At 48.0% G+C, this 70,871-nt stretch overlaps 2 protein-coding genes and 1 long non-coding RNA gene across 12 annotated transcripts in view; 2 read left to right on the top strand and 1 right to left on the bottom strand.

Moving 5' to 3' along the window:
* Positions 1-9,177: 9,177 nt before the first annotated feature.
* Positions 9,178-13,006, bottom strand: LOC142047689 (uncharacterized). The gene is made up of 2 exons (XR_012656965.1): positions 12,831-13,006; positions 9,178-10,674 (listed from the first exon to the last, which is right to left on the bottom strand). It is a non-coding gene; the product is annotated as an uncharacterized LOC142047689 (long non-coding RNA).
* On the top strand, positions 11,872-36,572 carry ZNF692 (zinc finger protein 692). Of its 6 annotated transcripts, none has more exons than XM_075071961.1 (12): positions 11,872-12,756; positions 14,031-14,242; positions 14,744-14,775; positions 18,304-18,798; positions 20,353-20,416; positions 20,799-20,939; positions 22,475-22,603; positions 32,197-32,259; positions 33,134-33,212; positions 33,951-34,065; positions 34,584-34,683; positions 35,736-36,572. In XM_075071961.1, the coding sequence occupies exons 1-12, from the start codon at positions 12,187-12,189 to the stop codon at positions 36,055-36,057; spliced, it is 2,322 nt and encodes a 773-aa protein (XP_074928062.1). In that variant the 5' UTR covers positions 11,872-12,186; the 3' UTR covers positions 36,058-36,572. The 6 variants fall into 6 exon arrangements, with proteins under 6 accessions (XP_074928062.1, XP_032627014.2, XP_074928063.1 ...); XM_032771123.2 differs by having other exon boundaries at positions 20,368-20,416; XM_075071962.1 differs by having other exon boundaries at positions 11,872-12,576.
* Positions 36,573-47,708: 11,136 nt separating this feature from the next.
* The window catches only part of LOC116819424 (uncharacterized), a 51,251-nt gene continuing 28,088 nt past the window's right edge, over positions 47,709-70,871 (top strand). For 2 of the 5 annotated variants that reach the window (XM_075071969.1, XM_075071971.1), the window contains exons 1-2: positions 47,709-47,800; positions 48,860-48,910. In XM_075071969.1, coding sequence (XP_074928070.1) covers positions 48,887-48,910 — 24 coding nt within the window. In that variant the 5' untranslated portion in view covers positions 47,709-47,800; positions 48,860-48,886. Of the gene's footprint in view, positions 47,801-47,880; positions 48,014-48,803; positions 48,911-49,413; positions 50,101-52,003; positions 52,155-53,156; positions 53,206-53,573; positions 53,715-55,243; positions 55,373-63,580; positions 63,644-65,411; positions 65,491-66,234; positions 66,350-67,072; positions 67,173-68,763; positions 69,609-70,871 lie in introns of those variants that run through there. The other 3 variants (XM_075071972.1, XM_075071970.1, XM_075071973.1) reach the window with 3 other exon arrangements.

Genomic DNA, 70,871 nt, shown 5'->3' on the forward strand with positions numbered 1-70,871 from the left:
CTCAGAGCCCAGATCCGCTGACTTGGGCTAAAAATAACAGTATACACATTCGGACTCGGGCTGGAGCCCAGTCTCTGAAACCCAGCAAGGAAGGAGGGTCTCTGACCTTGGCCTCCAACCCCAGTCAGTTTGTCTACGCTGCTATTTTTAGCCCTGCAGCATGAGTTCAATCAGTTGACCCAGGCTCTGAGACTCACTGCCATGGGTCTTTTTTTGCTGTGTAGACAAATGGAGCACAGAAGGAGGAGAACTCTATAAATGTCTGGATGATGAAGAAAATGTTCCCACCTGATTGCTCTCTGTGTACATTTACGCATATTTCTAAAACAAAGAAAAATGTTGAGACTGTAAGATATCTGGGGCTGCAGTATCTGTCAGGAAGCTGTTTCTCAGCTCCATTCCTCCTTGTTTTCCCAGGCAGGGATTTTCAAAGGAACCTGAAGGAGTGAGGTGCGTAGGTCCCACTGATTTTCAATGAGAGTTGGGTGCCTAACACCCTTACCCCAGATTCATTGGCTAGTTGAGAAAGACCATAATTAGATATTTGAGATTTTTTGTATTGGCCTCTGTCAGGGAGAGGATTCCAGACTAGATGGAGCTCTGGTCAGATCCAGGGTTGCAGTTCCCGGATGAAAGTCAACTGTCCTAAACTCAAACCAAGCCAGGTGCTGTTGATAACAAGAAGGAAACACCAGGAGGAGCTTGAGAGGGTGCATAACTCTTACTCTCTGCTAAAAGGATGATGGCTTCCCTGTTACCATGGCTCTAAAAACCCAAAGCTCTTGGTAACTATTGCTCTTGGTGAGGTGTCGCAGGAAATAAATCAATGAAGCCATGTCTGTCCGAATGATAGATGATTGACCCAAACAGTACACTACAAGAGCCTTTTTATTTTATTTAGTCTGAAGCATTTACACACATTTGCAATTGGTTAGTAAAACACTCCAAAAATCAATAATTACTGAAGTCTGGAGCGCTCTTCAAGTGGTACAACAACAGCCATCCGATTGGCCAGTCTTTCAGTTGCCTTTGAGGACCCTATGATGTATCCATGAAGTGTTCCTGAAAAATCATCATACTTTCTCTCCTTATTTATTTGGGTTACTCTAACAATAACATGTCAATAAAAAATACTTGTTAAGCAATTTCAAAGTTTAAGCAAGAGATCTCCTCAAACCATTAAACAGACAGTTCTTTTTTGCAGAGTCCACGTCTTGATGGCCCTGACAAACACATCCCAGCTGTTGGGATGGTGCCAAACTGGTGTGGCCATACTGAATGAATGGTGAGAGCATAATTGCCATGACTTAAACATGGCTGAATGGCTGCAAAGGAACCTGGGAGCAGGCTCCCTTTAAGCAGAAGCAAATTTAATAAAGAACTGGCAAAGTCCGTGTGTACAATCGACATTGAACCTATTGGTCAGCAAATATTGGCCCATGCAAAAATAAATATCACATATATAAAGTTCCAGCATAGAGCACAGGTCAACCTGGTTATAATGATCTTACAGCAGGAATGTCACAAAGAGAGCCAGAGTGAATGATTGATGAGTGAGTAGACGTGGGGTGATCTTCGTTAGGTGTCATCCTTCCTGCCCTTTCTAAAAATACTAATTAGGTAAAAATTAGTAACCACACACCTACTGGGCATGCTTTTGAGCCATGACCCTTTGAGGAAAAAGAGTATAAAAATCAAGCAAATTAAATTACTGTTGGGATTCCTTAACTGACGCGTAAAGAAGCAATGCTGCTAGATGGGAGTAGCCAAAACTCTCCTCCATGGGCTTGAGCAGGACTGTGAACCAGAAGAGTCTCCAGGCAACCAAGGCCTTGCCTCGGAAAAATCTGAGACAGACCAGAGGGCTGAGAAGAACAGACCAGGAGAGAAGAAGCTGTCTGTAAAATTGGTAACCACCTTCTCTGCTTGCCAAGCAGGAACTATGTGAAGCTAGAGCAGGGCCTGTTTGTGAAAGAGAGGCTCGTTAAGGGGAATGCATAGCTCTTAATGTATTGCTCTTAAAGTCTAACATAGGAGTTATGTGCTTGATATAACCGTTTACCGCTTGTGTAATCCCTTCTCAATAAACTGCTGTGTATTGAAAATAATTGCTGTGGACCTTTTTCACTGGTATGACAGTGATCTGCTCCACCTGGAGTCAGTAAAGATCCATTTCAGGGGTAGTAGTGCCCCCTGGTGTCAACATCAATGGGCAGATAGAGATAAGCTCTCTGATTGTTGAAATTGCTGAGGTATGTGTTTTAGACAGAGATCTTATCAGGAAGGACGGAAGGTCAGGCCCTCCACCTACACCACTCCTGCTGGCTGCTTGCTTAGTTATCCTAAGGTCATTGTAGAGACCTGTTAAGACCTACTGATTTAGCTGCTTTTCGCAATGAGTATGATAATTAATATTCCAATTATCGCCAGTGGTCCACATATTTTGCTAATCTGTCAAGATCTCCCCGTACACACCCTTCATCTCAATAGTTCAGAATCTTAGGATTGTGTGGGAATGTTTACTGAACTTCCATTCCCATGAGGCAATGGTAGCTTGAAGTGCATTTTCTTAGCTTTGGTTAGTAAACTATTTTTAATCAGTGTTAAGAAAATGGAGCCAGCCAGGGCAAGGGCAGGACGGGCTGTGTGGGGAGCTAGTGAGTCCCAGGTCTGCATGCAGGGTTCCCCCTGAGAACAGGCCTCTAGGAACCTGACAGCAGATCCCTCAGCTGGGTTTTTCCTTCCCCACTGATGATTCCCAGTTGGTAGTGTTTGCTGGGAAATTTCCCCAGCCAGGCTGGGTTCACCCTCCAGCTCCCTAGGGGAGACCAGTCACCACCTAGTCAGTTCTGCTCTGGCTGCTAGTCCAGGGAAACAGCCTGCGGAGGGTGTGACTGGAGGCTGGGCTAGGAGGCTACAGTTTGGATGTTAGTGTAGTTGTATAACCTACACCTTGAGCCCTGCACCCCTTTGTGGTGAGGGGAAACCTTGGGACCGACTCAACCTGATTCCTGCTTGAGGAGGATCCCTGCCAGCAGACAGCAGCCCCTCTGCAATGACTGAGGGGTCCAGTGTCATCTTCGAACCTGACAATCATTCATGGAGTTTGTGAGTGCACCATCTTTTAGTTAGTTAGTCAGGGAATTTGTTTTGGGGACCCCCTACTCCCTGAACTGTGTCCTCAAGCCAGGGAGTGAGGGTTTGAGGATTTTATAACCTGCTGCATATTACACCGGTGGAGAGATTTACCACCTCCTCCCACTTGTGAGTCCTTTGGGCCTTAGTGAACCCAGTCAGCCACACTGCTAAACACTGCAGAGAAGAATTTTATGGTTATAGGTCGCCAAGGGCCTTAGCAAAGTACATGTACCAACGGGACACTAATTTTACATTTGCTGCATCAAGTCAAGGGTATTTTCAATGTGGGCACCAGCACCGGTGATCCTAAAAATAGTGTTTCACCCTGTTAGGTTGTATTTATCTCCTGTTTAATATAATTGTGTGTTGAATATATTTTTATGTGTCTGTGTTATTTCTTGGAAGTCTCCAACCGTCTGGCAAGTAAGTGGGGATTACTCTGTAGCCAGAATTTTCTGCCCAAGCTGCCCTGGTGACCCTGCCAGGAAGGAGCGAGAGGGGTGGAGGCACCGCCAAATAATTTAATAGAAAAAAAAGAAAGAAGATACACCGTGCTGGGTGAGTGGCGGGATTCAAAAGAACCCAGACCTGCCCATCAAAACCTGTAAGCGGATTGGCATCAAAGGAGGTAACCAGGTGGAGAGGGGCGCTACACGCCTATTTTTACAAACACCTACAATGAACTAAAACTTTCATGCTCAGGCCGTGAAGTCAAACCACTCCTTAAAAAGCAATCCTCAAATCAAAACATAAAGACAGAGATAAATTGTCACCTTCTTGCCTTCTTCACAGTATGTGCCTGCAAAGTGATGGAGTGACTTTGATGGATTGGTTCAATATTGACCATAGATGCTAGGATTTTTAATAGGTCTAACTGGTATACACTCTGGCCATATTTGATAACTCCCTCCTGGGGCCTTGTCCTGTGATCTCAGACAGGGATGCTAACAACCAAGTGTTTGATTGGCTGGAGATTATCCATTTGCAATGCTGGCTCCTAACGCGCAGAACTAGCTCTCAATCTACCTCTCCCAATTTTTAGAAATAACCTCATTTTGAATGTTATTCACAGAACCTTTTTAGTTTTCCTTCTATTCATTACTTTCCCCTGTATCCCTTTTACCTCTTAAAAAGCTGGATCCTGTAGTCACTTGCTACTATGCATGGTGCTTACTGTTATAGTTCAGAGCAACAACACCTGTATTCCCCCTTGCGGTCCACTTAGGCTCCTGGCTCCTAAGCCATCAACCCTCTCTAAGGCTTGGTCTACATTACGCGTTTAAACCGATTTTAGCAGCGTTAAACCGATTTAACGCTGTACCCGTCCACACTATGAGGCCCTTTACATCGATATAAAGGGCTCTTTAAATCGGTTTCTGTACTTGTCCCCGACGAGAGGAGTAGCACTAAAATCGGTATTACCATATCGGATTAGGGTTAGTGTGGCCGCAAATCGACGGTATTTGCCTCCGGGTAGATCCACAGTGAAACCCTGCTGACCGCTCTGAGACGAGTCAATTTGAACTCGGAGGCAGTGGCCAGGTAAACAGGAAGAAGCCCTGTGAAATTTTTGATTCTTCATTTCCTTTTGCCCAGCGTAGGAGCTGGCCTGATGCGTGGGGGGTGGCATGCAGGTCTAAATCTTTTAGCTCCGGCGATGACTGTTGAGAAGATTGGATGCTGAGTCGTCTGTATGGGAAACAAAATGTTATTTCGTATTAAATCATCTACAGAGACAAAAGGTGCTGGCGTGAGGCTAAATATAGTCGTCGTGATAACGAGAGAGCCAGAGACTCAGATGAGTCTATGGGGAAGGCAGGGGGTACTTGAAGGACTCCGGCTAACTCCAACGAAGTAGGATCTCCGAAATATGCTGCATTCTCTGGCTGAGCTCCAAATGCCTGTAAGGGTCAAATAAGCTTGTCGTGCTGGGTTCAGGAATAGCTCGTCGTCAATCTTACTCCCCGCCGCCCACATGAAAGAAAACAGGGAAAAGAAATGAGTTGTACTTCTGTTCAGTGTCACCCTAATGATTACTGATGCTGCTGGCAGGACCTTTATGCTGCTTGGCAAGAGCAGTATCCTATCTCTCCCCTTCCTGGGTAGGAGTGGTTACCGATATGGTGATAGCGTTGTCACCATCAGCTTTGTGACTGTGCGTCTGTGCTGCCAACGTGAGAGCTGGCCGGTGCTGCGCTGGGGTAAACAAATAGGAATGACTCCCAGTCTTATTTCCCAGAGATGGTAGAGTGCTGTTGACTGTTTTATAGCAACTGGGGCTGAGCCCAACAGCCCCCTCCCTTGATCCGGTGTAAAGAAAAGATTCTGTCTGGCCTGGTTACTGTTCATGGCAGCGCTGCGGGTCTCTCCCCCGCAGCCGCGTTAGTCTGGCCATGAGTGTCATAGCTTCGGGAGCTTGCCTCCCCTTATTTTATGTCATAAAATTATAAGTGTTTTTATTCCTGCATTCTTTATTACTTGCATGACACAAATGGTTTTGGGGACACTGCCACAGTAGCCCAGGAGTGGGTGAGGAGGGCAAAGGGTGGGTTGTTGCCGGCACCCCCGTGAATGGATGTATGCTCATCCATTGTTCTGTGGGATCTGACAGGAGGCTGTGCTTCTGATGACACTGTTCTGCTAGTATACTTCCCCATATTCTAGGCAGGACTGACTATTTTATTTTGAACCATAGAAGGAGGGATTGACGCGGGAGTTCGATTCCGTTTTGCTTTTGTGCCCCGGCCGAGTCTCAGCCAGGCACCATGACAGCAGCAACGTCAGGACAGTACCATCATTTTCTCATTGCATTATGCCGGCACAGAGACGGTACAAGAACGGACTGAAGACCGTCTCTATCTCTCTTCTATTTTTAGAAACCATAAAGGAGGGATTGACTCGGGGAGTCATTCCCAGTTTTGCTTTTGTGCCCCCGGCCGATCTCAGCCAGGGGCACCCATGACAGCAGCAGACAGTACAGAAGGACAGATAACCATCATCTCATTGCCAATTTATGCCGGCAGCAGACGGTACAGAACGACTGATAACCGTCTCTGCAAAAGCAAATGAATGCTGCTTTGTAGCGCTGGAGTATCGCCTCTGTCTGCGGCATCCAGTACACAGAAGATGACTGTAAAAAAAAAAAAAGGCTGAATGGGCTCCATGGTTGCCGTGCTATGGCGTCTGCCAGGGCAATCCAGGGGGAAAAAGGCACAAAATGATTGTCTGCCGTTGCTTTCCTGGAGGAAGGAATGACTGACGACATTTACCCAGAACCACACATGACAATGATTTTTGCCCCATCAGCCACTGGGCTCTCAACCCAGAATTCTAAGGGGCGAGGGAGACTGCGGGAACTATGGGATAGCTACAGAATAGCTACCCACAGTGCAACACTCCAGAAATCGATGCCAGCCTCAGACCATGGATGCACACCGCCGAATTAATGTGCTTAGTGTGGCCGCGTGCACTCGACTTTATACAATCTGTTTTATGAAACCGGTTTATGTAAAAATCGGAATAATCCCGTAGTGTAGACGTACCCTAAGTGGAGACCTGCATCTCTTTCCCTCCTGACCAGGGTATTTCCAGACTGCTTAGCTCCCAGTAAAGTCAGGCTGACTAAGCTGACCTGCTTTACTTTTCTTCTCAGTGACAGTAAACAGTGTAATTGCCACAGTGAAGCTATCGCATAGCTCTTTCTAAGCAAACACATTTATTCTTAAGGTAAAAGCATTACAGAGAAAACCTATTCAGAACAACAATAGAACCTACAACATGCTAATAAATATACCAGAGCTCACTGCAATTCCAACAAGGGTTCTGGCCGGTGAACTGTCCTTCAAAACCTACCAAGAGGAGTTTCTATGGTCACGAGTTCATAACAGCTGTTAGCTCAGAACAAGCACCCTCAAAAGTGAGGGCTGGTCACAGTGGAAATTTACCTCAACACAGCAATAGCGCTCAGGGTAATGGGTCTGAAACCCTGAGAGATATGGCTATGCCATCCTAACCCCCAGTCTAGACAGCATTCTGTCAATGGAAGAATTCTTGGGAAGTGCGTTAACTACAGTGACAGAACCCCTCCCATTTTTGTAGTGAGTGCCTACACTGAAGCACTACTGGACTGCAGCTGTGCTACTCTAGCATTTTAAGTTTAAACATAACCCTAAATCAGCTACTCTGCCATACAATTTGTCTTTGGACTGTCCTCATGTAACGGGATCAGCAGACAAAAGGTCTCCCATTCCGCTCCGGAATGCAAAGTTTCAAAGGCTGAACCTGTAGGTGGAAGTTTGCAATCCCCTTCTCCCATATACTTCCTAGGAAGTCCATTTGACATGTAGTGTCCCAAAAGATCATTTATGCCCACTACATTGGTCAACATCGTCATTCAAAGCTCACAACACTTCCCCAAGATTGCTTTAATCTGATTTTCCTTCTAAAGAAGTTCCATGTAATCCCACAATAGCACGGAAACATTTGCTTTCTTAATACACTAAACTCCTAAAATACTTAAAACTTAATTCAATCAAGTTTGTCCAGGATACTGCCAGATATTGCCATAACCGTCACGCTTACTATTTCAAGGTGGTCCATTGACTTCCAAGGGATTAATTCATGGAAGTACTTAGTAGTAAGCCTTTGTAGGGTCAGCACTGGACCCCTAGCCTAGTTAAAATTTTAAATTGGGAGGAGGAATATTATGTTTTAATGTATTTCCATATGGTTATAAAGTTCTTTATTGTCATTGTTGGACTACCAACATTAGGTTACACAGTATGCTGAGCCTCTCAACAGCGCTGTGCTTTACAAATAATATTAATAATAATTTATTCTATAATTATTTTGGGGTAGTCATGGTGATCATTGTGAGAATAATTTAATTTTTTAACTGTCACACAAACCATTCTAGCCTATAGATTTATCATTATATTTCTGTAATTATAATCTTTCAATTTAAATGTATTTTAATAACTAAATTATTTATCATTATTATTACAGTAGCATCTAGAGATCCCAACCAGGATTGGAGCCCCATGACTTGATACATTTCATTATTTTTGAAGCATTACCCCAGAGGGGATGCGTGGGGGGCAGAGAGGGGGAAAAGCCTCCCCTTCCCCTCCGATTTGCTGCTTGGCTTGGACTGAGCATACTCACACGGACCGGGCATGCTCAGTAACACTACTGAAGCTGGCTGCCCTCACTCCACCCCCTACCTCCCCACTATTGGCAGGCACGGGTTGCCTCTGATTATTACTCATCTTAGCTTGCTAATATAAAGGTGGTCATTGTTTATTTCAAACTCCCAGCTAGCTAATGATTTGAAAACAATGGAGTTATACCAAATTTTATACCAGTGAGAGAAAAACAGACCCATAGGTATAAATTTTCAGAAGCTGGGAATGGGCAACAGGGGATGGATCACTTGACCATTACCTGTTCTGTTCATCCCTCTGAAGCACCTGGCAATGGTCACTGTCAGAAGACAAGATACTTGGTTAGATGGATCTTTGGTCTGACCCAGTATGGCCGTCCTTATGTTCTTATGGACAGTAAGTCTGAGTGCATCCATTTTTGGATGCCCAGCTTTGGACACTGTAAAGAGACCTGATTTTCAGGAATCAGGTGCTCAGAACTCTCCTGGAATTTAACCTACAGCACTGAAAAACACTGATCCCTTTTGAAAAAATTAGCTCACGGGCTCTCTCCTATTTTTGTATATGGATTTACTGCTCTCCTGGGGAGTTTGTTCTCCCAGTCTTCACCAAGAACTTGATCCAAAGCAGCTCCATGGCCTAGAAAAATGGACCTAATGTTCAGGCAATTGGAGAAATACCTGCAGGATAATAAATCTATGATAACCACTTCTAACGATCTTAAGCCATTCTGAGCATGTCTACTTTTATTAAACGCTCATATTATGTCTATCAAGGCTTTCATATCACAGTATCTGTGCAGTTTCCTAAATTCTTGAGTTACCCCTTACAACCTTAGATGAACAACAGAGAAAAGGAATTCACAATGTCAGACAGGGCACTTTAACCTCTTTTATTACATCACCGTTGTTGGGTTGAAAAAGTGATTAGCAATCAAGTTGATTCCTTCTCTTTTGCTCAATCCTCACCCAGTAGGGATGGGAGGTGGAACAGTCCTTCTTCTGGAGGATTTCCTGTCCTTGGTTTTTTTGGGCTGGAAAAGCAGACACTTGTTGTTGGCTGCATCCCCGCGCTGATAGTTGGTGACTCTACCCAGCAGCTTGTTGAGCTCAAAATCATTTCGGATAGCGAGTTTCAGGTGCCATGGGGAAATCTGATGCCTATTGTGGTGTTTGGTGATGGAGCCAGCCCTATCCACAATGTTGAAGATCAGGTATTCAAGAACTGCAGCCACATAAACCAAGGCTGTGGCTCCAATACCCTTTGCAAAGTTTCCTCTGCAGAGCATCCTATCCATGTGGCTAACAGGGAGCAGCAACCCAGTCCTGGATGAATAGGACACCTTGGCCTTGAAGTGCTTGGAGGTCTCACTTGAATTCATACTCTCACTCATGTCACCAGCTGACAGTGTTCAAGCAATTTGCTTGCCTGGTCTTTCTGGCCTCTCTTTTCTTGTGTTACTTTCTTAGCTTTCTAGCCTGGTCAGATGAAGTCTGGCTTGCCTTGGTTTGGCTCATCTTATCAAGCAGAACTATGAACTAAACTTGCCAACCCCCTGGCCCTTTGAAAACCTTGGCAGAAGAGGGAAAAAAAGCCCACCACACCTCAGTTTCTGATTGATCAGATGCTAACCAATGGAAAGCTACATCCCTTCCCAGCAAAACCAAGTGTGATATGTCATCCGTTCTGTGACATCATGCCCTTCGGCAGTCCTTTTCAGATGTGATTTTTAGCCAATCACAGTGGCCCTTAGAGAAGCTCAATTATAAAATGATTTTAATTTCCTATAGTAATGATCCTTCTTTAAGCCTTTGAAATTATGAAACGCACAGGATGCCCCTTTCCACCATCAACTATTCCCTTCCCCAAAAAGAAACAGCAGAGGCACCAGCTTCAGTCTCCCCTGATCTCCCAAAACCAGAGCATCCTGAACTGACCTCTCCTCTCAAAGACTCCCTCAAACAACCAGGGTTCCAAGTCAATCCTACTACCCTCAAAAGACAACAATACATGTTTGTTCACAGTCTACATTATCATAATGGTCCCTGGCCATAAAATGTATCATTCAATTACAGGATTGGAGCCTTAGGCTTTGTCTACACTAGAAAAGGTTTGCCAACATAACTGTCCTGGCAGACCCTCCTAGTTTACACAGCTTTTGGTTGCTACATCAGTAGAATTTTTCTAGTCTAGACAAGGCCTAAGGTACATCTGCAATTCAAGAGTAGACATACTCAGACAGAGCCATTTATGCTTGTCTGCTCTGTACAGAAGAATTGATGGCAGTGGGCAGGGGATAGCTGTCTCTTCTGCACCACCTCACCCCTTCCTGGGACCTCACGGAGGCTTCTCTGAAGGTCAAAGGGTCAGGCTCCTGAAAAGGACATGGAAACCAAGACCTTGTTACAGTAATGTCTATTTCTTAGAGAGGCATTTCATCAGTAAACCTCCAAGCCTTTCACAATCTTTCATTTATCTATTCTCACCACACTGCCCTGAGGCAGGGCTGTGCTATTATCCCCGCTTTCTGATGGGGAATCGAGACACCAAAGCTAAGTGATTTGCCCAAGAGCACTCAGAAAGCCCATGGCAGAACTAAGATGCAATCTGACCTCTTTTCCTTCACAAGCCAGCACCACAACCAGCCTCTTGCTCCACTGAAGAGAGGGGCTATGGGGAAAAGTATAAGCACAGCAGTGAGGCATGGGTTTTTTTGTTTTTTGGCTCATGTAGCAACGCCCCTTTAAGTTTTAGGTACAGACCAGGCTACAGTTTCGTTTCCTTTTTGAGACCAGAAAATCCTCCTAAACAGAGGATGATGGGGCCACTGAACTGCATTTCTGGGCTCTTTAAGGCCTCAGTTCAGGAAGATACTTAATATTCCTGAGGGAATTCTTTGCCAAAAAATTAAAAATTCTGCATGTTTTATTTGTCAAAATAATGCAGTATAATATGCTGGTTTCAATAGTATAGGTAATTTATTTCAACTACAATACAATTTATGGCAAATGGGAGTGGGGAGCATAGGAGGAAATCGCGAGACCCCTTTGTCTGATAGTAATGTAGCTAGATTTGACCCTTTACTTCTAGTAATTAGTCAAGAAACACAAAAAAGTCATATGCTCAGTGTTACATAATAGGCAACTGAAAATCAAGTGAGTGCTGGGGAATCAAACTCAATTTATATTGGCTACCAACCATCTCCAGGAAGGTCAGTAGCAAACAGTTCACGAAGCACATTCTGATAGGAAATTTTTTCAGTCCAAAAATTTAGACCAGTTCTAATCACTAAAGCACCATAAGCATTTATAAGGCAATACTGTCCTTTACATTACCCTGGCAAGGTAAAGGACCTTAAAATGTTTACCCCTGTTTTATACTCCTGGGGGAATTCACAAAGACAACAGGAAGAATTCATTAAGCTGGCAGGCTGCTACATTCTGTTCCATCTGAGGAGACAGGACCTGCCCTACGCCCACCTCCTCAGAAACACCCCCCAAATCCCTGCCCTTGCATATCAAGCATACTGCAACAGTGAGTGAGAGGGAGATGTCTCTCTCTCTCTCACACACACAACACAGCTCAGCCCCCCAGAGGTGATTTATGTCTCTACCAGCTGCTCCTGGTGCCCAAACCACCCTACTGCACTACTTCAGAAGGACACATAGCCACTCTTGCAGCTTCCCTGTCAGAAGTCATTTTTCTGTAGGGGAAGCAAAAAGATCTGCAGAGGCCATGAATTCTGCAGCAGTGGTATAGAACTCCCCCAAGAGTATACCTGAATGCATGCACAGCACCACTGCAATCAAGAGTACTGTTGTACTCCCAGTCAGGCAAGTGCTTAAGTCCCTTACTGAATGGGAGCCTGACGACTACAGTTCCCATCATGCAGCACAGGCACAAAACTAGAGCTCCCTCTTACATGGGGGGGGGGGGTAGCTCGCGACTACAGCTCCCATCATGCACCACGAGCACAAGACTACAGCTCCCATCATGCATCATCAGGGCAAGGGAAAAGCCAAGAGTGTCTAACCCTACTATGGATAAATGCTGTAACTCCCATGATGCTCCTGTGAGAGCCGAGGTGCCCTTTGGCAGTGAGCCGGAGACTCCAAATTCCGTCAGTCCCTGTGCGCAGGACTCCATTTTCCGTGATGCACCGGGCCACACTCTCCCTCTATCGGCCGGAAGGTATCCGCGGCGCAAGCGCGCTCCTCCCCGAGCCTGTGGAGTTGGGGGTGCGCCGCCATCTTGTCACGGTCTGAGCCAGCGCTGTGTAAGCGATGGGGGAGGAGGGGTCTGTCTCTTAAAGGGGACACGGCCCCAGGGTGGGCCCTCCCCTCCTCGGGGTGAGCTCGGAGAAAGGGGTGGGGGACGCCGGGTCGGGCTGGTGGGTATGGAGCGGGGCCCGGTGCTGCCCCCATCCCGCGCTTTGCCCCGACGGGCCCGCTTTAAGGTACCGCGACGGAAAAACGGAAGAGGCAGTTGGGGAGGGGGCGAGCAAAGGGGGATTAGCGCGCGCGCACACACCTCTCCCCGCACAACGGCCGCTCCTGCCGCGCGCCTCGCTTTAATTGGCCAGAGGCGCCCGGCTGGAAGCGCGGCTTGAGGGAAAGGGGTGATCCGGGCCGTGGGGGAGGGGCCATAGAGGAGAGGGCTCTGATGGGGCAGAGGCGGGGTTAAGGAAAAGGGGCGGGGCTACAGTGGTAGGGAGGGGGAGTCGGGCGGAGGGACTATGATGGGGGAGGGGCAGGGCTGAGGGAAATGGGAGGAGCTATGGTGGTAGGGACAGGGATGGTGGGTGGAGCTGAGGAGGGGCTATGTTGGGAGGGCAAGGGGTGGTCTGAGAAGGGGAGGGGCAGGGATGGGGCTAATGAATATTGGAGGAACTTGGGTCATGGGTGAGGTTGATGGAAAGGGGCGGGGCTGTAATGAGAGGGGCAGAGGTGGGTCTAAGGAGTAGGGGCGGGGCTATGGTGGGAGGGACAAGGGTGGTGGGCAGAGCTAAGGAGGGGTTTTGGTGGGAGGGACGGGGCAGGCAGTGTGAGCTGGCAGGTCTAGGGCTGTAAGGTTGCTGGGCAGTCGAGTTGGTGACTGGCACAGGATGAGTGTGGGGCCTGGCCCTCTTCAGGGGATTTTACTGGGGCAAGCTGGAGTGGGGCATTGGGTCCCACTGTCCCCCATGTGGTGAGAAGGGCAGGGCACAGGGGGTCCCAGGGATGCACTGGTGGGAGCAGCAAGTCAAGGGCACAGCACAATGAATTAATAGATTGATTTACTCCTTTGGTGGGAAGAGGTTGCATGTTATTGATTAAACTGATTATTTTTAGACAAACTAATACAGCAGGAGAGGGAAGAGGCCTTTGAGAATCTCTCATCCCCCTGCACCCTAATGATGTGATAGTCCCCTTTCCTTCCCTCCCTCAGACCCATTTCTTCCTGGGATATTCCCCTTGCCTTCTCCTGACTGATGGATCTCTACTGAGATGTCCCTCTACCTTGTTTGGTCCCTCACCCCATATACTATTTCTTTTGGTGGGTACGGTCTTCACTAGTTGAGTTCTCAGATGCTTTCCTCACCCCCAGTAATGCCCTAGTTGGGCTCACTGCCCCCTGTATCTGTCTCAGTGTGCCTCCCACTGCACCTCAGACAGGCTCTCAGCACCACTCCCTCTGTGTAGCCCCAAGGGTTTGCAGCTCACGCCCTAGCCTCTCTCTCCCCGCTCCCAGGCAGGCAGCGTCCTTCGTGGGAGGATGGAGCAGAGGCAGCAGGGCCGCCAGCGGGCCTCTGAGTGTATCCGCAAACAGAAGCGCAAGGAGTTGGATGCCCGGCGCAGCAAGTGCCGCATCCGCATCGGGGGCCACCTGGAGCAGTGGTGCCAGCTCAAGGAGCAGCTGGGCTTCTCCCTGCACTCCCAACTAGCCAAGTACCTGATCGACAGGTGAGAAGTGACTGGAGAGGGAGGGATGGGAGTACTGGTCCCACAGCAGGTGCCAGGGTATGAGAGAGAGGTCGTATGGGAGGAGGGGGAAGTGGTGGGGGCTCTGTAGAATGGACATAGGAGACCCTTGGTTTCTTTCACAGCCTACCTCCCCCTAACAGGGCCCACCCTCCTCACAACCCCCATTTCCCCACAGAACCCCCTGTGCATCCTTCCCAGATCCTCACAGGTTCCTCTTGTCCAAAGCATCCCCCCCGCCCCCCTTTCCCTGACAAGCTCCAGGGTGTCCTTTCCCCTGATTTCCCTGGCGTCTGATCTTGATGCCTGTCCCGTGTGGTGGTTGAGATTTTGGAGTGGAGTGATGAAGGTCATGGAGCAGGTTCCCTTTTCTGGGTGAATGGCTCAGCCATGGGGTGCAGGATCTGTGTTTTCAGGGTTCCCTGCCTGCCCCTTGCTGTTCACTCAGTCTCTCACCTTCTGTCCCCACTCTCTCTGCTGCAGGTATACTTCCCAGAGCTGCGTGCTGAGTGCAGGTAGGCACCTCTCCTGCCCAAATGGGGTCTCTGTGATTCTGCACACACTTCTCCTTGGGGGGAAGGGTATGCAGCTTTGAGTGTCCTTCTAAAAAGGGAGATGCAGTGGGGGGGGATCCCCCCTTTAGTGACAGTCATGTCAGGGAGAAGGATTACACGGTGGGGGTTGACTGTGCTTCAGCCCCAGTGGTGATGCAGGAGGCGGTCGCGTTGTGTTTGGGGCACTAAGTCTCTATACCCCCTTGTGGCTCAAGTCTGTGGTTTGGTAGTACCGTCTAGTAGCTCAAGTCTGTGGGTTGCCAGTGGGGGAGCCTAGGCCCACCGCTCCGCTTGGTTCTGACCCAGGGCCCTGGGGCTGGTAGTTCAACGATATCACTAAGTCTGCTTGCTAGGTTTCTTCTACGGTACCCCTTGCCTCTCCTGAGGCCCAATGGGGGCCTGGTTATTGACTTGCAACACGTACTCAACTGTAAGGGATCCAGAGGTTCCTCACCCTCACTCTGCTATCTCTCTGTTGGTGGCCTGCAGCTCCATATTGAGGTCTGCTTCAGGCAGTGTGGAACTCCTGCTGTATCCCTGCAGAAGCTACCAGGGAAGGTCTGCTCCCTTGCACTGACCACCCAGACTGCACAGTGCCCTTTCAAGCTCCACATCCATTGTGAGCACACCCCGCAGATGAAACTGAGCTGAGCCTCCAGGGCCCAGAGCTGCTCCTTAACCCTCCTTACAGCCTATCACAGGGGGTTAGAATTAATTAGGGGGATATTGCTGTGGCCTCCAGGGGTATTGGGTTATATGAGGGTGGTGCTGTGGCCCCCCGTCATGGAGTTCAGAGTGCAGTCCAGACCAGTAAGAGGTTGTGTCCCACATTCCCTGCAACCCTGGGTGTCCTGCTGTGCTTTTCAGCATAGGAGCTGACTCTATGGGTGCTCTGGGGCTGGAGCACCCACAGGGAAATATTTGTGGGTGCTCTGCACCCACCGGCAGCCAAGCTCCCCTCCCCACCTCACCTCACCTCCTCCTTCTCCCCGAGCGCACCCACACCCCTGCTCCTCCGCCACATCCCAGTGCTTGCTGCTGCAAAACAGCTGTTTCGTGGAGTAACAGGCTCCAGGACGGAGGGGGAGGAGCGGGAACGCAGACACGCTCAGGTAAGGAGGCGAGGCCAAGGCAGGGATTTGGGGAAGGAATCGAATGGGGCAGAGAGGGGGCGGAGTTGGGGCAGGAACTTTGGGGAAGGAGTGGAGTCAGAGCGGGGTCGAGCATCCACTGGTGCCAGCAGAACTCGGCGCCTATGCTTTGCAGTGCACAGCCTGGGATGCTCACAATCACCCTACAAGCATGCTCTGTAGGAGAAAAAGGGATCCCCTCTGGCCCCTGGTTTGAAGCAGGTGCTCCATCCTTCCTTATGGCTCCGTTTGCTTCTGATCAGCTGCTGACAGACCTCACTGTGCGTACAGCTCTTTTGATTGCTTCTTGGTGAGCTCAGTATCTGCTTCTTTTCTCCTACTGCCTTTTCTGCTTGTGACTCATCTTTATGCTTTCCTTTGTTCTATTTCCTTCCCTGAAATAAACAGAAAACAATAAAACTAATCTTTCTTTGAGTCTCACCAGCCTTTTCACTTGAAAAATACTTAAAACTATTCTACTAGTGCTTGGAGTGCAAACCTCAGTTAAAATAGCAAGCTGTGTATAAATCTTATTTTGACTACACCACTGTCAAAGGGTGTTGGGGTGAGATCCAGACCAGTAAGGGGTTGTGTCACTGCTTGCCCTGTAACTCTGGGTCCTGTACAGTGCTTTGCTGCTGTAGCCTACAGCCTGGGATGCTCACAACCAGCCTCCAAGTATGTAGGTTACACCCTGAGTGTCTGTGCGCTAGACTGCCTGGGTTCAGCAGCTCTGACCCCAGCAGCGAGTCTACAGCCCTATTCTGGCTTCCACCAGCCTTGGTTACAACCAACAAGTTGAGCCTACCACTCTCCCAGTCCTGAATTTTCCCAAAACCATGTGCTCTGCAGTGTTCAGAGAAATAATATGGTCAGCTTGTTCCTTTGAAGAGACAAAAGTTTATCACAGTTTATTAACCAGGATAAATACACCCTTCCCTGAAAACAGAACTGAGCTGGTTTATAATAAAAATCAAACAAGTTTATTATCAGGACATTGGTTAAGTGATACCAAGTGAAAGGAATAAAGTTAGAAAGAGAAACAAGCAAATAAAAGTGAAAACACAGACTGAAAAGTCTAAAACTGAATCTAGCGAGGTACAGGCTTTGTTCAAAATATTTTTGTCACCAAGCTTCCTTCTTCACAACTGTGGTTCACTTTCCCAGGCCTTCCACAGAAATACAAGATGTTGGCTTTCCTTGTCTCCCTGAGTGAAAGATTTTTGCCTAAGCAGGTTTCTTGCCTATACTCAGTTTCCAGAGACTTCAACCCCTCTCTTGGTTGAAGGGCACATCTTTTTCAGCTTGTAAGAGTTCTGTTCCTTTGCATCTGTCTAATGATGGATGCCAGACATGGCTTTTCTCTTTGCTTATATCTTCCAAAGTTCAATGACTTTGTCTCAAGAGGCAGAGTGACCTCATGCTGTTCTTTCTGTCCTGTGGACTTCCCATCCCCCTGATGATTTCTATGTAAATAGGGCTTCCATTGTTTTTGATCACACCTTGCTTAATTATACTGGAAAGAGATAGCTACCTTGGCTCCTGTCTAGGTGGGGGCCTGTTTCTCCCTGTTTGACCACACGCTTTAAAGCATGATATCATTAAGTATCCATATTTTCCTCATATTGTGTTTGTACACACATTTCACAATGATATTACCAGTGTGTTACTGGCTTTCAGAAAAGACATCACTCTATGCACTTTTCTAATACAGTAATATTGTATACAATCCAGTTGATTCAATTGCTTATCACTTGAGGGTCAAACACTCCTACCTCCATGTTTATAGACCAGTAAACTTGCAATATTTTTTTTGAGAAGTAAAACCTGGACCAAGCTTCTCTGCCGTGTTGGGGCATAGACCCCATGCTGTCTCTTCCTCCACTTGTTAGCTTGATAGCTTTGAGTATTTGATATGTAAATGGACCTTCATTGTCTCTCCCCGACAGCCTGGCTGCTGGTCTCATTTAAACATACTTTACTCACAGTTCTAGTCTATATCCATAACTCTTAACGCACATTGCGTCCCTACATCATGCAAGAATATTAATGATCAGTGAGTTATTAGTTTTCAAATGATACCTCATAAGGCATATGTTGTACAAAGGCTATTCCAGTAGTGTACAGTGTATGAATACAGGGGTGCTTAGAGTCACATGACCAGGAATTTGGGTTATGGGGAGGAGGGGAGGGTGCTGTGGCTCCCCCAGAGGTGTAGGATTATATGGAGAGGTTGAGGTAAATGTTAGGATGGTGCAGTGTCCCCTGTGGGTGCTTGGGTTATAGGCAGGGATGGACAGGTTATATGGTGCTTGGGGCACACTGTGGTTTACATGTGGTTTCCCTCTCTCTCCCCCAGGGCAGGGTGGCTCAGATCCCAGCGCCTTCGCCACAGATGCCCTGCAACGCCTGGTCGTCCTGTCTCACGTTCACAGCCAGGAGTGCAGCTTGATCCCCAATGTGAAGACCCCCTCACCAGGCGACAAGGGGACCCCAGGGAATCTAGTGTGGGAGTGCATGGCTGGACACACCTTCTCCTGGGGCCCCCCTGCACCGGAAGAGCAGGGCTGTGCCCCACCAGGAGGTAGTTCACAGCCCGGCAAAGCTGCCTCACAGCGCAAGAAGGACAGAGGGGCTAGATCAGGGCCCATCCTACCACCTTCTCCAGTTACCAGCTGCAGGCGCTCACTCCGCAGGGCAGCACTTGCCCAGGACTCCTCTGGGATGATAGTTAAGGTGGAGCGCAACCCCCTCGGGGACAGTGGGGTGGTGGAGAGAATGGCAGCTCCATCATCCACCAGCAGCATGGACCACAGCGGAGAGCTAGGAGCAGAGAGCACTGACACTGATGCAGGTGAGGCAGTGAGCAGACCCCCGATCCCAGACACCCATGCAAGCATGGGGTGGCATGATGGATGCAGCTGACCAGCCTTCCCTTTCCCAGGGCCCCACAGCCTTCTCCAGTCCAGCCAAAACTGGGATTCCACCTCCCTCTCTCCACTGGCCCTTGATTTCTTGTGCCCCTGTTAACTCCAAATCCCTCATGGCACTCCCAGCCCAGAGTACAGGCTAGCCAGCTCCCCCTGTACATTGGAAATACAAGTTCAAATAGCCCTTTCTCCACCCCATACCACCTCCTCCCTCTCTGAAGGGGATCAGCTGGACTCTGTTAAGCAAACGAGCAACCCATGAGTCTTAGTTCCATCCACAGTAATGGTAGGGATCCCGTAATAATAACCACCCTCTTCTAAACTAGTACCTATCCCCTTACATTCACCCCCAGCTCTCGACAGTACAGGAGCGTGACACCAGGCCCTGACTGTCTGCAGATTCAGGCCCTTTCGAGTCAAGAGAGAAATGAGTTGAAGAGGAAGGGGACCCCCCTTGCCAGACCCCAACACTCAAATGTTCCCATCATGTGCATCCCAGACTCCATCAAACTGCAGCTTGGGGACTAAGCATCTACCCTAAAACCAGGCTGAAGCCTTGGATGGTTCAGAGATTTAAATCAGTTACAGGAACAAGGGTTGGTCACTGAGTCCCAGTGGCCCGCAAGGTTTTCATTAAGTTCCAGGAATGTGGGTAGGTCTCCTCTTTGCTGCGTCTTTTAACTGTGTTGTAACCATCCAGGTCACTGGCTTGGTGATGCTTGAAGTGAGGACGTGGCCTTACTATTACCGTGAAGCTGAGATCTGCAGAGAAGGGACAGGGAAGGAAGGAACAACCGCAATGGTGAGGGAGAGAGTGCAGGGAAGGTTTGGGAGGAGAGAGGAATGCAGAGTGATTCATGGGGAGAGAGACAGTCTTTTTAGTGACGAGGGCCCAGATTCCATGGAGAACATTTCAGATCCACATCTGTCCTGGGAGCGAATTGGGAACCAGAGCAGGCATCCTGTGCTGTTCACACTGTTGACCTAGTTGGCAGGTGTATCCTGCTTTCTGTGAAACTTTCAAATACAGCCCCATGTTAGGCATGGGGCAGTGGTCCAGTCTGGAGATCCCGAGGAGAGGGGTGGCTGTGGGTGTCCTCCAACTATGGAGGAACAAGGGCTGGAACACAGAAACTGCCAGAACAGATCAGACCATATCTGTCTAGCCCTTTATCCCTCAGTGACCAGTATCAGGTGCTTCATAGAAGAGCCAAGAAACTCCCTATTGGACAATTATGGAACAACTTGTTTATAGTTTCTTCCTAGCCCCCTTCCTCTGGCCTGTTAGTGGTTGGTTTAGACCCTGAATGACGATTTAGTTCCCTTCCTCGAGGCCTTGTCACTCTGCATTCCTCTCTCCTCCCAAACCTTCCCTGCACTCTGTCCCCCACCACTGCGGTTGCTCCTTCTTTCCCCATCCCTTCTCTGCAGATCTCAGCTTCATGGTTCCGTCTCACCCTTCAACTGACTGCACCTAGTTTCTCTCCGTACAGCTCCCCTGGCAGAGGCAGAGGCTGGCACAGAAGGGATAGAGCCGGAGAGGTGAGTGATGGTGGCTCTTCTCCTTATCATCTGTCCCTGGTGCTTACCTATCCCCTGCTCCTGGGACTAGAGAGGAGCTGTCCTGTATCCCCAAAACTGCGATGACACAGAGTCACTCCCATCTGACAGTGTCCGGTATGAAAATAACTGCTGAGTTCTCAAGCCAGTTCCCAGTGGGGCAGTCTTGCCCCATCCCTATTATAATGCATCAGCCCTGTTGTGAGTAGCTTCAGCAGAGAGGCCAGTGACTGACAGGGATATGTAGACAGGATGGCCATCAGGCTGTGAGGAGAGATGATGGGATCAGGAGCCACAAAGCCCTCAGAGACTTCCCCTCAGAGCCATGGCTCCAACCCACTCTCTTGACGTTTGATTCTTGCAGTGCACCAGGATTGGAGAATAAACCAGAGGAGGTGCCTGAGCCCAAAGAGGAAGAGGACGAGGATGAAGACTTCACTGAAGAAGATGACCTCACTTACACTGACGACCTGCGAGATGAGAATTACCACCCCTCACTGGAAAGGTGAGGGAAGCTAGAGCTGGGCTGGGAGGGAGCTGGCTGCACTGCTCTCTGAAGGGCTGCCAGGCTGGACTGAAGTCTGGCACTTTACGAAGAGTCTGTGTAGGTTCTTTCTGACATAATGCCACAGCCCAGCTCTTCTGTCCCTTCACTTTCCATACATTAACAGTTAACCTAGGAACCCACAGGGCGCGTACAGAACAAGGTGTCTCTCTCTGTAGCTTTTCCTGGATGCTTGCCCTTTCCCACCCCCTCCCTACTTTGTGGTTGCCAACACTTTGCTGGCATAATTAAGGCCTCACTCGGATTTCACACTCAGCTGTGGTACCCTGGGATGCTCATAAACACCACTGCTGAGAGCATATGCTCCTAATTCTGAGTTGTATGAGTGAGATCAGAATCTGGCCCTGGAATTGTAAATTCCCCAGGGTAGGGACCTTATTTTCATTACTGGTAAGAGGAGGGGAAGGAATTTGCCCACTGCATGGTCAGAGGGTAAATGGCCCTTTGAAGGCTCAGGGCCCCAGCCCACCTCTTACAGGCTCCACAATGGGGAATGAGGCAGCTCACGTTCACTCAAGGATACTGAGAGGCAGTTAATTAGGCAGGGAAGCACCTGACCATGATAAAAAAAAATTAAGGACCTCAATTAGAAGTGGAGTTCCTGAGAAGAAAGGCAGCTGCTAGAGAGCTGTCCTCTAGCAGGCTGGTGAACGGCTAACACTCCAAAGAAAGAGAGACGTGGAGCAAGCCTACAGAGGGGGAGAGGCAGGAGGTAGCAGCAAAGGGCCGACAAAGAGTGGTTCTGTCTGATCCAAACGGGCCCTGAGCTGAACCCGGTGAGTTGGGCCTGCCAGGGCTCCCCTGCGTACTCCAGCCAGGGGCTTATGGAGAAGAAGGTTCTAAACGCAGGAGACCTGGGGCTGACTAACGCCTAGTAGAGCCATGGAACTTCTGACTCCCCATCACCCTGAAGGAGCCAGAGACTGCTGAGGAGAAGTCAGGTTGTAGCAAGGACTTGACAGACACAGAGCTGGGTGTGATAGCATCGGGGGGTGGAGCCAAGTTCATGTAACTCCCCATCTTGCCACAAGGGGGATCTGATAGACAAAGACCACTTATTTCACCTACGCAGTGAGTCAGTTTCAGAGCTAGGAACAGAACCAAGGTGTTTTGCCACCCAGTCTTGTGCCTTAACCACAATCCCATCCTTCCTCCCAAGCTTCCTTGCGACTTTGTCCTGATCCTGGGAACGAGAGACCCATTTGTTAAACATACTCTGCAGAAGGAAAGCTGCTCTGACAAATCTAACCCTGACTGTTATGTGACTAAACTCTGAGCTCTAACTTCATGTGAATGTGGAATAATACATTGATTCCTTTAGCGCTGGCTTGGAAGAGATGCTTTTTGTCTCCATGCCTCTCCCTTGGTGGCATTAGGTTGCTCTCCCTCTGTTTCCCATGTCTAGCTTCACCTGCCATTAGAGAGCCCCATCTCCCAGGTTGTAACCAGTTCTTGTGTCCATTTCGTCCATTCAGTGACTCCGAGCTGAAAAGAGATCAAAGCCAGACCAAGAGCCGCAAGAGACCTGTGAAGGCTGCGCAACTGCCTACTGAGACAAGTCCAGCCAATGGCAGCCCCTCTGAGGAGCAGGCAGTGCAATCCAGGTGAGAGGGGAAGAGGCAGATGGCCAATCTAGGTGAGGAGGGGAAGCCTGAGCACATAGGGAGAGGAGAAAGGAAGGTGAGAAGTGGGTGAGTGAGAAGGAAGGGATTGAGGTCAGTTTGTCTATCTCAGCTCAATCATCCAAGTGACTCTGGGCTCACCTGAGAAGTGACTGCATTTCCCAACCCCAGAGCTTTTGAATGCTGGCTAACCTAGAGGCCTGAGGGCGTGCATGGGGCTGTCTTGTGCTCTATAACTACAGACCCCTGGCAATAGCAGCCAGACCAAACCGCAGCCAATTCCCAGCACAGAGCTGTCTTCCACACCATGCTGGGTGTCTCAGGCCTGCTCTACACTTAAAATGTAGATTGACATGACTACATTGCTCGGATGTGAAAAATGTCTCACCCCTAAACGCCATAACTATGCCAACCTAGCCCCTGATTAGATGCATCCAGGTTGATGGAAGAATACTTCTGTATATCTAGCCAGTGCTGCTCGTGGAGGATGCTTCGCCACTATGATGGGAGCCATGTGAGGACCTGAGCAAAACCCACTGACATTACTAGAGATTCTTTCCATTGACTTCAGTGGCAGTGGAGCCAGTGATGGAACTAGGGAACAGTGAAGGAGACAAACATACAACAGTCAAGGTAGAGAGGGAGCTCACAGCTCAATTCAATGCAGAAGGAGCTGTCAGGGAACCAGTTGCAGCTCCCTGATCCTGCACCATCTGCTCTCTGCTCCTTAACTGCTCTAACTTATACCACTGGCATAAGATCCCAAACATCAATGCAGGATTGATATATCAGAGCTCCCTGCACAGCACCAGAGAGTGCAGGGAGGGTTCCACAGGAGCCATCTCTGCCTGGAGAGAGTTCCACTGGCGAAAAGAGATTTCTCCTCTGGCCATGTGGGGCTAGAACATGGCCTCTCTGTGTTATCCAAGTGGTACAAGTGACTATAGTGTACTGCAGTATCCTGCCCGCCAGGGAAGAGACAAATGGCTAAATAGGGCTTCCGTAGTTAATCCTGGGGGAATTTTGCGCCAAAATATTTCAAATTCTGAGCACAATATTTTAAAATTCTGTATATTTTATTTTTCAAAATAATACAATATAATCACGCCAGTTTCAATTATTTTGGTAATTTATTTCAAATACCTATCAGCAAGTACATCTGTAACAATACAGACAACAGCAGCAAAGAGATTCAGGAAAAGTTTTTTGACAAATATATTATTTACCGGGCATATTAATACAGAACTTTGATGATAATTCATTTAAACTACAATATAGAAATGTATTTCCCGCACCCTTGAGAAGCAGCGCAAAGGCTTGGGGCTGTCAGGAGTAATGAAGGAGCTGAGGGAGACAGAAGTAATTGATGGGAAGGAGCCTGGGAGTGAACCTGTAGGGGTGCTGGATGTGGGTGGGAGAAGTATGGAACAGGTTTTTTTGGGGGGTGCGGAATTGTTGGGGCGCCTCCCCCCATGCCTCTCCCATTCAGTCAGGCACATCTGCCTCTGTTCCCATATGTCCCTGCATTCCCGCTCCCCATTCAGCCATGCGTTTCTGCACATGTCCCCATGCGTCTTTGCACCCTTCTCTCTCCCTCCCCCCATCTCCATGTGACCCTGCACTTCCACTCCTATTCGGCCCTGGGCTCAAAGTTGTTACCGCACTAGCTCCTGTGCTTCCATCCCAATCTGTCCCCCACACTATCCCTTCAGAACCTCAATCTGTGTGACACACACACCCCCAGCAGCACCGTGTGCCCCGCTCTGCCCCACTCCATATCCTGTGTCTCCTCACCTGGCAGGGCACTGTGAAAAAGGCAGCCTCTGTCCACTCCCCCTCCGTGGCTAGTTGCTCTGACACGTGAGCTAGTTGCCCTCTCTTCTGGCATCACATCAGCCCCTGATGGATAAAAGATGTAATTGCAGCTTCCCTTAGCCTCCCAGTCAGAATCAGTTATTCTACCAGGGTGGGGGGGGGGGGGGGGGGGGGGGGGAGGGGGGGATATCTGCAGGGGGCATTAATTCTGCACTTGCGCAGTGGCTCAGAATTCCCCCAGGAGTAAACTAATGCTGTAGTTTTCATAGGGTTTTATCAGAGAATGATGATAAATATTTAGCAATGAAGTGTCTGGTTCTCTTCACTGAAGCTGCTAGTGTGAATCTGTAATACTTTCATGCAGAAAATGATGTATGCATTAGCGTCTTGTTTCTTAGATTATAAGGCCAGAAGGGACCATTGTGGTCATCTAGTCTGACCTCTTGCATAATACTGGCCATAATTCAGGACTTCCCTGAATTAATTCTTGTGTGCACTACAGCAGAGCTTTTAGAAAAAAATCCAATCTTGATTTAAAGATTGCCAGTGATGGAGAATATACCACAACCCTGGCAAGTTGTTCCAAGGGTTAATTACCTTCATTGTAAAAATGTGCCTTATTAATAATCTGAATTTGTCTAGCTTTAATTTCCACCTTGTGGATTTTGAAGAGCCCAATGTTATTAAATGTCTAGATAAATGATGCTAAAAATCTGCTCATTGCTGAGAAGATATGTTGGTTTTAATACTAGCTTCTGATGTTGATAGTTGAGTTAATCTCTGAAGAGCCAAGGAAGCCAAATTAAGATTGGATGGACGTTGGAAATTGCTTTGGGTGACTGAACCTAATGCAACCTTCACTGAGGTGTGAGGAATGACTCACAATAAATCACTGGGAATTGGGTCAGGTTCTTAGTGAATGATTAGGCTCCAAGTCACCAAAGTATTTAAAAGTCAGTACTGCTGATCTCAAGTGTACAGAAGTAATGAGTCACATCTCAAAAATCATGAGTATTTGATTTGGGGTTTTTTTTTGGTTTGGATTGTTTTGGATTTTTCTAATAATAAGTTATAGGTTCTTTAAATTTGTCTCCTGGTTTCTGAGCCTTTAGGTCACACTCAGGACACATTTTCATTGTTTTTTTTTCCAAGCATGAGGGCTAGAAACTTACATTTTATCTAAATAAAAGCTAAAATTGTCATGTGCTCACTTTTCTTAAAGCCGGGGCTTTAAGAAAAACACTAAATATCACGAGACTCGGTAAATTCACAAGGGCTGATAATGGTGCCTGTGTTTAAACACATGGATAGTCCGATAGAAGTCAATGGGCTTACTCATATGCTTAAAAAGAAGCATATGCTTCAGTCTCTTGTTGAACTGCAGCCTTACATAACACTAGGGAATTAATTATAGATCCTAACTCTGTCTTTCCAGACTTTCTAATGTTTTTATTACATAGGGAGGTGTAAAAGCATTTCCTTTGGAATTAGCTGAACTAAGTGTCAACAGTCTTTCATCCTCAGCTATCTCTTCACGATGATATTTTTTTATGGGGGTTATGGGAGAAAGAAGCCCCAAAATATGCACCCAAACACATACCAAGTAAGTATTAACATGCACAGTCAAGGCTCTTCTGCCTTTTTCATTTCTAAATGTTTTTGTGACTTCAATTCTATACTGAAAGTCTATTAATGTCTGTTTTACAGAGGCTGCTGAAACTAAGTAACAATTTGCTACCAGCAGAGAACAAGTTCTGGAGGCATTTTTCGAAGCACAGCAGAAGATAATGGTAAATTATATATTTAATTTGTGCTCCCCCTTCCTCTCCTTGCATCATTTTAATATTACCATTAGAGGGACACCATCTACTCAAAAATCATGCTTGTGTCTGAAAACTTTCTACCTACAAGTAATCTCTAAAATCACTGGAAATAAAAAGATTATTTCCGTACAAATTTTTCTTTTTCCTTCAGTTTCTTTACTTTGTGCATTTGAGAGCACTCTGTTTAGGGCCAAATTTTCAAAGGTGTGTAAGTGTGTAGTGGGATTTTCAAACGTGCCTAAGTAGGATAGATCTCAGACTCCCACTGAAATCAAATGTAGAGCACCTGAACTTGTCACTCATTTTAAAGATTGACTGAACTTGTTGATGGTGTCCCTTTAAGGTTTAAAGGAAGTAAAGGATCAAATAACTTACATGCTGATGCGTGGTTTTTTTCTGTAGCCGTTATGATACCAGCAGCTAGGGAGATGGAGACAGGAAAAAAAAAATCAGAGGAGCAAGAAAAAGAACATCAAGAGCACATCACATACTGTAGTGTGTGTTCCTTCACAGACGACTCTCATCTCCTTCTGTAAGTACCGTCATCCCAATCTGATGAGAATATGTGTGCAGTATACAGTATTGCAAAGTGTTGAGCAGCGTCAACTTGAACTTGCAAAGTAAGCTGCATAGCCTACATCTTACATAACAAAAATGGCAGATCATCAGTGACTTGTAATATCTATTTTCTTTACCAAAATGGCAATTTTGCTATTTTCTAACTGCTTTTTCTTTTCAGGACAGTCTGTCACAGTCCAACAACAACAAAAGTGAAGTGGCTTCAAGATGAACATTGGAAGGTGGATAATGCAGACAGAACATTTTAAATTAGATCAAACTTAAATGTATAAAGAAAGAGGAATACTTGTGGCACCTTATACTCAAATAAATGTATTAGTCTCTAAGCTTTGGTGGCCAAAACCTACTTCATCAGATGCATGCAGTGAAAAATACAGTGGGAAGATATATATACACAGACATTTGATTTGTGTCTGTTTATTCTTTTGCATAAAGACTATCCGGTTTGGCCAATGTACATGGCAGAGGGGCATTGCTGGCACATGATGACATAGATCACATTGCTAGATGTGCTGGTGAACGAGCTGATAGTGTGGCACCATCATAGGACCTAATCACATCAGCTGCACTATCAGAGGCTCGTTCACCTGCACATCTAGCAATGTGATCTGTGCCAGCAGTGCCCCTCTGCCATGTACATTGGCCAAACCGGACAGTCTCTATGCAAAAAAATAAATGGACACAAATCAGACATCAAAAATTATAACATTCAAAAACCAGTCGGAGAACACTTCAGCCTCCCTGGTCACTCAATAGCAGAGCTGAAAGTCGCAATACTCCCAACAAAAAAACCTCAAAACCAGACTCCAGTGAGAAACTGCAGAATTGGAATTAATTTTCAAACTGGACACCATTATATTGGGCATGAATAAAGACTGGGAGTGGATGGGTCATTACACAAAATAAAAACTGTTTCCCCATGCTAATTCCCCCCTCCTCCCACTGTTACTCACACCTTCTTGTCAGCTGTTGGAAATGGGCCATACTGATTATCACTACAAAAGTTTTTTTTCTCCTGCTCATAGACTCATAGACTCTAGGACTGGAAGGGACCTCGAGAGGTCATCGAGTCCAGTCCTCTGCGCTCATGGCAGGACCAAATACTGTCTAGACCATCCCTGATAGACATTTATCTAACCTACTCTTAAATATCTCCAGAGAGGGAGATTCCACAACCTCCCTAGGCAATTTATTCCAGTGTTTAACTATCCTGACAGTTAGGAACTTTTTCCTAATGTCAAACCTAAATATCTCTCTTGCGGCAGTTTAAGCCCATTGCTTCTTGTTCTATTCTTAGAGGCTTAAGGGTGAACAATTTTCTCCCCTCTGATGACCCCTTTTAGATACTGAAAACATGTTTCCCTCTCAGTTTCTCTTTTCCAACTAATATAACGCCAATTCTTTAAGCCTTCCTTCATAGTAGTGGTCCTCAAGACCTATTAATCATTCTTGTTCGCTCTCTCTGACCACTCTCCAGTTCTCCACATCTTTCTTGAAATGCAGTGCCAGAATTGGACACAAATATCCAGTTGAGGCCTACACCAGCGCAGAGATAGAGCGGAAGAAGGACATTCTTGTGTCTTGTTTTACAACACACCATTAATGCATCCCAGAATCCAGGTTTTTCTTTTTGTGCAATGAGTTCACATGTTGATATGTATGTGCTTGTGATCCACTATGACCCCTAGATCTTTTCTGCCATACTCTTCCTAGACAGCTTTTTTCCCTTCTGTATGTGTGAAACTTGATTTGTTTCTGTCTAAGTGGAGCACTTTGATTGTTCTTTATTGACATTCTCCGGTTTACCTCAGAACCATTTCTCCAATTTGTCCCGATCATTTTTGAAGTTTTGACCCTTGTCTCCAAAGCAGTTGGCAATCCCTCCCAGTTTGGTAATCATCGGCAAACTTAATAAGCGTACTTTCCTATGGCAACATCTAAGTCGTTGATGAAGATATTGACACAGAACCAGTTCCCAAAACAGACCCCTGCGGAAACCCACTTGTTATACCTTTCCAGCAGAATTGGGAGCTATTTAATAAGCACTTTCTTGATACGTGTTCCAGCCGTTATTGCACCCACCTTATAAGGGTAGGGGGCCATCTAATTGTATTTGCCTAGTTTGTCAATAAGGATATCATGCGAGGCGTATCAAATGCCTCATTGAAGTCTAGCTGATACGACATCCACCGCCTTCTCCCTTATCCACAGACTCATTATCCTATCAAATGAAAACTATAGAATTGGTTTGCACATGATTTGTTCTTTACAATCCATGCTGGCTATTCCCTATCACCTTACCACCTTCCAAGTGTTTGCAGATGATTTCTTTAATTACTTGCTCCATTATCTTCCCTGGCACAGAAGTTAAACTAACTGCTGATAATAGTCCACCTTAATTGATTAGTCTCTTTATAGTTAGTATGGCAACACCCATTTTTTCATGTTTTCGATTTATATATATCTTCCTACTGTATTTTCCACTTCATGCATCTGATTAAGTGGGTTTTAGCCCACAAAAGCTTATGCTCAAATAAATGTTCGTCTCTAAGGTGCCACAAGTACTACTCAATCTTTTTGCTGATGCAGACTGTGTTAGGCTACCACTCTGAAACTTAGGTGTATGTGACCAAACTTTGTCTATGTTTAAAAATATTACATTAATGTAATTACGATTATATCCTTTTTTCTTAATTGTATTATGCCTTTTTGCAATACAGTGTGTTTAAGGACTTTTTTTTGTTGATAAATAATAAAATTTAATCATGTTTGTAACATAGGATAATTGCATTTATTCACACTATAAATGATGCCAACCTGTAGTTATTTTGTGCGGTGGGGAGTAGGTATTTAAAATAACTGTCAAACAGTACAGTAATAAAATCATTTGCCCTCTTATTTAGTGACCAGAGTGGATTTTTCTAAAGGTTTTTAATGCTCTTTATTTTTGTCATACAAACGATGTACTTATTCAAGAGCAGCTTGGTTCTACTGACCTAGTCAAGTCTTATTATCATTTCATTATTATTTATATTACCATAGTGCCTTGGAACCCTAGGATGACCGCATTCAGGGGGTATCTTACCAAATACGTCCACACTGCACTGTAGGTCTTAAATTTTCTGTTTATTACAAACCGTCAGACCTTTGAAATTGTAGAGTGATGCTTTCTCCTTCAATCTTATTGTTTTGACCATCTTTTTACTTTAATTAAAAATTGGGAAATTTGATACCAAAAAAGCCATTAGGAGAATGGTATTGGTTACACAGTTATGGCCAATGTTCAAGATGTTCATCAGGGGCTCGGGAGCTACTGAGTCCTCTTGAAAAACTGACCACTAAGGCCTAATTTTCAGAAGCACTGAGCACTTGAGATTCTAGTTGAAATTCAGGGGAGCAGGCTGTGCTCATCACCTCTGGAAATACATGACCACGAGTGCTCACAAGTCAGGCAAATGTTAAAGGCTGCACATGTAACCTTAACTCTGCCCTCTTGTGCAACTATTTTCCAGTGCAGTCTCTTAACTGTATGAACACATGCTATTTCTAAATATAGTGTTGTACAATTTTTTTTCCTTCTAATGTTAGACACATACATGTAGGATCTTGCAGTGTGTAATATTTTTTGGATGCCAGACAAAGAGGTTATGTGCTATCACTATGTGCTGTGTGGAAATGTGCTATCACTATGACAACAGAAACCCAATGATTGTAACATTGTGCAAGTTGTCCTCTGCTAGCTCGCTATCTGGTGAGTCTTGGACCCTCTCATGGGGCAGGAAAGCATTGAGCTCAGCTGTATTTAGCACTGTATCTGCTGTATATTTAGGCTTGGAAAAATTAGATTTTTATTGTTCAATATCAATAAACTTCCATTTAATCATACATGCACACAAACCAACAAAAAAAATCCAATGAAAATTTACAGAAAGGCAAAGTATGAAAAATGCTGCCTGAGAACATTTTAGAGTTTAATTTAAAGCAATTTATATATTGTGACATGATGTTGATTTTGTGTTTTTATAGTTACAGTAGAATCTGCAAGTTATAAACACCAGAGTTATGAACTGACCAGTCACCTCATTTGGCACCGGAAGTACGCAATCAGGCCGCAGTAGAGCCTAAAAAAAGGAAATACAGGACAGTACTGTATTAAACATAAACCGTTAAAAAAAATAAATGGAAAGCAGCATTTTCTTCTGCATAGTAAAGTTTCAAAGCTGCATTAACCCAGTGTTCACTTGTAAACTTTTGAAAGGACCATAACGTTTTGTTCAGAGTTACGGACATTTCAGAGTTACGTACAACCTCCGTTCCCAAGGTGTTTGTAACTTTTAGGTTCTACTGTGTAAAGCTTTAACTTTTGAACGCTAGTGACTCCAGCAGCCTGGAGTGAGCTGGAGAAAAAGTCCTGTATCCTTTCACAGGGGTACCCTTCATCAGAAAGATGGGGGTGTGTACCCAGCCTAGCGGTCCAGGGAAACATCCTCCGAAATATTTCGGTGCATGTCTCCCATTGATTTCAATGGGACTTAGGCATTTAAAGATCTTTGAGGATCTGAGCACTGGCCTCTACACCAACCTGACCTTCAAGACATGAAATGTGTAGTGCTGGGCCAAACTGCGGCTCTTCCCCGTGCCTGGGAGGTGTCGCTGTGTCCATGTGAGGGTCAGTGAGGCTTGGAGGTCCAGGCAGATATCTGAGCAATCTTAGGGTGACCACCCTGAATTCTCCTTTGACCAGGGTTTGCTTTGGGTCCTTGAGATCCAGGGCAGACCAGAGCCATCCTGCACTCTCAGATGCAGAGGTGTTTGCAATGAAACCCTGTCACTCAGGGCCACGGGCTCTGTGGCTTTTTGGCAGGATTGACCGGACTTCCCCAGGAGCCCAGGGATGCTCTCATTTGGGGCAATCTGGAGCTTTGGCAAGAAGCCTGATCTCATAAGGAGGACTTGGGTGTCTGAGGTGAACAAAGGGGGAAAGGACTCCTGCTGCCTCTCTGGAGGGCATTGAGCTGGCCGAATGCTCTGGATCCCTTTCCAACCCTCATCTGGTGCTTGCTAGAAAAAGGACTTGGGACCCTTTGTCTTCCTGTGCTGAGGTCACATGAGTCCTGAGAAGGGGCTATTGGGCACCCTTGGATTCTGCCACCTACATGAGACCAGGCACCAGAAGCCCTTTCTGTAAGAGGCTGGTAGCTGGAGATCCCTGCCCCAGAGAAGGTCAGGCAGCCTTCATCTCCTATGTCTTCTCGCAGTGAGGCGATGAGGGAGATGGAGATGGAGAAGGCTGTATGGAAAAGGAAAACGCAGGCTCCTCTCTGGGAGCACCCAGTCAGTATGTTTCTTCCTTTCCAGCCGCAAGAAGCGGGGACAGTCAAGCAACAAGGATTTGGCCCAGATCGGCCCCAAGAGAATCAGGTAGGACCCTGGCCTGGGACCCTGGCCCCTGCCCTGCCCTAGAGCCCTTACGGTAGCAGAGCTGGGCTGCAGACCAGTCCTTGGTATCCCTGCTCCCCATGGCTGGACTCCGCACTCCACTGAGCGACTGGTGGTGCCTCCTGTGAAGGGGAGTAGTTGGGGAGGGGCAGGGTCTCCCTCTCTGTCTGGATTGGCCTCCTGGTAGGGGTGGCAGTGCCATTCCAGTTGGACTTAGAGGGGAGGAAAAACCCCATTAACCCCAGAGCCTGTTAACCTGCTGTACTTTTCAGTGGCCCCAATGATGGGCAGTCCTCTTGCCATTTGGTCTCCTGTCCATTCCCCCTTGCAACCACCCCTCTCTGTCCCTGCATACGCTCACAGCCTAGTGATACTCCCTGGCATTTCTCACATCCCCATCGCTCCCATCAGTTGGCATCTTCCACTGGGCGTGTGACCCACCCCTTAGCACCCCCATCCGCACACCTTCCCCATTGCTAGTGATGTGCTTTGTCCAATCTCTCCACCACACCACCCCCAATACTTTACACAGCTAATCGAGAGACCAGAGCAGATGGGCACAGATGGGAGAAAAGGGGTTGGAAAGGAGATGGAGAGTCAGTGAGGCAGGAAGATGAAGGGGGCTTTATCTAAACATCACAAGTCATAGAGGAAAGGTGACGAAGGCAGCTGGTGAGCAGGGAAAGATCCAGGGAGGTGGCTGCAGAGGACACGGCTCTTGCCCCTGCAGCGGGGCGATGGAGAGGAGAGGACAGAGGGAAGGTCTATGAGGAAGGGTTTGAGAACCAAGTGGCTGGTGAACTGCATTCTGGCTCCATCAATAACCTGCAAGATCGTCACCCCCTTCTCTCTGCAGGAAGGCAACCAAGCGCGAGATGCTCCTGTGTGACTTCGAGGGCTGCGGCAAGATCTTCTCCAACCGCCAGTACCTGAATGTGAGTGACATGGTGACCTGGGGGGAGGGGCACCGGCCCTGCCCCCAGGCACTGCCTGGTCCCCGTTGGGATAAATGGCCTAATACCATTATGGTCCTGGCATCAGCCCAAATGCGGATGTGACAGTCAGTTCAGTGTGACCCACCGATGAACCTAAGTTACAGGTCCCTCTCTGTGCTTGAGAATATGAGTCTTCAATGGTTTTACAATAGTTCAAGCTGTAGCTACTCATGCATTTAATTCTGGACATCCCCATTTCAATCCCTGGCCCAAATAGGAGCTTTCATATATACCCCAGTCGCTCCCATCTGACTGGCCGTTCAGTGAAACTAGTCTGTGTGTCCTCAGTTCCCAGCAGGACAAGATTCTATATCAGGGCTAAGGCCCTGACCCAAAGCTGATCGACATCCATGGTGAGATTCCCACTGATTGCAGTCAACTTTGGAACATGATCCAATCAGCCGCCTTTGCTGCAGCCTCCACAAAAAAGCTGGGGGTGGACTGGGCCATAGAAATATGGCTTCCCTCTGTCATCCCACAGAGAGAGCCAAGTGGCATTAGGGAGTCCCCCTGTATTGGGGCTGCTGTTCCAGCCCCAAAGCCAAATCAAGCATTCCCTCTGACTCCCAGTTCTGTGGGAGGGCGTTCAGTTAGGAATGAACCAGGGAGGACAGACTGTAGGGTTTCTGGGCGGCAGCTGACCCTACCCTCTGTTTCCCTCCCACCCCCAAACGGCAGCACCACAGGAAATACCAGCACGTGCACCAGAAGACCTTCACCTGCTCTGAGCCCAGCTGCAGCAAGTCCTTCAACTTCAAGAAACATCTGAAGGAGCACGAGAAGCTGCACAGCGGTCAGTGTGCCTGAGCACAGGGGCTAAAGTCTCAAAGCACCTGCCTTCTACAGTGCTGGGCTCCCCCTCAACTCAGCACACACAAAGCTCTCTGAGGGCCCCTCAATCCGGATCCACAGGGCTTCTGTCCCAGTCTGTGGCTCCTACACACACACAAACCCCTGCCATGATCGCTCAATCCAGCCCCACAGCTCCCCTTCAGCCCCAGCCGTAGGCTCCTACACACATGCGCAGCCCTCAGCCGTGCCTGTCAATCCAGCCCCACAGCTCCCAGCCCTGGGCTTCTCTCTCTCTCTCTCTTTCTCTCTCCTCCACCCCCCCCCCCCCCCTCCCCAGGCCACTCAGTCCCAACCTGCCTGGATTCACTACCAATATCTGCTCTACCACCCCACTGCTTCTCGACCCCTGGACCTACTGCCCTTCTCTCGTCCCTACCTTTGCTTCCACCTGGGTAAAATGCCCTGCCCTACATCCCACTGGCCACTGCAGCCAGTAACCCACTCTCCTTCCCCCTGCAGACAAACGGGATTACATCTGTGAGTACTGCGCCCGCCCCTTCCGCACCAGCAGCAACTTGATCATCCACAGACGCATCCACACGGGGGAGAAACCTATACAGTAAGTAGCAAACCCAGCTGGCTTGCTCTGTAACTTGGGGTCTCTTCCTCTGTGTCCCTAAGAATCGCAGCACTGAGTAGCCAAACGTGGAAATGGCTGATCAGGTGCCATCAATCCAGTTCTGGAGGACACAGTCCCTAGGGCTGTCCGGGCCCTCTTCCTAACTAACCCCAGACGAGGCCTCTCCCCCTGCCCCTAGCTCTGCTTCGGTCCCATTCCCAGCTCCCAGCCCCGCGCCTGGCCCCATCCCCAGCCTCAACGCAGAGCTGCTTCCCACCCGCATCCATCCCCAGCCTCAGTCTCTGGCTGCGGCTCTATTCCCAACCCAGGGCCAAGGCTGGGGGTGAGGCCGGGAACAGAGCCGCACCTGGCTGCAGGCCTGGGTGCTAGCCTTCTCCCCCCCCCACTCCCGCAGCTCAGCTGTGGGTCCACTCCCACATCTGTTCCCAACCTCGACCCTTGGCCACAGCCCCACTCCCAGCCCCACCCCCACCGCCAGCCTCGGTCCCCTTCTGCTGTCCATGCCACTTCTCCCCTTCCCAAGCCATGGCACCACTCCAACCCAGGCTCCAGGGAGGACATGGCGGTGCACGGACAGAGGTAAGGGAGGGCATGATCCTCAAAAGTTTGGGGAGTACTGAATTAGCCCGCTGAACTCATTGCCACAGGAAATTGCTGAGGCCAAAGATTTAGTGAGATTCCAGACAGGGATTCGACATCTATGTGGAAACAAAAATATGACCATAATGAACAACAATAATTTTGGAAGGGAGATTAGGTTTTAAGCCAGTTCTCTAACTATTAGAGTCCTGGACCAGACCTAACGTGTGGGCCAGATTAGCCCACATTAGCCACTGCGAGATTCTTACACCTTCTTCTGAAGCATCTTGTGCTGAGCTATGTCAGAGACAGGATAAGGGGCCAGATGGGCTTTGAATCTGATCCAGCCTGGCAGTTCCTGTATCCTATGTGCATCCCTCTCTGAGCTTTCTCTCTGATTCCCTGCCCCGCTTTCTCCACACTCTCCTCTTGATCCCCTTCCCCACCCACAGGTGTGAGATCTGCGGCTTCACCTGCCGTCAGAAGGCCTCCCTCAACTGGCACATGAAGAAGCATGACGCCGACTCCTTCTACCAGTTCTCCTGCGACATCTGTGGCAAGAAGTTTGAAAAGAAGGACAACGTCACTGCGCACAAGAGCAAGAGCCATCTCGAGGTGGCTGCTGGCCTGGCCCAGCCCACGCCGGAAGTGCCAGAACCCGCCCACCAGGACGCACCATCCCCACCCCCCACCCTCGCTGAGGAGACACCAACCGAGGACCACCCAGAGGGCCATGCCCACTTGTCACAGAGCAACTGGAGATCCCTGGACTGAGCCATTCCAAGATGGAGAAGGTGGAAAGGCCGGTGTCCTCCATCACAGCCTCTGCTGAGTAACGGGCCACATCGAGCGGGATCTGGGTCTGACCAGCGCTTGGGGCTGAGCCACGGGGGATGTTGGCAGAGATGATCCCAGCAGGATCCTGCCTTCCAGCTGGATTCTGCTAAGAGTGGGACATAAAGCACTTAGCAGAGGGGTGGGGATAATGACTGAACCATGGCAGGAGACGGTAGTGGCAGATCTGAAATCCTGCCCAGGCACAGAGAGTATGGGGACAGGGAAGCAAACCCCCGTAGCCATGCACAGCCTCCCTGCACCACAGTCAGTAGAGCGCAGACTCTGTGGGCCAAGAGGACTGTGACACCAGGCAAAGGGTCTCACTTTCTCTGGGGCAGGAGAACTCTGAAGAAAGATCCTGAGGTTCGCCCTCCCCAGGAAAAGGCCTCAGTTTTGCTACTCTCGGCTTGGGGGGTTTGGACAAATCCTCAATAAAGAATTATTTTGTTTAATGACTGGGGCAGGGAGAGCATCTTCTCTCATGGTGCTGCTGGTTCTGCAAGCTTGGGTGGAACGGGGCAAGGGTAGGTGAGCCTGCCTTCATCCCAATGGCCACAGCTTCTGCTGCCGTTTCCCTCCCTATCTCCCAGATTGGTGTAGCTCCAGTGACTGCAAGATCTGCAGCCATCCCCCGTCCAGCTGCGGAAAAGCCTGCTAGTGTCATGGTCTTTGTATTAGAGCAGAATCTTGGCGTCCTAACGGAGACTGTGAGCCCATTGTGTTGAGAGCTGCCTGCATGCACTGTGAGAAAGTCTCTACCCTGAAGAGCTCCCAGTGTAAATAGACAAAACAGACAGTAAGGATTCTGATCCTATCTTTTTACATGGGAGATCATATCACAGAGAGATTAAGGGCAAGATCTTCAAGGGTATTTAGACTCCTAAAGTCTGTGGATTTCAATGGGAGTTAGGTGCAAATCTGGTCCAGCTGAACATCAGTGTCTCCTAAGTCACTTAGACCCAGATCCTCAAAGGTATTTAGGCTCCTAACTTCCATTGAAATCATGCAAGTTAGGAGCCTAAATACCTCTGAGGTCTGAGTCTTAGGCATGTTTGAAAACTTTATCCAAGGGGACTTGCTTAAAGATTGCGCATTAGGAAAGAGATAGATAATAAGGCAGAAAATATCATATTGCCTCTCTATAAATCCATGGTTCACCCACATCTTGAATACTGCATGCAGATGTGGTCGTCCCCTCTCAAAAAAGATATACTGAAATTGGAAAAGGTACAGAAAAGGGCAACAAAAATGATTGCAGTATGGAACTGCTCTCATATGAGGAGAGAGAATAAGACTGAGACTTTTCAGCTTGGAAAAGAGACGACTAAGAGGGGCCGTGATAGAGATCTGTAAAATCATGACTGGTGTGAGAAAGTAAATAAGGAAGTGTTATTTACTTCTCATAACAGAAGAACTAGGGGTCACCCAATGAAATTAATAGGCAGCAGGTTTAAAACAAACAAAAGGAAATATTTCTTCACACAACGCACAGTCAACCTGTGAAACTCTTTGCCAGAGAATGTTGTAAAGGCCAAGACTATAACAAGGCTCAAAGAAGAACTTGATAAGATAATGGAGGTTAAGTCCTGCCAATGGCTATTAGGATGGTTAGGGATGGTATCCCTAGCCTCTGTTTGCCAGAAACTGGGAATGGGTGATGGGATGGGTCACTTGGTGATTGCCTGTTCGGTTTATTCTTTCTGAAGCACCTGGCATTGGCCACTGTCAGAAGACAGGATACTGGGATAGATGGACCTTTGGTCTGACCCAGTATGACTGTTCTTATGTTCTTATATACAGAGAGTGAGCGAGGAACTGAAACCAGATCTCATTGCTTGCCTTCTGTTAACCACAAGGCCCTTTTGTTTTCTTCCTGGATCCTCTTCACTTATGTTACGGGAGATGATGTCAAGTCATGGAGGCCCAGCTCCTCCAAGGTGCTTAAATGCCTAACTCCCAATGGGATAACTGCCTTGCATAGTAAGCAGGTTCTCGTTATGTGGAATCAGGGAAAACTCTGACCCTTCTTCTCAGCAAGATACCAGTCCCTGGAGATGTGAGCCAGAGGAAAGGGAAGATTTTCCCAGCAAACAAAGCTTGAAAGTTGAAGATCTGACCTCGGTGTCTGCGTTGTAAAATGTCACCTCCCCTCAGTCACAGTCTGGATGCACCTAATCTCCCCTGGGCTCTCATTCAAGGCCAGAGGGATGTGCGGGGAGCTGAGAGTCCAGTACTGTCCTCGGTACAGCCCCACTGTCCAGATCCCTCCTCTAGCTTCAAACTGAACTCCCCATTACCCTCACTGTCTCCCTGGCCACCCCTATGGCCCAGCCATACAAATCACCTACCTCCACCTCCCAATAGTAACTCCCCTTGGAGCCCAAAACACAAGTATGAGTCAAATCTCTTGGGGATCTCAGGTAGGCTGTGCCTTTTGTTTCCTCAGTGCATGGTCTAGTCCTCGGAGAGGATGAGCTTGGGGTGGGCTGTCTGTGGACAAAGTCACTTCCCCCTAAGAGAGAGAGCCATACATTAGCACTCAGGGCCTGTTCATGTCATGGAAAGGAAGCCATTCCTCAGTGAGGGCTGGTCTACACTAGTAAGTTAGGTTGACTTACATATGTTGTTCAGGGGTGTGAAAAATTCACCCTGAGATACAAAGCTAAGCTCACCTAAGCCCCGGCATAGACAGCACTATATTGGCAGAAGAATTTGTCCACTGACCTAGCCAGTGCCTCTCGAAGAAGTGGATGTTCTACAGTGATGGAAGAACCTCTTCCTTTGCTGTACTTAGTGTCTACACTACTGCGCTCAGCTGTGTCGCTGTAGCGTTTCTAGTGTAGACATACCCTGAGTCTTCTGCTGGATGCACCTGCCTGGTGTCAATGGGGTTTATGCCAGCAGAACTAGGCCTGTGCTTACCTGTCTTTGGTCTTATACAACCCTCTCACTGGACAATCATCCATGGATTTTATCCTTGCATGCACCTTGTGAAGTAAGGATAGATTGGTAACTGAGACACGGGATGGTAATAATGGTTATGGATAGGATTTTGTCACAGTAAAATTATGCCTTATTCAGAGCACAGTCATGGTGAAAAATAGATAATTTCAAGCTATGGCAACAAAAATTTGTGTAATAATAGCTGATTGTGAACATAAATCTGCATTTATTAACAGTAAACCATTTCTGCTAAACAAACAGGGTTTGTCTATGGAAACATTTACATGTGCCTGCTGTGGACCTTGCTGCAGCTCATTAAGAGTTTGTTAATGCACTTTGACACTGGAGCAGGGCCGGCCCACAACATTTTGGCACCTGAGGCAGGGATCTCAAATGACACCCCCGTACCTCCTCGCTTGGGCCAAAACTTTGAAAGGTCTCAATTCTGGCTTCTTCCTGTTCTTACTCCTCTCATGGCATTGCTCTGCTACCTACTCCAGTAAAGGAGAACTGACAACTTAAAATGCCTTGTTCAAAAATTTTAAGTAACACTTAACTTTCAAACGCCTGAACAGCAAATGTAACTTTTCTTGTCTGCATAGTAAACACTGGCATTTTTATCTATTTGAATAATCAAAGTTGTGGTTTCTGTGTCTTCTTGGTTGCAAAGGTTTGAACTGTTTGCTGCTGAAGGTCCACAGTCTGGGCCAGCTCATGCTCTGTTGAGATGGTTATAAGGCCTACCAGCCTCTCCTGTGTCATTGTGAAGCGTAGATGTGTTTTTATTAACTTCAGCTTGGAGAAGCTGCATTCACCATTGGCAACTGTTACATGAAGTGTTAGAAGTATGCGCAGAGCAACAAAAACATTTGGAAAGAGGGTGGTCATCTTATTTGTGCACATATATTCCCAAACAGCTTTTGGATTTATCCTGCTGAAATGTATCTTGAAAAGGCTTTCAGTTCATCACCTAAATCACTCACATCAATATCACACATGTCATCATGTGTCAACACTGTCTCTAGTGTCCTGCATTGCTGATGTAGGTCTTCAGGTATAGTGAGGAGTTTTGGAATATCATACAACATCCCAAATACACTGCTGTGTTCCTTGAGCTGCATGACACGTTCTTCAACTGACTGTATTGCACAATCTAGCACCCGGTTAAAGAATTCAACTCTGGGATTATCTTGTGCCTCGTAATCAAAATGTCTTCTTCGGTGACTCTTGTATTGTTGAATGGGTGGGAAAATAGCTTCAGTGTGAAGTTCCTCTTCCAACTTCTGTGCACTCTTCAGAACGTTTTGAAATCCCTCATCTGACCGGTAAGACTAGGTATGACTTTGCTTTGTCCAGTTGTTCCATTGCTCCACATCTATCAAGGTAACACCTTAGAGTTTCTTGCTTACAACATTTATTTCAAACAGTATGTCATGCCACATCACTAAGCCACACAGAAATTTGAAGTTATATATGTTTCTGGTGATTCCATTTCCCTCTGCCACTGTTCTCCCACAAACACTTCCTGTCATAGCATTATCCTCCATAATGGCAACTATGGCATCATCTATCTTCCCAATTTGGTGTTTGATAGGCTTTATCGCCTCCACTCGACTTTCCCATCATGTGGCACTCAGTGATTTCAGTGTCAGGATGTTCCCAGATGTTGCTTCAAAATTGGCCATTGATGAGTTGAGGCAGAGAAAAATACACAGATGCTTTGAATTACATTACAGAATTCAGCAGCCTCACTAGAAGCTGATGCTGCATCACTGACCACCAAGTTCAATGAATGAGAACTGCGTGGGACAAAAAAAGCTCAAGAGTTTAACTCTCAGATCCGTGTCTGCACTCGTCTGTTCTTTCCTCTCATGTTGGCACCATTATCGTATCCCTGACCTCTCATGTCAGCTATCACAATTCCCATATCTTCAAGCTTTTTAAGAAGCACATTTATCATACCAGCCCTATAGTATCATCAGTGTCAATAAATTCTAAAAAATGCTCTCTGACAGTCACCATTGCAGGAACATTTTCACTAGGTTCTGTTGTTACTCATAGACTCATAGACTTTAAGGTTAGAAGGGACCATTGTGATCATCTAGTCTGACCTCCTGCACAATGCAGGCCACAGAATCTCACCCATCCACTCCTGTAACAAACCCCTAACCTATGTCTGAGTTATTGAAGTCCACAAATTGTGGTTTGAAGACCTCAAGCTGCAGAGAATCCTCAAGCAAGTAACCTGTCCATGCTGCAGAGGAAGGTGAAAACCTCCAGGGTCTCTGCCAATATGCCCTGGAGGAACATTCTTCCCGACCCCAAATATGGCGATCAGTTAAACCCTGAGATGTGGGCAAGACTTCAGCAGCACCCATTTGTTCCATATGACTGATGTCAGGTGTGCAGTTCAGAAAACAGAGTGTATGTTGCTAACTTCAAATCTGCCCACAATCTCTCTGTTTGACTTGTTACCAGTAACTGTATGATCTCTTTTGAATTGTTTTTCCAAGGTAGTGGTGTGTGTACATTTCTTGGGTGGTGACTCTTCTTAGATGCTCCTGGAGTACAGCATCAAACTCAGCCATCAGTTCCACAATTTGAAGGAAGTTTCCATTGTTTGGCACATACAACTGATCGGAAGTGCCACGCTGTGCTAGGTTTTGGGTAGCAAGCATTTCACAATGGCAGTGAGCCTTTTTCAGAACATTTTTACCAGTAAAGGACCTGAGGCAATCTTCTCTTATGCTGATATCTATGGTGGCCTTAAGCATAGTCTCATCTCAAGCTCTTTCCACTGTGGACCTTCTCTGGTGATTTGCTGCCTTCTCATGGCATGCCACATTTTAGCCAGATTTTTCCAGTCCTTTGTTCCTGTAGAACCATGTGGACTGGACATTAGACTGGAAGAGTTGCAACAAAAACAGTATGTGGCATTCTGGGGTTTGAGTGTATAAGCCATGGCTCTCCACTTTGTTACCATGGGGATTTCACACCAGATATATGTTGGATGGAAACTTCTATTTCATTGTCTTTGGGAACATGAAGTTTTCACTTGCTGTGGTCCATGCAATACAAGGAAGTCCTCAGGCTACTGCTCAATGGGTCCACAGTTCTGGATCATCTAGACTAAGGAACTAAACTCAGCAGCAGCTGTTCTTGTGCCTCCATCACACTCTTCTCTGATCTACATTTTTCTGAGAATGTGCATGGTTACATCCATTTGGATGGAGATATGGATGCTGCAGTAACTGCCAGGTCCCTGCACTCTGACTAACTGGAAGATCAGGCATTCCCTCACCACGCCTCAAGTTCCTCACTATGGGGCCGGAGGACTCACCATTGAACATTTGTGTCTATGTATCTCAGGAGAGCTCCTTCCTGCTTAGATAGAAAAGCTTCCTTTGCTTTCTTTCTTTTTCTGAATGCTGTCCCAGAGGGACATTTTCTTCTTTCACTCATGACTGTTGTTCTGTTCCAGTTACAGTGGCTCTCAACACTCAGTTGAAGGACACAAATAAGCAGACTGGTAGCAAGGCCTGAGTGAGGGAAGATATCAGCGTCTTAAGGACCTAATTGGCTCTTACTTCTTCAGCTGACTGCCTGTTCTTCTCAAGTGGGTTCAGGGAAGCAGCAGGAAACAGGTAGCTCCCCGAGAAGCTGGTGTTAATCAGTCCAGGCTTTGGGGGTGCTAGAGAGGTACATAAGAGGCTCCTCCTCCTCCTCTCTCTCTGCAGTGCCTGCTGCTTTCTGTTATTCACTCTCATCTTTTTTCCTGTCTGCCTTATGTCTCTTGTGCCCTCCTTCCTCCAGCACAGCACTCCACCATCTCTGTGCATCTAGAGCAGAGAGAATACATATATGCATCTCACACACACACACACAGAGTCTGGCACCTGAGGTGGCCACCTCAGTTCACCTCATAGTAAGGCCAGCCCTGCACTGGAGCAGATCAAAGTACATTAACGAACTGTTATAGTTCATTTTTTTAACTAGGCTTAATACATTTTTTTTTTTTTTTACCATTTTGACCAGTAATATCAATGTTTATTTTTAAGCATTTTTTTCCTGATTTAAATTTTCACAGTTGCAGCAAATGCAGGGGTGGGCAGAGAATTATTTAATGACATAAAAACTGCCAGAGTTCCCTCCCAACTCTGAACTCTGGGGTACAGATGTGGGGACCTGCATGAAAGACTCCCTGTGCTTATTTCTTCCAGCTTAGGTTAAAACTTCTCCAAGGCGCAAATCCTTTCCTTGTCCTTGGACGGTATTGCTGCCACCACCAAGTGATTTAGACAAAAATTCAGGAAAAGGGCCACTTGGAGTCCCTATTTCCCCAAAATATTCCCCCTAGCCCCTTCACCCCCTTTCCTGGGCAGGCTTGAGAATAATATACTAACCAATTGGTTACAATGTGAGCACAGACCAAACCCTTTGGTTTTTAGGACACTGAAAATCAATCAGGTTCTTAAAAGAAGAATTTTATTTTAAAAAAAAAAAAGTAAAAGAAACACACCTGCAAAATCAGGATGGAAGGTAACTTTACAAGGTAAATAAAAATATTTAAAACAGAGGATTCCCCTCTGACTCTGCTTCCCAGTTACAAAACAGGAATGAAATTACCTCTTAGCAAAGGGAAAATTCACAAGCTAAAGCAAAAGATAACCTAACACATTTCTTTGCCCTTACTTATAATTTTTGCTCATTTCAGGTATGCTTTCAGGAGATGTTTTTCCTGCCTGGTCTCTCCATCCAGGGAGGGAACAAACAAAGAGAGCACAAACAAAACCTCCCTCCAGATTTGAAAGTATCTTCATTCCCCATTGGTGGTTCTGGTCAGGTGCCAACTAGGTTAATTGAACTGATTAACCCCTTACAGGTAAGGCAATTCAGTACAGCTGCCTTGTGTATATTTATGACAGACACACTGAGATTCAAAAAGTTAACGCTTTATCAGTGCTTAAAATACAAATTGTCTATATCATGTTAGGCAAAAAGATTCTTTTCCCCAAGAATCAGGCAGGCACAGACAATACTGAAGGGAGTTTCTTCATGGTACCAGGAAGACTGATAAACAGCTTCAAAAGTGTAGTGCTACAGTGACCAATTATATACCTTTCTCGTATCACCTCATTTGCATTTATCTTGTTCTTAACAGAGACAAACATTGTTTCTTCTTCGAGTGCTGTCCCTGTGAATGCTTCACTCTAAGTGACGGTGTGTCCCGGTGCTGTTGATTGGAGATTTTCGGTAGCAGTGCCATGACAGTGACAGGAACAGAACATATGCATCAAACTGTTTTGATTACATCAATTACTCATGAATACCTTAAGGTAAAGTGGTGGGGTAGGGGTGAGTATTTACAAATACCTGGAGGGCTGTGAAGGGAGGATTTGTTCTGTTCTAAGCAGGGGTGGCTCTAGGCATTTCACTGCCCCAAGCACGGCAGGCAGGCTGCATTTGGTGGCTTGCCTGCAGAGGGTCTGCTGGTCCCGCAGCTTCGGCGGACCTCCCACAGCCGTGCTTGCAGAGGTCCACTGAAGCTGCAGGACCAGCGAACCTCCCGCAGGCAAGCCGCCGAAGGCACCCTATCTGCCGCCTCCGCGGTGACTGGCAGAGTGCCCTCTGCGGCTTGCCGCCCCAAGCACACGCTTGGCGTGCTGGGGCCTGGAGCCGCCTCTGGTTCTAAGAGCTAAGTTACTGGGCAGACATTTGACCATATAAGTTTATCTAGTGTTTACAGTTGTCAGTGTCCTTGGGCTTCTGAAGCATTCCTGCTTGATCTGTGGTTTCTGTTTTAGCTGTTAGCTAAATTTTAACTCTTGCCTGACAATCACATGTCAAGATATGCCAAGTAAATATCCTTACATCAACAAATCACACCTGCTTTTACTATTAATTTGCTAGTGCATTTGTAACAAACCTAATTCAAAAGTCCAACTCAATGGAATTTGAGTCTCATAAGTTCTCAAGCAGCATTTTTCTTTCTTTACCTATCTGTAAATTTTGATTATTATAGATCGAAATGTTGAATCGTGGATTTGTATACCACAAAATAGACATTTGCCAACATTTACAGATAGAAATTGAATCATTCCAAGCCTCCTTTTAACTTTTACAGTGCTGTGATAAATAAATAATCATCAATATTCTCAAAGGGGACTAGATCAAAGCACATTAACAAACCGCTAATCCATATCAGCCTGGCGCACAGGGTCAGTTCGCTGCAGCAAGCTTTATCTGGTCAACAAGCCTTAAGTTTTCTTTACTTTGGAAAATGAAGCTATGGAATTTTATTGATTGATTGATTTCCACAATACTTTCTTTTTCAAACACTGCTTAACTTTATAGTAACAAAATAACTTCCCTCTTTTCACAGTCAAGTTGAAATCAGTGGTAAAATGATGATGGATGATCACTGTGACAAAAATTGATCCATAATAACAGTGAGATTAAGTTACTTGCCTAGCTAGGAATCAAACCTAGATCTCCCAAGTCCTTCTATCATAGTTATCTGGCCCTTATTACCATAGTATCTGAGTTCCTACTTTCCACTGAACAGGGCCTAACTGACATGCCTAGAGTGACACAGGGAGTACATGGTGGGAGAGGGAAGTGAACCCAGATCTCCAACGTTCAGGGCTACTGCTCTAATCTCTGGATCAGCCTTTATTTCTTTATCTTCCTCACTCCTCTCCACTTTCTTATCCCCACACTTTCCACAAGCAACTTCCAGTTTTTGGGTGCCTGCCTTAAAGAAACACAAGGGCCTAGTCCTCCAAGGAGCTGAGTGTAACAATGCCCTTCTCAGGCCCTCCGTGAGGTTCGACCCCTCAAACTGAAATCATGAGTAGCTCCTCCCTGTGCTAATGGACTGGGCGCTAGTGTCATAAGGGTACTTAGGCATTACAATACCAAACTCCTAGGTGCCCTGCTACCTAGTGGGATTCTCAGCCCCAAGTTACGTCCCAGAATCTCCATACATTGTGTGGGGAGAGTTAGGCCCCTAGGAAAGGGCTGTTCAGAAGCCAGCTTGCTGAGCAGGGAGTTACCTAAACTAGTCCGAAATGAGATGCAGAGGAATAGGTATGGCTGAGGGCTCAGATCCTCAGAGGTATATAGGCACCTAACCCTATTGATCTGGGCCTTAGGCACCTGACTGACAGACCCGAGACAGACCCTTCCACCCTCTCAAGATTCTCTGTCATGAATCCTACCTTGGAGTTAGATGCCTAATCTTGTTAAAAACCAGGAAGACAGCCCCCATTATAGCCACTAGCTTGGGGATTAAAGCATTCACCTGAGATGTGGGGCATCCCAATGCAAATCATTGCCCTGCCTGATTTGGAGTGGGGATTTGAGCCCAGATTTCCCCCATCCCTGCTGTGTGCCCTATCAACTAGCTACTCCAGGGTGGTTTTCCAAATCTCTTCTGCTGGAGCAGTTCTATCTCATATTAAATATGCATTGGGCCAGAGAAAGCAAGTGAGAGACTGACTCTATAGCCAGTGCTTAGGGCACTTTCCTAAAATGTAGGAGACTCAGGTTAAAGTCCTGCTCCAATAAATATTCTGGGTGTCCTAGCCATTAGATGGGGACAAAGAACCACACAGAGTTACATGAGCACTAATCTCTGTCACTGGGAGCTGCAGGTTCTCAGTACTTCTGAAAACTCAGGCCCTAGCTGTCTCAAGATGGAACTCCCAAAATCTGTAGTTACTTCTGAAAATCAGGTTGTTAGACCTCATCTACCATACAGGTTGTAACAGTCTGGGATCAGCTGGCAGCCAAGTCAGCCCTGAAGGTGCTTTGTGTCTGCACATAAAGGGGTTAATACTCAGCTATTAATCATGGCAACTAATCACATCACTCCTGTCAGATACTTAGGGCTAAGGGATTGTTTTCTCTGTGACTAATTCAGCAACAATTGTTTTGCTGTGTAAATGGGTCCTCTACAGGACTCCTGGGTTCAAGTCTCAGAGCTTGTCTACATGAGGAGTTATTCTGGAATAATTGTTCCTAATTTAACTTCTTGTGTGGATGTTCTGATTCTGGAATAAGAGTGCTTTATTCCAAATTAGTTTAATTCACTTAATTAGCTTAAACCACAAGTATACAGAGGAAGTGTTAATGAAGGTGGCTTTCTGGCCCCACAAGTGGGTTACAGTAATTTGGAATAAAACACTTTTATTCTGGAATATGAACATTGACACGGAGAACTGAACAGGTCTAGTTATTGGACTTTAAATTCATACCCTGCTTTAATCCAAATTGATTTCCCTGTGTAGACAAGCTGTATTATGAATTGGTTAAAAATGTGAAAGGCAATATATTCACATAAAGTAATACATTAAGCCCCTGTGTAGGCTACTCTCCCCCAGAAGTAAAGTGGCTGTAGTTCACTGTTGCTTAATCTTGCAATAGTGTTTTTCATTTATTTTTCCATAGGGGTCTCATAGGATGTCCATCACCATAGTGTCTGGGTGCCTACTGGGGAAAATGGTGGCATTCATACGGAAGTTGATCTGGAGTAAATCCAGGCCTTCAGTGCAGGTTTGCTGGTGAATGTTTTCTGAGCACAGAGCGCTAGGAAAAGGTCTCAGACACGCTGGCTTGGGCTCTGATTCTGGTTCCTTTGCTTTGGAAGTTTCTTTCTCTTTTCGGGGAAGAGAAAAGGAGTCTCGGGCCGGATCCGCCCCCCCGCCCCCGGGAGGTTTCTGTCCGCATTGCTGGGGTGAGCAGGGGGGAGGTTTCCTTCGCTTTTCCCCACCAGAGGGCTCTGGGTATTGCTCAGGGAGGGGAAGCTCCTAGGGCTCTGCTCTCTCTGCTCAGCAGAGCGGGGGTTGAGCTTCCTGGGTCAGATGCAGCCGCTGCCAGCTCCATTGTGAGCGGAGCGACCTGCGCTAACCCGCTCTGCCCGCCCCAGCCCCTGAGCCGGAGCCTGCAGGTGAGGGGCGAGACCCGGGGGAAGGGCCGGGGCCGGGCAGGAAAGTGACTCTGCACCACCGGCCCCCCTCGTCCGAGCTCTGCTCCGGGGGGGTGGAATCTGCGAGTCCCAAAGCTGCTGCCCGCCCTGACCCCCCACCCCGGCTCTGCCCCCCTGAGCGCCTGCAGGGACCGAGCCAGCTCCGGGGAGCGAACGCCCCGGGCCGGGCCAGGGACCGAGTCTCCCAGCCCTAGGGGAGGGGGCGGGAGGGAGACAGGGGCAGCAGGAGCGATCAGTGGGGAGGGAGGTCCCGACTCCCAGCCCTGCCCAGACCCATTCCCTGTAGCACCCCGGGGCACACTGACTTTCCTGGGGAGAAGGGGCGGAGCAGGGAGAGGAAAAGCCAGTTCCTGCCTCTGCCTGGTGCCCGCGCTGCTGGGGGGATGCGCTGCCCTGGGGACAGTGTCGGGGGATCCCCCGAGCGGCTCCTTTGGTTCTGCTCCTCTCTGGGGTTTGGGTCAGACTGTGGGTAGAAATGCGCTGACTCCTGGAGGGAGAGGCCGGGTCTATGCTGTAATAAAATGAGGTACAGAGTCAGGGTTATTTTTTGTCTGGGTCCAAACTTCTTCATCAAGGTCCAGACTCCAGAGAGAATCATATGAAAAAAAATAGCAACAATAACAATCAATACATAAAAAAGATGTTGGGGTCCCCTTCAAAAGCATCTGGCAGGCTGGGTCTGGCCAGCCGTCCGTGTATTGACTGCCCCATGTCTAGGGCATCTGTCTGTAGGGAAGGAGCCAGGAGGGAATCGGGGCGTGAAATGGTGCCAAGGCCCTTTTGAAACCTCCCTTCTTGCCCTGACAGGCTGCAGGATATCCTCCTGGTTGAGAAATGGCTGCTGTGGAACCAGCTCAGGTAGGGGGGTTTTCTGGAATATACGGAGGGAGATGGGCAGAAAACGCAGGGGGGTGAAGAAGATGGGGGTGAGCGGGCAGCAGGGGGTGACAGACCTGTGGCTGGGACTTGCATGATCTGGAGCCTGGTTTATAGGAACAGGCCCACTGGGAAGAAAACTAGCAGGGGTGCCATGGTATTCTCATCTTCCCCCTCTGTCTGGCTTATGAGCAAGAATAGGTGCTGACTTCTGTTTTTCTCTAGGAGTGCCCCCTCCCCTGTAGCCCTATCCCCACTCCACCCACTGTGGGTCGGCACCTATGCTTATGAGTCTTGCTGCGGAGGCTATCAGAGCCCTCCCCTCCACTCCCCACGCTGGGTGGGTTGTGAGGGTTGAACCTCGGAATATAAAAGTGTGATGAGTCTCCAGCACCTGCGCTAAATCGACAGCCCTATTAGCTCGGCTGCAGGAACAGACTCTGTGTGGAGTTGGTCCAAGATTTTCAACCCCAGCATTTTCCCAGCAGGGCCAGGCGCAATGGGCGATCACCATGGCTGGGATGTGGGGTGAACCCCGTGCCATGGGGGAAGGGCGTTGTGGGATCCCCATCCAGCATCCCAAGAGAGAGGAGAGCGAGGTTGAGGAGCAGAGCCCTGGCTGGCCCTTGTCCCCGTGGACGCCATCCCAGTCCTGGCTAGGATGCTCGGAGGGGGAAGATTTTCCATTGAAGATGGCGCAGACACCTCCCTGGTCTCGGGAAGGGGTAAACACTGCTGGCCTTGAGCAAGCGGTGCCATCCCGTGACTTGCCTCACGGGGATGAGGTTCCTTCATTCCCCCGGGAGGCATCTGAGACCTGTGATTCCGTGGGGACACGCCACACCAGGGACCGTGCCGAGGGCAGGGCGGCCATTTCAGAGCAGGCCAGTGAGGAAGCCCATCGGTTGCAGTTCCGGTCAGATGCTGCCCAGCCCGGAGAAGCTCCCCGGGAGATGCTAGCCCGGCTCAGCTGGGCTGCTCGGCACTGGCTACGGCCCGGGGAGCGCACCAAGGAGCAGATTGTGGACGTCGTCGTGCGGGAGCAGTTCCTAGGGGCACTGAGGGCAGACGTTCGGGCCTGGGTGACGGCGAGGAAGCCCCGCAGCAGCGAGGAGGCGGCTGCGTTGGCTGAAGCCTGCTTGGGGCAAGGGGAGTCGACCCAGCCTGCTCAGGTAGCTGATACAGCGCGAGGTGGGGAAATTGTGAGGGAGCAGAGTCAGATGATGGGAGAGACAGATCTGATGGGAAATCAAAGGATAAAATGTTGCCTCCCTTATGCCCCCCTGATATGATGCTGTGGGGAAGGGGTGCTGGAATAGGGGGAACCGATGAACTATTGCCCATCCACTTTTTGCCATGGGCCCCACCACTGCCCTTCTTCTTCCCCCCGAGGCCCTGCTCCCCAGGCAGGCCGGAAGATGGAGCCCAGGGCAGGTGGAGGGTCTGCAGCTCCTCACAACTGCCTGCACAGCTCTTACCATGCCCAGCCTGCGACTCCGAGGCCCTGACCAGAACTGGGTTGGGGTAAAAGCCATGTGTGCAGCTATGGGGAACTGTGGACCCTCCACCTGCCCTGGGTGGGGACACGGGCCAAGGCCTGCTCTTGAGCTCCCCCATCCCAGGCAGGTGGAGGGTCCACAGCTCCCCAGAGATGCCAGGGCTCCCCGGTTGATCTCCAGCTGCTGGCCTGGCTGGGGGATGGGGTCTTAGTGGAAGAGCCAGAGCCACGGAAGGGGAGGGTCTCCTCCTCCCCACCCCACGTTTGGGAAGGCAAAAAAGAAACATGCTGGGTTTTCTAAATTTGTTTCCCTTTGGGCAAGTTCAGTTCTTCAGATCTAGATCTGAACTCCACCACTCGAGTCTCAAGCTACTGTAAAGCAGTGGTTCTCAACCAGAAGTACGCGAGGATACACAGAGGTCTTCTAGGGAGTACATCAACTCATCTAATATTTGCCTAGTTTTACATCAGGCTACATAAAAAGCACTAGCAAAGTCAGTACAAACTAAGATTTCATATCGACAATGACTTGTGTACAGAGCAGTATAAACTATACACCGAAATGTAAGTGGAATATAAATATTGTAATTGGTTTATTATATAATTAGATGGTAAAAATGAGAATGCAGCAATTTATCCATAATAGTGGCTGTGACGCTTTTGTATTTTTGTGTCTGATTTTGTAAGCAAGCTGTTTTTAAGTAAGGTGAAACCTGGGGATACGCAGGACAAATCAGACTCCTGAGAGGGGCACAGTCGTCTGGAAAGGTTGAGAGTCATTGCTGTAAAGCAAAGAACGTGGCTGTTCATTGTTATATTTCAGGCAGAACTTGTGGGGAGAGGGGGTGGCAAGATTCTTAAAAATAAACTAGCAAAACATGCATAAAACACCATGACAGGGTGACATGGTCCCCTGACAGAATGGAAGGAACCAAAGAGAGAAATTAACCTTGTGAACTGAGCCAGATGCTGAAGGTTCAGGTTTCATTGGGCTGGGTGAGAATAAAGAGCAGGAGGCTCCATCTCGCACCTGTTGGAACCTGCAGTTGGAGGAATTCCAGCTAAGGAGCTTTCATGGATTTGCTGGTTCAGTCCCTGTGAACCCAGTGAGAACCACCTCAGTTTCACATACGAACGAGTGACCTTCATCCTGGGACGCTGAAGGTGCATTAGGTGGCAGAACCATAGACGCCAACTCCGTGGGTGCTCCAGCGCTTAAGCACCCATGGAAAAATAAATAGGGTTTCTCAGCACCCACAAGCCACAGCATTTGGGCAGACCAGGGTTGGTTGCTGATCAGCTGTTTAGCAGGGCCCCCGGGCTGGCCAGGCTCAGGGAGGGCGGAGAGGAGCCAGCAGTAGTGGGAAAGAGACTGAGAGGCGCGAGCAAAGGGCAGGTGGGCAAGTTGTGGGAGGGGACGGGAAGAGGCAGAGTGCGGGCGGAGCGTTGTGAGGACGGGGCTTTGGGCGAAGCACTCACTGGGAAAAATGTCAGCTCCTATGAGCAGAGGGAATGGCCAGAGGCCTGAATGATGCATGGGGAAATGGTAGACCTAGCAGTGAGTGTGGTTGTTTCAGGGGGCGGTGACCTTCGAGGAAGTGGCTGTGTATTTCACGGAGGAGGAGTGGGCTGTGCTGGACCCCGGTCAGAGAGCCCTCTACAGGGATGTCATGCAGGAGAATTACGAGAGCGTGACCTCGCTGGTTAAAGGATTCCTTGTTCCCTTGGGTATTACAAGCTTTCTCTCCACAAATATCACGTTCAGTGCTTAACCCTTCAGAGTAACGCTTCACTATTAATTTCTCTCGCTCTTTGACTTTCCTCCCCCATTGTTTGGTTGGAAAAGGACAGGCGGGACAAAGCAGAACTCTGGCAGAAGATGGCAATTGCACACAATTTCTAAACTAAAGATTTTTTTTAAAAAAATTCTGTTCTTCCCCCTAAAAAAGAATTACAATTTCAAAATACTTTCTAAAAATGGAATTGAAAGCTAAACTGTTTTGCAAATGAAATAATTTTCAACCAAATCTCATTTTCTGAAGAGAAGCCTTTTGTGTTGAAAGTTTCATTCCCTGCTACAGCTCAGTATCTGGCCTAAGTGGTTTGATATTAGTGCTGTTTGAGCATCTTCTCCAGGGGGCGAAGCATGTCAGGCTCTTCCAAAGGGTCTCCCATGTCCGTCTTCCAATGCCACATCCCCACAGGGGAGGGCCGGGCTATGTCATGGAACTTTCTTTGTAACAAACATTCCACAAACCATTCATTCACCCCCATCCCACCATGTTCTTCCCCTCTCAGCAGGATTTCTCATTTCCAAACCCGACATGATCTCCCGGCTGCAGTGAGGGGAAGAGCCATGGGTCTTAGATTCCCAGGGCTCCGAGGAAAGGGGGAGTCTATCTAACCCTTTATCCGTCAGTGACCAGTATCAGGTGCTTCATAGGGGTGGCAAGAAACCCCCTATTGGACAATTATGGAACAACTTGTTTATAGTTTCTCCTAGACCCCTTTCTCTGGACCGTTAGTGGTTGGTTTATACCCTGAATGAGGATTTAGTTCCCTTCCTCGGGGCCTTCTCATTCTGCGTTCCTCTCTTCTCCCAAACCCTCCCTGCCCCCTCTCTTCCACCACTGTGGTTATTCCTTCCTTCCCTGTCCCTTCTCTGCAGATCTCAGCTTCATGGTTCCATCTCACCCTTCAACTGACTGCATCTAGTTTCTCTCCCCACAGCTCCCTTGGCAGAGGCAGAGGCTGGCACAGAAGGGATAGAGCCGGAGAGGTGAGTGACGAAGGCTCTTCTCCTCATCATCCGTCCCTGGTGCTTACCTATCCCTTGCACATGTGCTCCCTCAGGACTGCGATGACCCAGAGTCACTCCCATCTGACAATGTCTGGTGTGAAATTATCAAGCCAGTTCCCAATGGGGCAGTCTTGCCCCATCCCTATTATTACTCATCAGCCCTGTTGTGAACAGCTTCATCAGAGAGGCCAGTGACTGACAGGGACATGTAGACAGGATGGCCATCAGGCTGTAAGGAGAGATGGTGGGGTCAGGAACCACAGAGCCCTCAGAGACTTCCCCTCAGAGCCATGGCTCAGGGAGATATGCTTCGTCCAGACCCCTCTCTTGACATTTGATTCTTGCAGTGCGCCAGGATTGGAGGGTAAACCAGGGGAGGTGCCTGACCCCAAAAAGGAAGAGGACGAGGATGAAGACTTCACCAAGGAAGATGACCTCACTTACATTGACGACCTGCGAGATGAGAATTACCACCCCTCACTGGACAGGTGAGGAAGCTAGAGCTGGGCTGGGAGGGAGCTGGCTGCACTGCTTTCTGAAGGGCTGCCATGCTGGACCGAAGTCTGGCACTTTACAAAGAGTCTGTGTAGGTTCTTTCTGACGTAATGCCACAGCCCAGCTCTTCTGTCCCTTCTCCTTTCGTGGCCCTTTTGTACATTAACAATTAACCAAGGAACCCACAGGGCGTATACAGAACAAGGTGTCTCTCTCTGTAGCTTTTCCTGGATCCCTGCCCTTTGCCACCCCCTCCCTGATTTGTGGTTGCCAACGCTTTGCTGGCATAATGAAAGCCTCACTCTAATTTCACATGCAGTTGTGGTACCCTGGGATGCTCATAAACACCACTGCTGAGACCATATACTCCTAATTCTGAGTTGTGTGAGTGAGATCAGAATCTGGCCCTGGAATTGTAAATTCCCCAGGGTAGGGACCTTATTTTCATTACTGGTAAGAGGAGGGGAAGGAATTTGTCCACTGCATGGTCAGAGGGTAAATGGCCCTTTGAAGGCTCAGGACCCCAGCGCACCTCTTACAGGCTCCACAATGGGGAATGAGGCAGCTCAGGTTTACCCAAGGATACTGAGAGGCAGTTAATTAGGCAGGGAAGAACCTGGGCATGATAAAAAAAAAATTAAGGACCTCAATTAGAAGGGGAGTTCCTGAGAAGAAAGGCAGCTGCTAGAGAGCTGCCCTCTAGCAGACTGGTGAATGGCTAACACTCCAAAGAGAGAGAGACGTGGGGCAAGCCTACAGAGGGGGAGAGGCAGGAGGTAGCAGCAAAGGGCCGACAAAGAGTGGTTCTGTCTGATCCAAACGGGCCCTGAGCTGAACCCGGTGAGCTGGGCCTGCCAGGGCTCCCCTGCGTACTCCAGCCAGGGGCTTATGGAGAAGAAGGTTCTAAACGCAGGAGACCTGGGGCTGACTAACGCCTAGTAGAGCCATGGAACTTCTGACTCCCCATCACCCTGAAGGAGCCAGAGACTGCTGAGGAGAAGTCAGGTTGTAGCAAGGACTTGACAGACACAGAGCTGGTGTGAGAGCATCGGGGGGTGGAGCCAAGTTCATGTAACTCCCCATCTTGCCACAAGGGGGATCTGATAGACAAAGACCACTTATTTCACCCACACAGTGAGTCAGTTTCAGAGCTAGGAACAGAACCAAGGTGTTTTGCCACCCAGTCTTGTGCCTTAACCACAATCCCATCCTTCCTCCCAAGCTTCCTTGCGACTTTGTCCTGATCCTGGGAACGAGAGACCCATTTGTTAAACATACTCTGCAGAGGGAAAGCTGCTCTGACTGTTGTGTGACTAAACTCTGAGCTCTAACTTCATGTGAATGTGGAATAATACATTGATTCCTTTAGTGCTGGCTTGGAAGAGATGCTTTTAGTCTATATGCCTCTCCCTTGGTGGCATTGGGTTGCTTTCCCTCTGTTCCCATGTCTAGCTTCGCCTGCCATTAGAGAGCCCCCTCTCCCAGGTTGTAACCAGTTCTTGTGTCCATCTCGTCCATTCAGTGACTCCGAGCTGAAAAGAGAGCAAAGCCAGACCAAGAGCCGCAAGAGACCCATGAAGGGTGCACAGCTGCCTACTGAGACGAGTCCAGCCAACGGCAGCCCCTCTGAGGAGCAGGCGGTGCAATCCAGGTGAGAGGGGAAGAGGCAGATGGCCAATCTAGGTGAGGAGGGGAAGCCTGAGCACATAGGGAGAGGAGAAAGGAAGGCGAGAAGTGGGTGAGAGACAAACTGACCTCAATCCCTTCCTTCTCAATCTCAGCTCAATCATCCAAGTGGCTCTGGGCCCACCTGAGAAGTGACTGCATTTCCCAACCCCAGAGCTTTCGAATGCTAGCTAACCTAGAGGCCTGAGGTTGTGCATGGGGCTGTCCTGTGCTCTGTAACTACAGACCCCTGGCAATAGCAGCCAGACCAAACCGCAGCCAATGCCCAGCACAAAGCTGTCTTCCGCACCATGCTGGGTGTCTCAGGCCTGCTCTACACTTAAAATGTAAAAGCAGCAAAGAGTCCTATGGCACCTTATAGACTAACAGATGTATTGGAGCATGAGCTTTCGTGAGTGAATACCCACTTCGTCGGATGCATGTAGTGGAAATTTCCAGGGACAGGTATATATATGCAAGCAAGAAGCAGGCTAGAGATAATGAGGTTAGTTAATCAGGGAGGATGAAGCCCTCTTCTAGCAGTTGAGGTGTGAAAACCAACTTCCCTTGGTTTTCACAGCTCAGCTGCTAGAAGAGGGCCTCATCCTCCCTTGGTTTTCACACCTCAACTGCTAGAAGAGGCCCTCATCCTCCCTGATTGAACTAACCTCATTATCTCTAGCCTGCTTCTTTCCTGCATATTTATACCTGCCCCTGGAAATTTCTACTACATGCATCCAACGAAGTGGGTATTCACCCACGAAAGCTCATGTTCCAATACGTCTGTTAGTCTATGAGTTGCCACAGGACTCTTTGCTGCTTTTACAGATCCAGACTAACAACGGCTGCCCCTCTGATACTTAAAATGTAGATCGACATGGCTACATCACTCAGAGGCGTGAAAAATGTCTCACCCCTAAGCACCATAGCTATGCTGACCTAGCCCCTGATTAGATGCAGCCAGGTTGACGGAAGAATGCTTCTGTATGAAATAAAATCATTCTATTCAACTGCCAGGGGGCAAATTTGTCACGTACACATGGGAAAAAGAAGGGAAAAATTCAGCATCAGCTATGGATAGTCTTAACTCAGAAAGTTCCTTCGAGAGGAAATGTAGCCAAACTCCAAGCCTGCAGACAATGGAACTTTCTGTGCCTGCATCCTATAGATAACTAACTGCTTGGTTTGCAGACTAACCCAAGGAGGGGATGGGGACGGCGAGTAGATGAACAATAAGGGGTCACGAGGGGCAGATACACGTAGCTTGCTAATTATGTATGGTAATGATAGCAAATTTTGACCAATCATAGAGCAATAGATTATCATAGTCAACTGCATATAATACTTTGGTATAAGTGTTTTCTTTGTTCTTGCTGACTTGTGAGCTCTAACCCAATTACAATTGAAATAAACGGATCTCCCCTCCCGGGGCTCCTTGCTTGACTAGCTGTGTCCATCTTTCCTTATTCCTCAGCTGGAACGGACAGAAATTACTACCACATGTATATCTTGCCAGTGCTGCTCACAGAGGATGCTTAGCCGCTATGATGGGAGCAGGGCCGGCTCTAGCCATTTCGCCGCCCCAAGCACGGTGGCACGCTGCGGGGGGCACTCTGCTGCTCGCTGGTCCCGCGGCTCCGGTGGATCTCCCGTAGACGTGACTGCGGAGGGTCCGCTGGTCCCGCGGCTCCGGTGGACCTCCCGCAGGCGTGCCTGCAGCTGCTCCACCAGAGCCATGGGACCAGCGGACCCTCCGCAGGCATGCCTGCGGGAGGTCCACCGGAGCTGCCTGCCGCCCTCCCGGCAGGCAGCAGAGCGCCCCCCGTGGCATGCTGCCCCAAGCACGTGCTTGGCGTGCTGGGTCCTGGAGCCGGCCCTAGGTGGGAGCCATGTGTGGACCTGAGCAAAGCCCAGTGACATTAATAGAGATTCTTTCCATTGATTTCAATGGCAGTGGAGCCAGTGATGGAACTAGGGGACAACGAAGGAAACAAGCGTAGTAGAGTCTAGGTAGAGAGGGAGAATATAGTAGGGCTGAAGTTTGCCCACGTCACAGATCAATTCAATGCAGGTGGAGCTGTGAGGGAACCAGTTGCTGCTCCCTGATCCTGCACCATCTGCCCTCTGCTCCTCAGCTGCTCTAACTTTATACCACTGGCATAAGATCCCAAACATCAATGCAGGATTGATATATCAGAGCTCCCTGCACAGCACCAGAGAGTGCAGGGAGGGTTCCACAGGAGCCATCTCTGCCTGGAGAGAGCTCCACTGGCGAAAAGAGATTTCTCCTCTGGCCATGTGGGGCTAGAACATGGCCTCTCTGTGTTATCCAAGTGGTACAAGTGACTATAGTGTACTGCAGTATCCTGCCCGCCAGGGAAGAGATGAATGGCTAAATAGGACTTCAGTGTGTAAGGAGTTACTCCTGGGGGAATTTTGCACCAAAATCTTAAAAATTCCGTGCACAATATTTTAAAATTCTGTATAATTTATTCGTCAAAATAATACAAGCCTGGGAATGAACCTGTGGGGTTGCTGGATGTGGATGGGAGAAGTGTGGAACAGGTTTTTGGGGGAGGGGAAGGGAGGAGGAGGGAATTGTTGGGGAACCTCTCCCCATGACTCTCCCATTCAGTCAGGCACATCTGCACAACTGCACATTTTCGCTCCCCGCCTGGTCTCCGTGTGGCCCTGCACCCCACTCCTATTTGTCCGTGGGCTCAAAGTTGTCACCCCACTAGTTCCTGTGCTCCCACCCCAGTCTGTCCCCCCCACTATCCCTTCGGAACCTCAGTCTGTGTGACACACCCCCCAGCAGCACTGTGTGCCCCACTCTGCCCCACTCCATATCCTGTGCCTCCTCACCTGGCAGGGCACTGTGAAAAATGCAGCCTCTGTCTCCTCCCTCTCTGTGGTGGGTTGCTCTTGACCCATGATTTAGCTGCCCTCTCTTCTGATGTCACATCAGTCCCTGGTGGGTGAAAGGTGTAATTGCAGCTTCCCTTCACCTCCCAGTTAGAATCAATTATTCTGCAGGGGGAAAAATATCTGTGGGGCATATTAATTCTACACTTGTGCAGTGACTCAGAATTCTCCCAGGAGTAAACTACTGTTTTAGTTTTCATAGGATTTTATCACAGAATGATAATAAATATTCAGCAGTAAAGTATCTGGTTCTCTGCACTGAAGCTGCTAATGTGAATTGGTAGTACTTTTATGCAGAAAATGATGTATGCATTAGCGTCTTGTTTCTTAGATTATAAGGCCTGAAGGGACCATTGTCATCACCTAGTCTGACCTCTTGCATAACACTGGCCATTGGACTTCGCTGAATTAATTCTTGTGTGCACTACAGCAGATCTTTTAGAAAAACATCCAATCTTTATTTAAAGATTGCCACTGATGGAGAATACACCACAGCCCTGGGCAAGTTGTTCCAAGGGTTAATTACCCTCATTGTTAAAAATGTGCCTTATTAACATTTTGAATTTGTCTAGCTTCAATTTTCAGCTTTTGGATCTTGTTATACCTTTGTCTGTTAGATTGAAGAGCCCTCTGTTATTGAATTTCTAGATAAATGATGCTGATGCTGAAAATTTGCTCATTGCTGAGATGATGTGTTGGTTTTAATACTAGCTTCTGATGTTGATAGTTGAGTTAATCTCTGAAGATCCAAGGAAGCCAGGTTAAGATTGGGTGGGTGTTTGAAATTGCTTTGGGTGACTGAGCGTAATGCAACCTTCATTGAGGTGAGAGGAATGACTCACAATAAATCACTGGGAATTGGGTCAGGTCCTTAGTGAATGATTAAGCTCCAAATCACCAAGGTATTTAAAAGTCAGTACTGCTGATCTGAAGTGTACAGAAGTAATGAATTACATCTCAAAAATCATGAGTATTTGATTTGGGGGTTTTTTTGGTTTGTATTGTTTTGGATTTTTCTAATAATAAATTATAGGTTCTTTAAATTTGTCTCCTGGTTTCTGAGCCTTTAGGTCACACTCACGACACATATTCAATGTTTTTTCCCCCCAAGGATGAGGGCTAGAAACTTACATTTTATCTAAATAAAAGCTAAAATTGTCATGTGCTTACTTGACTCCAGGAGCTGAGGCTTTAAGAAGAACCCCAAATATCATGAGACGCTCAATAAAATCACAAGGGCTGATAATGGTGCCTGTGTTTAAACACATGGATAGTCCCATAGAAGTCAATGAGCTTACTCATATGCTTAAAAAGAAGCATATGCCTCAGTCTCTTGTTGAACTGCGGCCGTATATAACGCCAGGGAATTAATTATAGATCCTAACTCTGTCTTTCCAGACTTTCTAATGTTTTTATTACATAGGGAGGTGTAAAAGCATTTCCTTTGGAATTAGCTGAACTAAGTGTCAACAGTCTTCCATCCTCATCTCTTCACGATGATATTTTTTTGTGGGGGTTATGGGAGAAAGATGCCCCAGAATATGCACCCAAACACATACCAAGTAAGTATTAACATGCACAGTCAAGGCTCTTCTGCCTTTTTCATTTCTAGATGTTTTTGTGACTTCAATTCTGTACTGAAAGTCTATTAATATCTGTTTTACAGGGGCTGTGAAACCAAGTAACAATTTGCTACCAACAGAGAACAAGTTCTGGAGGCATTTATCGAACACAGCAGAAAATAATGGTAAATTATATATTTAATTTGTGCTCCCCCTTCCTCTACTTGCAGCATTTTAATTTTGCCATTAGAGGGACAACATCTCTACTCAAAAATCATGCTTGTGTCTGAAAATTTTCAACCTACAAGTAATCTTTAAAATTACCGGAAATAAAAAGATTATTTCCGTATAAATTTTTCTTTTTCCTTCAGTTTCTTTACTTTGTGCATTTGAGAGCACTCTGTTAATAGTCATTTAAGACCAGATTTTCAAACGTACCTAGCTAAGTAGGAGAGATCTCAGACTCCGATTGAAATCAAATGTAGAGCACCTGAACTTTTCACTTATTTTAAAGATTGACTGAACTTGTTGATGGTGTCCCTTTAAGGTTTAAAGGAAGTAATGGATCAAATAAGTTACGCATTGATGTGTGGTTTTTGCTATAGCCATTATGATACCAGCAGCTAGGGAGATGGAGACAGGGAAAAAAAAAATCAGAGGAGGGGCAGAAAGCATCAAGAGCATCTCACACACTGTAGTGTGTGTTCTTTTGCAGACAACTCTCATCTTCTTCTGTAAGAACCCTTATCCCAATCTGATAAGAATACATGTGTGCAGTATACAGTATTGCAAAGTGTTGAGCAGCATCAGCTTGCACTTGCAAAGTAAGCTCCATAGCCTACATCTTCTATCATGAAAATGGCAGATCGTCAGTGACTTGTAACATCTATTTTCTTCACCAAAATGTCAATTTTGCTATTTTCTAACTTCTTTTTCTTTTCAGGGCATTCCATCACAGACCAACAACAACAAAAGTGCATTGGCTGCAAGATTTACATTGGAAGGTTGATAATGCAAACAGAACTTTTTAAATTAGATCAAACTTAAATGTATATGACCAAATGTTCTCCTTGTTTAAAAATATTAGATTAATGTGATTACAACTGTATCCTTTTTTCTTAACTGTATTATACCTTTTTGCAATACAGTGTGTTTAAAGACTTTTTATTGTTGGTAAATAATACAATTTAATCATGTTTGTAACATAGGATAATTATATTTATTCACACTATAAAAAATGGCAACCTGTAATTATTTGTGCGGTGAGGAGTAGGTATTTAAGATAACCGTCAAACGATGGACTTATTCAAGAGCAACTTGGTTCTACTGACCTAGTCAAGTCTTATTATCATTTCATTCTTATTTGTATTACCGTAGTGCCTAGGAGCCCTAGGATGACTGCATTCAAGGGGTGTCTGACCAAATACGTCCACACTGCATTGTACATCTTAAATTGTTTACATCTCTATTACAAACCGTCAGAGCTTTGAAATTGTAGAGTGATTCTTTCTCCTTCGGTCTTATTGTTTTGACCATCTTTTTACATTAATTAAAAATTGGGAAATTTGATACTAAAAAAGCCATTAGGAGAATGGTATTGGTTGCATGGTTATGGCCAAATGGTTCAAAATGTTCATCAGGGGCTCGGGAGCTGCTGAGTCCTCTTGAAAAACTAATCACTAAGACTAATTTTCAGAAGCCCTGAGCATGTGAGATTCTAGTTGAAATTCAGGAGAGCAGACTGTGCTCCTCTCCTGTAGAAATCCATAACCAAGAGTGCTCAGAAGTCAGGCAAATGTTAAAGAATGCACATGTAACCTTAACTCTTCCCTCTTGTGCAACTACTTTCCAATGCAGTCTCTTAACTGTATGAACACATGCTATTTCTAAATATAGTGTTGTACAATTTCTTTTTCCTTGCAATGTTAGACACACACAGATAGGCTCTTGCGGTGTGCAATAGTTTTTGTATGCCAAACAAACTGAGGTTACTTATATGGAAACGTGCTATTACTATGAGCACAGAAACCTAACTAATGTAACATTGTGCAAGTTGTCCTCTGCTAGCTCACTATCTGGTGAGTCTTGGAGCCTCTCACGGGGCAGGAAAGCAGTGAGCTCAGCTGTATCTAGCATGCCTGCTGTATATTTAGGCTTGGAAAAATTAGATTTTTATTGTTCAATATCAATAAACTTCCATTTAATCATACATGCACACAAACCAACAAAAAAAGAATCCAATGAAATTTACAGAAAGGCAAAGTATGAAAAATGCTGCCTGAGAACATTTTAGAGTTTAATTTAAAGCAATTTATATATTGTGACATGATGTTGATTTTGTGTTTTTATAGTTACAATAGAATCTGAAAGTTATAAACACCAGAGTTATGAACTGACCAGTCACCTCATTTGGCACCGGAAGTACGCAATCAGGTCGCAGTAGAGCCTAAAAAAGGGAAATACAGGACAGTACTGTGTTAAACATAAACGGTTAAAAAAATAAATGGAAAGCAGCATTTTTCTTCTGCATAGTAAAGTTTCAAAGCTGCATTAACCCAGTGTTCACTTGTAAACTTTTGAAAGAACCATAACGTTTTGTTCAGAGTTACGAACATTTCAGAGTTACGTACAACCTCCGTTCCCAAGGTATTCGTAACATTTAGGTTCTACTGTGTAAAGCTTTAACTTTTAAACCCTAGTGACTCCAACAGCCTGGGGTGAGCTGGAGAAAAAGTCCTGTATCCTTTCAGCAGGGGTACCTTTTATCAGAAAAATGGGGGTGTGTACCCAGCTTAGCAGTCCAGGGAAACATCCTCCAAGATATTTAAATGCCTGTCTCCCATTGATTTCAATGGGACTTAGGCATTTAAAGATCTCTGAGGATCTGAGCACTGGCCTCTACACCATCCTGACCTTCAAGACATGAAATGTGTAGTGCTAGGCCAAACTTCAACTCTTCCCCGTGCCTGAGAGGTGACGCTGTGTCCATGTGGGGGTCAGTGAGGCTTGGAGGTCCAGGCAGATATCTGAGCAATCTTAGGTGACCACCCTGAATTCTCCTTTGACCAAGGTTTGCTTTGGGTCTTTGAGATCCAGGGCAGACCAGAGCCATCCTGCACTCTTAGATGCAGAGGTGCTTGGAATGAAACCCTGTCACTCAGGGCCACGGGCTCTGTGGCTTTTTGGCCGGGTTGACCGGACTTCCCCAGGAGCTCAGGGATGCTCTCATTTGGAGCAATCTGGAGCTTTGGCAAGAAGCCTAATTTCATAAGGAGGACTTGGGTGTCTGAGGTGAACAAAGGGGGAAAGACTCCTGCTGTCTCTCTGGAGGGTATTGAGCTGGCCGAACGCTCTGGTGCTTGCTAGAAAAAGGACTTGGGACCCTTTGTCTTCCTGTGCTGAGGCCACATGAGTCCTCAGAAGAGGCTATTGGGCACCCTTGGATTCTGCCACCTACATGAGACCAGTCACCAGAAGCCCTTTCTGTAAGAGGATGGTAGCTGGAGATCCCTGCCCCAGAGAAGGCCAGGCAGCCGTCATCTCCTATGCCTTCTCGCAGTGAGGCGATGAGGGAGATGGAGATGGAGAAGGGTGTACAGAAAAGAAAAACACAGGCCAGGGGAGAGGGAGATGGCATGGGGAGAAAGGAGGAGGAAAGACACGCCCGTCTCTGGGAGCACCCAATCAGTGTGTTTCTTCCTTTGCAGCCGCAAGAAGCGGGGAATGCCAAGCAACAAGGATGTGGCCCAGATCATCTCAAAGAGAATCAGGTAGGACCCTGGCCTGGAACCCTGGCCATGACTGCTAGCTGCCCTGCCCTAGAGCCTTTATGGTAGCAGAGCTGGGCTGCAGACCAGTCCCTCGTATCCCTGCTCCCCACTGCTGGACTCTCCACTCCACTGAGCGACTGGTAGTGCCTCCTGTGAAGGGGAGTAGTTGGGGAGGGGCAGGATCTTCCTCTCTGTCTGGATTAGCCTCTTGGCGGTGGTGGCAGCGCCATTCCAATTGGACTTAGAGGGGAGGTGTCAAGGTTCCTCCCCCACTCTGAACTTTAGGGTACAGATGTGGGGACCTGCATAAACACTTCTAAGCTTAACTAACAGCTTAGATCTGGTTCCGCTGTAACCATTCAGATTCCTCAGTTTGGAACTCCCCCTTTCCTCCCAAAACCTTCCCCTCCCTGGGTAGCCTTGAGAGACTTTTTCACCAAGTTCCTGGTGAACATCGATCCAACCCCCTTGGATCTTAACACAAGGAGAATTTAATCATCGCCCCTCCTTTCCCCCATCAATTCCTGGTGAGTCCAGATCCAATCCCCTTGGATCTTAAAAAAAGGAAAAATCAATCAGGTTCTTAAAAGAAAGCTTTTAATTAAAGAAAGAAAGGTAAAAATCATCTCTGTAAAATCAAGATGGAAAATACTTTACAGGGTAATCAGATTCATATAGCCCAGAGGAACCCCCTCTAGCCTTAGGTTCAAAGTTACAGCAAACAGAGGTAAAATCCTCTCAGCAAAAAGGAACATTTACAAGTTGAGAAAACAAACATAAGACTAACACGCCTTGCCTGGCTGTTACTTACAAGTTTGAAACATGAGAGACTGGTTCAGAAAGATTTGGAGAGCCTGGATTGATGTCTGGTCCCTCTTAGTCCCAAGAGCGAACAACCCCCAAAACAAAGAACACAAACAAAAGCCTTCCCCCCACCAAGATTTGAAAGTATCTTGTCCCCTTATTGGTCCTTTGGGTCAGGTGTCAGCCAGGTTTCCTGAGCTTCTTAACCCTTTGCAGGTAAAAGGATTTTGGTGTCTCTGACCATGAGGGATTTTATAGTATTGTACACAGGAGGGCTGTTCCCTTCCCTTTATAGTTATGACAGGAGGAAAGGCCCCATTAGCCCCAGAGCCAACCAACAGGGGCTGCTTCTCAAAGCCCATTACCTAACATACTTTTCAGTGGCCCCAATGATGGGCAAGCCTCTTGCCGTTTAGTCTCCTGCCCATTCCCCCTTGCAACCACCCCTCTCTGTCCCTGCATATGCTCACAGCCTAGTGATACTCCCTGGCATTTCTCGCATCCCCACTGCACCCATCAGTTGGCATCTTCCACAGGGCGTGAGACCCACCCCGTAGCGCCCCCACCCGCACACCTTCCCCATTGCTAGTGATGTGCTTTGTCCAATCTCTCCACCACACCACCCCCAATACTTTACACGGCTATTCGAGAGACCAGAGCAGATGGGCACAGATGGGAGAAAAGGGGTTGGAAAGGAGATGGAGAGCCAGCGGGGTAGGAAGATGAAGGGGGCTTTATACAGATGTCACAAGCCACAGAGGAAAGGTGACGAAGGCAGCTGGTGAGCGGGGAAAGATCCAGGGAGGTGGCTGCAGAGGACACGGCTCTTGCCCCTGCAGCAAGGGATGGAGAGGAGAGGACAGAGGGAAGATCTACGAGGGAGGGTTTGAGAACCAAGAGGCTGCTGAACTGCATTCTGGCTCCATCAATAACCTACAAGATCCTCACCCCCTCCTCTCTGCAGGAAGGCAACCAAGCACGAGATGCTCCTGTGCGATTTCGAAAGCTGCGGCAAGATCTTCTCCAACCGCCAGTACCTGAATGTGAGTGACATGGTGACCTGGGGGGAGGGGCACCTGACCTGCCCCCAGGCACCGCCTGTTCCGCGTTGGGATACGTGGCCTAATACCATTATGGTCCTGGTATCAGCCCAGATGCGGGCATGACAATCACTTCAGTGTGACCCACCGGTGAATGTATGTTACAGGTCCCTCTTTGTGCTTGATCCACAGAGAATATGAGTCTTCAATGGTTTTACCATAGTTCAAGTTGTAGCTACTCGTGTTTAATTCTGGACATCCCCGTTTCAATCCCTGGCCCAAATGGGAGCTGTCATATATGCCCCAGTCGCTCCCATTTGACTGGCCATTCAGTGAAATGAGTCTGTGTGTCCTCAGTTCCCAGCAGGACAAGATTCTATATTAGGGCTAAGGCCCTGACTCAGAGCCAATCGACATCCATGGTGAGATTCCCACTGATTGCAGTTGACTTTGGAACATGATCCAATCAGCCGTCTTTGCTGCAGCCTCCACAGAAAGGCTGGGGGCGGACTGGGCCATAGAGATATGGCTTCCCTCTGCCATCCTACAGAGAGAGCCGAGTGGCACCAGGGAACCCCCCTTTATTGGGGCTGCTGTTCCAGCCCCAAAGCCAAATCAAGCATTCCCTCTGATTCCCAGCTCTGTGGGAGGGCGCTCAGTTAGGTATGAACCAGGGAGGATGAACTGCAGGGGCTCTGGGCGACAGCTGACCCTACCCTCTGCTTCCCCTTCACCCCTAACCGGCAGTACCACAGGAAATACCAGCACGTGCACCAGAAGACCTTCACCTGCTCTGAGCCCAGCTGTGGCAAGTCCTTCAACTTCAAGAAACATCTGAAGGAGCACGAGAAGCTGCACAGTGGTCAGTGGGACTAAAGCCTCAAAGCACCTGCCTTCTACAGTGCTGGGCTCCCCCTCAACTCAGCATACACAAATCTCTCTGAGGGCCCCTCAATCCGGCTTCAGTCCCAGTCCATGGCTCCTCCATGCGCGCGCACACACATGCGCACGCAGCCCTCTGCCAGGTCCCCTCAGTCCAGCCCCACAGCTCCCCTTCAGTCTCAGCTCTGGGCTCCTACACAATCATCTGCCAAATGCCCCTCAATTCCAGCCCCACAATCTCACAGGTCTGCCAATGCATCTCAGTTCCAACCCACAGGCCCCCTGGTATTGCAGCCCTGGGTTGGGCCCCCTCCCCCTTTACACCTTTGCTGATGTCCCTCAGTCCTGATCCACACACCCCCAGTCATGACCTGCAATCAGCACTGTTATTCTAGCCCCTGGAGCCCCACACAGTGCTGCTAATGCATCTCAGTCTGGACCCACAGACACCTCTACTGTTCTGGTCCTGAGCTCCCCCTACACACACAATTCTGCCAGTGCCCCTCAATCCCAACCTGCAGGTGCCACTGACATTCCAGCCCTGGACTCACTACCAATATCTGCTCTACCACCCCCCTGCTTTTCGACTCCTGGACCTACTGCCCTTCTCTTGTCCCTACCTTTGCTTCTGCCTGGGTAAAATGCCCTGCCCTACATCCCACTGGCCAGTGCAGCCAGTAACCCGCTGTCCTTCCCCCTGCAGACAAACGGGATTACATCTGTGAGTACTGCGCCCGCCCCTTCCGCACCAGCAGCAACTTGATCATCCACAGACGCATCCACACGGGGGAGAAACCTATACAGTAAGTAGCAAACCCTGCTGGCTCGCTCTGTGACTTGGGGTCTCTTCCTCTGTGTCCCTAAGAATCGCAGCTCTGAGAAGCCAAAGGTGGAAATGGCTGATTAGGTGCCATCGATCCAGTTCTGGAGGATGCAGTCCCTAGGGCTGTCCGGGCCCTCTTCCTAACGACACCTCAGACAAGGCCTCTCCCTCTCACCCTCTTGATGTATATACCCATTAGATACTTGTAGACCAGAGGTCTCCAAAGTGCCCCCCTAGGGAGGCATGGAGAAATGTCCAGGAGGCCACGGCAGGGCCCAGGTCAGCCCCAACTCCTGCCCCCAGCTCTGCTTCGGTCCCACCCCCAGCCACGTTTCCAGCCCCGCGCCTGATCACATTCCCCAGCCTCAACGCAGTGCTGCTCCCCACCCCACATCCGTCCCCAGCCTCAGGCCCTGGCTGTGTCTTTGTTCCCAGCCCAGGGCCAAGGCTGGGTTTGAGGCCAGTAGCAGAGCTGCACCTTGCTGCGGGCCTGGATGCTAGCCCCCCCGCAGCTCAGCTTCGGGTCCGCTCCCGCACCTGTCCTCAACCTTGACCCTTGGCCATAGCCCTGCTCCCAGCCCCACCACCAGCCTTGGCTCCCTTCTGTTGTCCACGCCACTTCTTCCCCTCCCCAAGCCACGGCACGACTCCAGCCCGGACTCCGTGGAGGACATGGAGGGGTGGTGCGCAGACAAAGGTAAGAGGGGGCACGATCCTCAAAAGTTTGGGGAGTACTGAATTAGCCTGTTGAACTCATTGCCACTGGAAATTGCTGAGGCCAAAGATTTAGACCGATGGCACCTTAAAAACTAACAGATCTATTTGGGCATAAGCTTTTATGGGTAAAAAAAACACTTCCTCAGATGCATCTGAAGAAGTGAGGTTTTTACCCACAAAAGCTTATGCCCAAATAAATCCGTTAGTCTTTAAGATGCCACCAGACTCCCTGCTGTTTTTGTGGATATAGACTAGCATGGTTACCCTCTGATACAAAGATTTAGTGAGATGTAATAAATGGAGATATACCAATCTCCTAGAACTGGAAGGGACCTTGAAAGGTCATCAAGTCCAGCCCCCTGCCTTCACTAGCAGGACCAAGTACTGATTTTTGCCCTAGATCCCGAAGTGGCCCCCTTAAGGATTGAACTCATAACCCTGGGTTTAACAGGCCAGTGCTCAAACCACTGAGCTATCCCTCCCCTCAAGATTCCAAAAAGGGATTGGACATTTATGTGGAAACAAAAATATTGAGAATGAACAATAGCAATTTTGGAAGGGAGATTAGGTTTTAAGCCAGTTCTCTAACCATTAGAGTCTGGGACCTGACCTAACATGTGGGCCAGATTAGCCCACATTAGCCTCTGCAAGATTCTTACACTTTCCTCTGAAGCATCTTGTGCTGAGCTCTGTTGGAGACAGTATGATGGACCGGATGGGCCTTGAGTCTGATCCAACCTGGCAGTTCCTGTATTCCTGTATCTTCTGTGCATCCCTCTCTGAGCTTTCTCGCTCTCTGATTCCCTGCCCCGCTTTCTCCACGCTCTCTTCTTGATTCCCTTCCCCACCCACAGGTGTGTGATCTGTGGCTTCACCTGCCGTCAGAAGGCCTCCCTCAACTGGCACATGAAGAAGCATGACGCCGACTCTTTCTACCAGTTCTCCTGCGACATCTGCGGCAAGAAGTTTGAGAAGAAGGACAACGTCACTGTGCACAAGAGCAAGAGCCATCCCGAGGTGGCTGCCGGCCCGGCCCAGCCCAGCCCGCACCAGAAATGCCAGAACCCGGCCCCAGGATGCCCCATCCCCACTCCCCAGCCTTGCTGAGGAGACACTGAACGAGGACCACCTGGATGGGCCGTGCCCACTTGTCACAGAGCATCTGGAGATCCCTGGACTGAGCCATTCCAAGATGGAGAAGGCGGAAAGGCCAATGTCCCCTATCGCAGCCTCCGCCAAGTAATGGGCCACACCAAGCGGGATCTGGGTCTGACCAGCGCTTGGGGGCTGAGCCACGAGGGATGTTGGCAGAGATGATCCCAGCAGGATCCTACCTTCCAGCTGGACTCTGCTGAGAGTGGGACATAAAGCACTTAGCAGAGGGGTGGGGATAACGACTGAACCATGGCAGGAGACGGTAGTGGCAGATCTGAAATCCTGCCCAGGCACAGAGAGTATGGGGACAGGGAGGCAAATCCCCGCAGCCATGCACAGCCTCTCCACACCACAGTCAGTAGAGCCCAGACTGTCTGTGGGCCAAGAGGACTGAGACACCAGGCAAAGGGTCTCACCTTCTCTGGGGCAGGGGAACTCTGAAAAAAGATCCTGAGGTTCACCCTCCCCAGGAAAAGACCTCAGTTTTGCTACTCTCGGCTTCAGAGTTTTGGACAATTCTTCAATAAAGAATTATTTTGTGTAATGCTGGGGTGGGGAGAGCGTCTTCTCTCATGGTGCTGCTGGTTCTGCCAGCCTGGGCGGGGCAGGGGAGAGGGTAGGTGAGCCTGCCTTCATCCTAATGGCCATAGCTCCTGCTGCCATTTCCCTGCCATTTTCTTGTGAAATTACGCCCGCCCTTCCCCCCCCCCCCCCCGGTTGGTGCAGCTTCTGTGACTGCAGGATTTGCCGCCACCCCCTGACCAGCTGTGGAAAAGCCTGCCAGTGTCAATGTCTTTGTTTTAGAGCAGAACCTTGGCATCCTAACGGAGATTGTGAGCCCATTGTGTTGAGAGCTGCCTGCATGCACTGTGAGAAAGTCTTTACCCTGAAGAGCTTCTAGTGTAAATAGACCAAACAGACAATAAGGATTCTGATCTCCTCTTTTTACATGAGAGATCATATCGCAGAGAGATTAAGGGCAAGATCTTCAAGGGTATTTAAACTCCTAAAGTCTGTGGATTTCAATGGGAGTTAGGTGCCAATCTGGGCCTAAGGGTAAGATTTTCAGTAACACCTCTGTCCCACTGAACATCAATGTCTCCCAGATACTCAAAGGTATTTTGCCTCCTAACATGTTTGAAAACTTTAGCCCAGGGGACTTGCTCAAATATTGCACATTAGGAAAGGGATAGATAATAAGACAGAAAATATCATATTGCCTCTCTATAAATCCATGGTCACTCACATCTTGAATACTGTGTGCAGACAGGGCCGGCGCTTCCATTAAGTGACCCTAGGTGGTCACCTAAGGCGCCAGGATTCGGGGTGTGGCATTTTATGCGCTTCCTATGGGGCGCACAGAAGCTTCCGGTTCCACTCCCGTCGCTTCGTGAAAGAAGGACCTTCTGCCAACATGCTGCGGAAAACAGCGGCAGGCAATTGAGCAGCTCAATGACTGCTGCTGTCGCCTGTGGCATTTCGGCAGAGGGTCCTTCAGCACCGCAATGGGAGTGGAACCGGAAGCTCCCGCGCGCCCCATGGGAAGCGCACTAAATGCTGCCCCCCAAATTCAGCCTAGGGCGCCAGAAACCCTGGCACCACTCCTGCGTGCAGATGTGATCATTCCCTCTCAAAAAGATATATTGAAATTGGAAAAGGTACAGAAAAGGGCAACAAAAATGATTGGGGTATGGAACCGCTTCTGTCTGAAGAGAGAGAATAAGACAGAGACTTTTCAGCTTGGAAAAGAGATGACTAAGAGGGGCCATGATAGAGGTCTGTAAAATCATGACTGGTGTGAGAAAGT

This window comes from Chelonoidis abingdonii, chromosome 13 (assembly GCF_003597395.2).
Source record: "Chelonoidis abingdonii isolate Lonesome George chromosome 13, CheloAbing_2.0, whole genome shotgun sequence".
NCBI classification, from domain to species: domain Eukaryota; kingdom Metazoa; phylum Chordata; order Testudines; family Testudinidae; genus Chelonoidis; species Chelonoidis abingdonii.

Excerpts from the sequence above, each read along its gene's own strand:
- ZNF692 (XM_075071961.1), top strand. The coding sequence starts at position 12,187 with ATGCAGCACAGGCACAAAACTAGAGCTCCCTCTTACATGGGGGGGGGG. Across the intron at positions 20,940-22,474 it reads TACCACCCCTCACTGGAAAG|TGACTCCGAGCTGAAAAGAG; the intron begins GTGAGGGAAGCT and ends TCGTCCATTCAG. Across the intron at positions 34,684-35,735 it reads ACGGGGGAGAAACCTATACA|GTGTGAGATCTGCGGCTTCA; the intron begins GTAAGTAGCAAA and ends CCCCACCCACAG.